Source organism: Lepidochelys kempii, chromosome 22, assembly GCF_965140285.1.
Source record: "Lepidochelys kempii isolate rLepKem1 chromosome 22, rLepKem1.hap1, whole genome shotgun sequence".
Taxonomy (NCBI): domain Eukaryota; kingdom Metazoa; phylum Chordata; order Testudines; family Cheloniidae; genus Lepidochelys; species Lepidochelys kempii.
In genome coordinates this window covers 18,242,401-18,314,489 of record NC_136401.1, presented here as the reverse complement: position 1 = coordinate 18,314,489, position 72,089 = coordinate 18,242,401, and positions in this window count along the sequence as shown.

Below are 72,089 nucleotides of genomic sequence, written 5' to 3'. Positions count from 1 at the left end.
CTGGACACCCCACACATTTATCCCTTCTGTGTAAGGCCCAGTTAAGCATAAGTAGAACAAGGGGTCACTGGTGCTGGCTTTCAAAACAAGGAATTTCACCCCCAGTGAATGAATTCCATCCTATGCAAACAATCTCCAGAGCCCAGAAAGTCTTTTACCGAAACATCCTTCAGGATGCTCTTGAAGGTTGGTGTTGCTGGGATCCAGAACCCACCTACCACCAGCTCCTTCCTCTGGGCAGGGGCCTGGAGTCCCCACCCCACCGCCCCCTTTTCAAGTCTCTTAGCTGAACAGTTTGGATTCTTTTCCTGCTTTAATTGCTTTCTGGATCCCTCTCATTCATGCTCCGCAGGGATGGGGTGGCGCACTGTGCTGGCGTCTGTATTCTCTGTAGCACACCCCGCTCTGTTCTCTCTTATCAGCAGGTGCTGCAGCTTAAATTCCCTCTCTGCAAAGCCTCTGTTGTCGCTTTGATGTTGCAAGTTTATATTGTGTCCTTGTCATAGATAATATAGCTCCTTCTGTTTCGTTTTTAGCAGCAATTTCTTTTCTGCTCTTTATTGTGCAGATACAATAGCCTCATCTCACTTCTCCATGGACCGTATTGTCCTGTAATTGCTCTCCTATCTGGAAGGTAGGGGAGGATTCATTCTGATTTGATCACCTTCTTTTTCTCCATATAAATGATAAATTCCTCCATTTATCCTTCTTTTTTGCAGTGATGTATCTGGCTATGGCATGAATAAAAATCCCTTTTCATAACAGTATGTCGAATTACAAATTCCCCATAACCTATTCTCCTGGATTCTTACAATGTTAACATACCTATTTCCTTTATCTACTGAAAATGATTTTGATGCTAAGCCTCTGAGGCCTCTTATATAGTGGGTACAAATTGGCTGGAAACAGGGAGATGAAAACTTTGAGAAGCTGCTAAGCACTTAAGACCATTTACTCCTCTTGGGTAAAATCCTGTCTCCATGGAGGTCAATGGCAAACTCCCTTTGACTTCACAGTGGCCAGGATTTCACTCTTGGTGTGAGCAAATGGAACAGGAGGCCTTTACATGGGCAGTGAGCACTATAGATTGGTGGCTCACAATCTTCTCCAGGCTGCTACCCAGGTTACCACAGAATCCCGATCAGGTTGCAGCCCCCCAGACCTGAGCCCCACATGAGGTCATGAACCTGTCATATGTAATATTGTGGAGCATAAGGCTGGCTGGGCTATTGTTTGCCAAAAGTGGAAGGCTTTGCACGAAAACGTGTAAATATTTACTAGAGCCGTGCAACAGGGGAGGAAGTCTATGCACAGGCAGATGGAGCTCCCCTGGATTGGGCTGCGTGGCAGACTCAGGCCAGGTTCATTGAACTTTTCGCTTAGGTTCACAAGCCTATTGTATGACCCTTTGCAAAACATCAAGTGCATGTGGGCTCATCTATAGCACTGCAGTGCAGGGACGATGTGGCTCTTAGAACTGGGGATCCTGTGTTTTAAATGGACCCTCTTGCTTAATGACATCCATGCTAGTCACACTTTCTTCCCAGTGTAGGTAATTAGCAATAACAGCTAGGCTCCGAGAAGGATTAGCCACTGATGGGGATAATGACAACACCCAGAGTTAGGGAAGTAAATACTGAACAAATAGCCATGAGTTCTGGATAGAATCTAAACCTTCCTCCTTCAGGGCTTAAGCCAGCCTCTGATGAATGGGGTCATGAGGAAACTTCTCCATCAATGCAGGTTTCCTTGCATCTCCCTCTGGAGCAGCCAGTGCTGGCCACTGCAGGAGACTGGACAGCATTGGTCTGATCTGTGTTGTCAGCTGCTATGTTCCTGTGATAGCAACTGCTCCTTCACATGGACTAAACCTGATCACTCTGTCCTTCACACCCACCCTGAGGGGTGATTACCCAGCTCTCCGAGCCAGTCTTGGTGATAAGCAGCACGGTGCAGACCCCTGGGGAAGATCCCTGCTCTGGCAACCTCTTACTCCAGCTCCATTTTTCCAGCAGCAGTACACGTGTTGTTTGTTTTGTTGCTGCTACCTGGTGCTCCATCACCAATGACTGCTTCCTCTCAGCCTCTACCCCACCCATCATGGCTGCAGCAGTGGGATTGAGGCCCCAGGATTTCCCACCCAATACAGCCTGTGTCAGGTCCAGTTCACACGTGATGCTCTCCCTGACAGAAGGCAACGCTCGGAAGGTTGATACCTGTGATGTCAAAGGCTTTCACCAAGCATCAAGCTTATAACTCCTGCTTCGGGCTGTAAATGTACCTGGAATCCCAGTCGCAATTAGAATGGCAGCTGCTTTAGACCAAGATATTTTAAGCTTGGCATCATTTCTATTCCCATGGAAATGGCTTTCCTCGGGGGAAAAGAGAGAGGGCTGAGCAGATATTAGGCCAAATGCATGTCAGGTGTATCTCCATTGCATTATTATTTAAATTATTATTTCCAAGGGAGGCTGTGGAATCCCCATCACTAGAGGTTTTTAAGAACAGGTTGGACAAACACCTGTAAGGGATGGTCTAGGACAGATGCCTTGTCTGCAGTGTTGTCGTAGGTTTACTTGGTCCTGCCTCAGCGGAAGGGGCTGGACTTGACTGCTCAAGATCCCTTCCCATCTGACATGTCTCTAAGCCTAGGATTCTGTGCATTTGCACAGTAGCCTCTGGTGTGGCAGGCAGCTCTCGCTCCTGTCCTGCTGTTTCCCTTATAAGATGTTATTCAACATTTCCCCGGCAATAATCCAACCTCAGCAATTCCTGTAACAATAACACTTTTGCAGAAGAAATTGTATTACAATTGAACCACTATCATTAGCGATGGGCTGTTGTTAACCCAGAATCACACGCACAACAGAGCTGCGCTTATTACACAAGCAGCCATCTCAGTCTGAGGAGCTTTTATCACAAGACACCAAAACCAAATCTCCCCCTTGTTTTCCTTCATTCTGTTCCACAGATGGGAGCCACCTTTGCTGAGCTCAGTCTCTGGGCTCATCCCAAGGCACTGGGAGGTTAAATGAGCCGCCCCAGTTAAACCAGGCCTTCATTGACCATTGGCAGTAGGTCTCCTGCTCAGAAACCACCTGGACAGTGCTGGGTTTAATTTCCATTGCAGCTGATTGTCTGTTTGGCTATAACCAATCCAGGTGATCCACTATTGGGTTCAGTAATACAACACCCAGCCTGTTGCCAGAAATCACATGAAAGCATTTTGGGACACTTTCTCCATTGCTCACTGCAAAGTGGGTATAAAATAGGATCAGACCCGAGTGGTTATGATTTACACCTACTTGGCACTTACTCTGCATTGACTGGATGAGGAGCAGGGCAATTGCAGTGTTCAAGCTGCTATTGTGAGTCTTACAGTATTGATAAAAAGGAAAGGAGTACTTGTGGCACCTTAGAGACTAACCAATTTATTTGAGCATGAGCTTTCGTGAGCTACAGCTCACTTCATCGGATGCAGTGAGCTGTAGCTCACGAAAGCTCATGCTCAAATAAATTGGTTAGTCTCTAAGGTGCCACAAGTACTCCTTTTCTTTTTGCAAAGACAGACTAACACGGCTGTTACTCTGAAACCTTACAGTATTGATGTTATTTCCTAAACCTCCAGCACCTGGAGTCATGTGATTATGAGACAATTTTGGCTTCATTTTTATTTTTAACTTAAGTTTGTATCCCTCATGGCGGCAGAGAAAAGCTTAAAGATCTGAACACTAACAGCTCAAAAACCAGAAGGGAAATAAAAACAACTCATCTTTTTTTTTTTTTCCTTCAAATCTCATGATTTTGGGAGGGACCTGACTCATAACATTTGAATGCTTGGAGCTGGCAATATGATAACAGAGACTAGACATAAACAAGGATTAAACTGATTTAAGCCTTTCTACATTATGGATTTGCACCAGTTTTACTAGAACAGTGATGTAGGTGAGTTAAACTGGTGCAATTTTCTACTCCAGACAAAGCCTGAGTGATGGCCCTCTTGGCTAACAGAGCTCCTAGACAGAAAGAAGGAGGGTACAGTGGTTAGCATACTTGCCATAGACCTGGGTTCAGTTCCCAGTGTGACCTTGGACACCTCCTTTAATCTCTCTGTGCCTCAATTCCCCACCTGTAAAAGGAGGATAAAGGCCCTTTCCTGCCTCCCCTGGGCATTGTGGGGCTAACCCCATTGAAGAACATGAGATGCTCAGCAACTAAGATCCTTAACTCTCTACAGCAGGGTGTGGAAATGGCTGGGGGGGGGGGGGGTGCAGGACTTTGGGGAAGCGGCTGAGCAGCACGGTTATGTTCCTCTCCAGCCACGCAGAGCCCGCTCACCGGTCTGTATTTATGAAGCCTCCACCGTAGCTGCTGTTTTCCCTCCTCACCCAGCCATGCCAGCTCCTTTTCAGAGCTAATGGTCTGGCACAACTCCAGTGTCACCAGTAAAACATGCTCAGGTTGTGCACGCAGAGAAAGTTGGTTTTTTGGTTTTTTTTGGCACAGACTCTTCTTTACAATCTCAGCATAAAAACTGTCCAGCCCTGTAAATCAACCTTGGGAGTGATCTCCCCACAAGCAGGCGGGGGGCCCTCGCTCAGCCCCAAGTGAATTCATGTAAAATGGGTTATCAATTTCTGATCAGGGAGATCTCAGTTCCACGCTGCATATTTAACAGCGGCTTAGCTGCCTGATTCTCCATTTTCATCCAAGCAAATGCCGACGGTCAGATCCTCAGCTGGTGTAAACTGACATGGCTCCTTTGCCTTCTGTGGAGCTACACCGATTTACACCAGCTCAGCATCTAGCTCCTTATCTTATCTCCATGGCCTTGTCTATACTACGGACACTTGGCATATAGTCCCCTTAGCATGCCTGTACCTCACTATGTGTCTCCACATAACAGTGCTCCCAGTGGGGCAGAGGTGTTTCAGCCATGGCTTAGAGCAAGGCTAACCACCCTGCCTGCATCTCCTGTGCCAGGCTCCACCAGTGCAGGTTGAAGATTGCTGGTGTAAATGAACAGGTTTAGTGCTGGAAAAGCTTTGGATGGAATTCTAAGCTGTTCTTCCAGAAGGTGCAGTCTAGGGGGCCTGAGGCCAACAGGTGCAGGGACTCCTTCAGGATTCTGGGCTGCTTCCAGGGGCTGAAATAGTCTCTCCCATAAATCAGAGCAACCCTAGGGGTGCTGCAATTTACAGCAGCCTCCTCAGGGCTCCCTGTGCAGTGCTGTCCAGTCCAGACCCAGGCAGAATCTCTGTAGCAGCAGACACGAAGGAGACTTGCTCCCCATGCCACCTCTCATCCCTGGGCAAGGCTGGGTCGGGGGCTTGTGGAGAGGCTGCTTGAACAGCCCTATGCATTGCCTGCGCTGAGAGAACTCTCCCCTCGGCCCCACAGCCCCAGTGCCTGCCCCGTGTGTCACTGGAGCAGTGCACAGCGGGTGAGATGGGACAAATTCTCCCTTCGTGTGTTTCAGTCAGCACGGCCTTATGGGGGAGAGGAGAGAAAGGGGAGTACAGTTCGATGGGGCAGGGGTCGAGTTGAGGAGAAGCGTCAGCTCAGAAAACCGGTTTTCCTGAACAAATCAATCCTCTTTTTCCCCCACTCGGTGTCCGCACTGACTCCCTCCAACCACGGCTGTCTGAGACACAAATCCTCCACTGCAGCCGGTGAGTGAGATTGTTTTGCTCTTCAAAGGGACTTGCCTGCAGCCTGAGCTGCCAGCAATCTTTGTTGTTCCCTCACAAACTGTTATTAACATTCCACCAGCTCTTCTCTGATACAGCCCACTGGCTTCACCCAACCCTAGATGGAGGGGCCAGAAAGAACTCTGGGGTAATCTGGCCCAAACCCCATCGCCACCCAGCAGGGTCCTGGACTCTCCCCAAAATTAATGCCTTCTTTAACCCCCCCAAGGACAGTCAGTGTCTTGGCTGTGTCCCTTGGTACTCCCACTCAATGTATAATCTAAACAAGCAGGCCTTTTCACACCCCAGAGGCCCTGCCAAGGGCCAGGAGCAACACTGTGTTCCATATACAGAATGCCTTCACCCCGACAAGTGCCCTGCTAAGCAGATAGGCAAATAAAAGGGAACACAAATAAAAGGGAACACAATTCCCTGGCCCCTTGTACCAATACAGATTCAGAGAGAAGAGTACCACCTACACGCTGGCCAGCACCCCTTCCTGCACCCCCGGGGTTTGTGCTGGTGTGCTCCCACCCAAGCGATAACTAGGCCCCACCCTGATTAGTTCATGAGACACAACAAGATCAGAGCACAGGATAAAAAGAGTGGGGGTGTGGTGCAAGGACAGGAAGAGAACCGGACAGGAAGTATGCATTATCGTGTCTTCCTCCAGTGGCTGTGGCACGTGGAGGACAAGAGCTTGCTACTGCTGCCAGCTAAGGGAGTTACCCCTTCAACTCAAGCTGGAGGGGTTTGTACCTTTGGTCCCAGATTCTATCATTCTAAAAGCTATCTTAGGGACCACCTTTCTGTTGTGTGCATGTGTGTGTGTTTGTGTGTACAGCACCTTGCACAATGGGGTCCTGGTCCATGACTGGGTCTCCTAGATGCTACCATAATACAAATGATTAAGCTAATGAACTAACCTCCTAAAATACCCAGCCCTCTTCCGCCAACACCATTCAGAGCAAATCGGTTTTACATGGGCCATGCTTCAGTGGCTTCCCTTACTGCTCCATCATTCAGTCTGTGTGAGCAGGAGGCCTAGATGCACCTTATTCATTGGCCCTACACAGAGTTTGATTGCTAAGTGGTTCTGGCCCTCCAGGAGCAGGGACGCAGAGGGGGGTGCAGCAGCCAGCCCCATTGGACACATGGGTGTCTTTTCTTGGATACTCATTTCCGGGCAAGTTGTCCCCTTAGGTGCCAGGAACTTGTCTGGGGACATAACAGGCACTTCAGGAAGAAAACAAAGCCAAAGTTGGGGAGGCAGGAGAGGGCGCTGTAGGCAGAGTCTGGCAGAGGACCAGCTGATAACCTCCAAGTACTCATCAGAGGAATGTATAGCTGCAGAATCCAGACTGTGCCCTGCAAAGTAGGCCGTGTAGACGGCTGTTGCTTCTTGGGAATGGGGCTGAATTTCAGATGTTTCCCCAGGAGGCTAAAGCGGTGCTTTGCTCCTCGAGATGTTAAATAAAGAATCATCGCAGTACGGGGCTGGGCTGCTGTCGGAGCCGTCTGCCCCTAGCTCCTCCAGCAAGTGACATTTGGTTAACATCCTAGATCAGAGCTCCTGTTTACATAGACACCAGTCTGCAGCTGGTGTAAACTGGCTTTGCCCCATTGTAGAAGATGGAGCTATGCTGAATGACACCAGCTCAGCCCTGAATGTGGATTTCTTAAGGGTCAATTTGCAAGGGGGGATTTCCAAGGCAACGCAGCCAGCAATAGACGCTTGAATTCTTCCAAATTTCCTGAACTGTACTGGAAACATCCAGTTTTTCTGTCTGTGATGGAGGGCAGTGCTGTTCTCAGAGCAAGATCAAAGCTGCTGGGGAAGAGGAAAGGTTCTCCGCAGGGCCAAGAGGTTCAGGAACAAAGTAGCTTTCTCATGATGAAACCTCTTCTCTCTCAAGTCTCCAGTGCTGAAATCTGTCCCTAGGTTTCCATGGGCTTCCGCTGCTGCATATTGCCTCATCTCCCCCTCTCAGGTGCTGTCTCTATGCTCCAGCCCAGATGGAAGCAGTTGTGACAAACATGGGCAGCAGGGAGGAATCTGGAGCATGCTTTGGGGCTGACAGCTGGGCCACGGACTGGGAGGAGGGAGTTTCATTTCACAGACCTGGTAACTAAAGCAAAAGTTCAAACTGCCCTGCAGCCACAATGCTTCTCCCGTTTTGTCTGGGAATTCAAGAGCCAGTGCTCATAGCAGGCTGCTTCTGGTTAAGGTGGAAGTCAACTGCTGATGTACAGTATGAAATGGAACCTCGCCCACTGTTTAGAGAGACTCTTCAAGACCCAGCTGCAGGGTGATTGGGTATTTAGATATGATGCAGAGTCTGGTTTTTCACCCTGATTCCTATGGACAGTGCCTGTCTGCCTACATCCTTGGGGTCGTCTTAGGAATAAAGGCATTTGTGCACGGACCTCAGTCATGTGAAATTAATTATTGGGAGCTCTCTATAATCAGCACCGTTTCTTTGGGGCTCCTGTGGTCTCAACCAGGCTGCCTGTTTCCAGTGGCTGGGAGCTTCTGAGCTCGAGGCCTCTCCCTACAGTCACGCCAGCGAATTCAGAGCAGCCCACGCTCTGGCATGTATCAATGCGGGCGTGACGCCTGTTGCACTGATCTGCACTGACACAAGCAACAGCACAGCTGGAATGGGGAGCTTTGCAGCTCTGACCAGTTCTCTCCTAGCAGGTTTACATCTGTGAGCCTTCAAAGAGCTCTCGCTGGGTGGATTTCTTTTGCTTTTTGTACCCAAACTGTAAAAATAATCCACCATCAGACCTGTGTTTATTTTTGTTTTAAAAGTATAACTATATCTTTCTGGCCAGGTGTCCTGAGTGCACGGTCAATTTCTGAAACATGGAATTTAAAAACTCGCACCCCTTTCTCTCTCCCCCACCCCGAAAGCTAATGAATAGAAGTGAGATTTCTCATTCACCTAGGAGAGGGCAGCTCAACCACTGACGCTCGGATCCGAGACAGAGCCCCTTAAAAAGAGCGGGCCAGAAGGTCATATAATGAGGTGTTAAACCAAGCATAAATAGAGCCAGTTCCACCTTCCACTGCTGAGTGCAGGGGGCCAAGGTAAGAGCCAGAGAGATGGATGTGTAACGCACTGTGTGTCATGTCTCCATCTAGTCACTGGCCCACCCATTGGATCACAGCCTGTTTCTTTTGCAGGGGGGACCCCATGGGGGGGGGAGGGCCTGATCCATAGCCCATTAGAAAAGACCCCGATGGACTTCAATGGGCTTTGGATCAAGCCATAGTTGATTTGTTCCTTCAGCAGCTGATGGTGCGTCTTCCCTGCTGAATGCAACAGCAGCAGTGCAGAGAGCACAGGGCTCCTGATCCGTTGCTTTGAGCTATATTTCTGAATGATAGATTCCAACTGTTCCACCTCTCAGCATTCTTTTAGCTTAAAAACTAAACTGCTGAGCCGATCCTGTTGGAAAACCTAGAATCTTGTCAATTTCCTGCTGACCACAACTTCAATCTAGGGCATGTGCTTATGGCCAAGTTATCAAAACTGGAGAAGACGATAACAAGAGAAGAGCTGTGGCAGCCCAGCATCACTGTCAGGTTTAACTCAAACCCAAAATGGCTTGCAGCTGTAGGAGTGAGAGGCATTCACTAGCAAGGGCCAAAACAGCAGCTTTTGCTATAAAAAGAGCACGGAAGAGGCTGGTTTCCTTTCCAGTTTGCTGTATTTTATTATTATTTATATAGCACCATGAGTGTAGGTGACACTTTACAGCCAGATAAGAAGACCTGGTCCCTACCCTCTAATAAATAATGTATTATTATTATTTTATTTTAAACATCAATAGGCCTAAAGATAAGGTTTGGAAATAACACAGTTCTTCTTGACATTAACTTACAATGTGTGCCCTGGTTAGTAAAGACTCCGGCATTTGCGGCCTGAGTCATCTATCATTTGGGGCTGGAGCCAATACTCTTTGAAGTCAGCAAGATCCAGCATGACAGGCAGCATGGTCCAGTGGATAGAGCACTGGGCTGGGACTCAGGAGACCTGGATTCCCTTCCCAACTCTGCCACTGACCTGCTCTGTGACCTTGGACAACTCCCTTCCATTTGTTTCTCCTCTCACCCTGTGTCTGTCATGTCTATTTAGATGGTGAGGTCTTTGGGGCAGGTCTTCCAGTGAACTCAGCCCAGAGGAGCCCTGATCTCAGCTAAGGCCTCTAGGTGCTACCGTAACACAAATAACAATCCTATGTGTAAGTCAAGAAGAGCCTTTCCATTGATTTCAGTAGGAAATCAGGAGGAGCTCCATTGAAATCAATTAATTTTCACTAGTGTACGTGAGAGGGAGAATCAAGCCTTTAAGTCCAGTTTATCCCTCTGCTCTGACATGCCTGTCAGTCAGTCACCTCTCCGGAACCGACTGATGAATAATCAGTGATATTTAATTATTCTTGTGACATTTTGCCAGCCCCAGTGCAGGATGAGATAGGCAGTAGCTCTTTGATCACAGCTGATCTTGGTTTTTGGAAGTCACTTCTTCCATCTTAAAGAGATGATGCCTCAATTCAGGGAAAAATAACTCTCTCTCTCTCTCTCTGTCACTCACTCACACACACACAGATTCTGAGTTGTTTGGATGCTTTTGGTATTTTTTTTTATTTATTTGTGATGCACTTTTCACATCCAGGTTCCCCAAGGAACTGGAAATAACAAATAGGTGCATTGTTTCCACCCAAGAGAGAAACACTAGAATTCTCCTGAGAAATTCTGCGCACACAGCCCCAGACATGTGAGGCTTAGGGCAACTCTGACAAACAGCTGAATTTTTGGTCCTGTGGTTAGGGCACCAACTTAGGAGACCCGGGTTCAGCTCTCGGCTCTGCCACAGACTCCTTTGTGACCTTGGACGTGTCACTTAATCTCTGTGACCTCAATTCCCCATTGTTCTTCCACTCTTTGTCTGGTTAGATTGTAAGCTCTTTGGAGCAGGCTTTGCCTTCCATTATGTTTCTGCTAAGTGCTTAGCACAATGGGTCCCTGAGCTTAGATGGGGGTTAAATATAGATAACAAATAATTATAACAATAGCTGCTTCTCCAAACGGAACCCAAACTCAGAGAATTCCCCCAGCCCTAGTTTTCTCTCTCTAATATTTTCCAGCAACTGGGTATCTCAGTTGCACCAAGCTCTTTGCTTGCCTTAGACCAGGTCTCTCTGGGCCCTGAGCTTGCTGGCTCTTTCACTTCCCCAACCCCAGCTGGCTCAGTGCACATTGCATCCTTTGGATGCCTTGCTACGGTTCCTCCTAACCCATTTGCATGGATGTGAGCAAGGCTGAGGAGGGCACTGCAATCCATTTTATTCTCCCCTTGCGGCCCTCTGAAATGTGTTAATGTAAAAGTGATTGATGGCCTCCTTCGTTGCTCTTTGAATTATTGAGAAAATAATTACAGCAGTAGCAGCACCTGGGGGGCCTGTGTGTGAAGCTGATGCGCTCAGTGCATCGAGATGCTCCGTCTCCTCCAACCACAGTCTCTCCGACTCGCTGTTTGGCAATTCTGAATCTGCTGTCTGTGACGCAAAGCCACTGGCTGGAGCTGGCTGCTGTATCGGCCAGGTGTTGCTTTGCCATGCACTAGATCCAGCACCTCCCCAATGGCACCTCTGAAGGCTACTGCTGCTTTCACAGCCAGGTAGAGAAGCAAATGCAGTTCTGTGCGTGGAATGCTTTGCATGATTAAAATTATGCTTAGAAGGGTCTAAACCAGGGATCATTTACATTCTTCTCTTTCACATCATGCCTTTCTGGGAAGAAGGAAAGGGAGCATGATCTACACACAGATTTGGAACCATATAACTATGGTGGATAGGGGTGTGATTTTTTATTGATATAGCTTTACCGGATGACCCTAGGGTGGATATACTGGTATAAAGGTGCCTTACACCAGAAAAACTTTTTCTGTTTCCTGTAAGGGGGAGGGAGCTATATTAGTATAAACAGCTTGATACTCGTATAATGCATCTATGCTAGGGGGGTTGTACTGCTGTAGTTATCACAGTGTAGTTTTTTGTGTGCAGAAAAGCCTTGAATTAGTTAATAGTCCAGGGCCTGCTGTAATGACCAACAGCCAGAGTTTCAGAAACGCTCAGCACCCGCAACTGGCTTCGGATTTTCCAGGAAGCTCAGGTCCCAGTTCAGCAACAAAACAAAGTGGCTAGATTTCCCACGCACTCCGTACCCAGCAGGATCCCCTTCTCCTCAAGGGCTGAACCCCTTTGAGAAGCGGGCCCTGACTGCCTAGGCAGAAATGCATTACCCATAATAGTCAGGGCTGGTTTGCGCTTTTCCCCATTGCAATTGTTTGGCTGCTCTGCATTCCCCTGCAGCAGCACATCTGAATCAAAGCTGCTGCTCACTTCTGCTGGTGCCGTCTGTTCCCTGTGATAATAATACATAGATAACAATAAAATAACAGTAATAGTCATTAGCTATATACTCACACTAGAGCAATGAGCGCCATAGGGATGTCTATGAATAAATCAGTCTAGTGCTTTTCATCTTCAGAGCTCCCAAGCGCTGTGATACTGACTCCTTTACATTCAGGATCAGTTCCACCAGGTTTCAATCATGATCCATGCTGCAGCTATTTAAGATCGCTTTTAAATCAGACAGTGCTGCCAAGGAATGGAAAGCAGCCACTGGGTGAAAACATGGTTGTGGCACCTCCTCATTGTCTTTGGACATACTCATGTTTTCATATGAACAGTGTTGTCATGACTCAGCCCAGGAGACAGAAACCCTCCCAAATGCCACACTCTCCTTACCACTAGCTGTCCGGCCCTTTAATTTTGGAGAGCCACTTAAATCAGGCCAAGTGACCCAATGCTGTGGATGCAAAGGAGCCAGGCTAAAACTACAGCAGCCTGGTATGTTCCTAAATTTGGATGTGAAGTGGATTGTAAAGGTATTTTAATGGACAATAGTCATTACCTAAATTAGCTCATTAATCCAGCAGTTCAGAATCTCAATAGCTCACTGAGACTCCTAGGAAGAGGCTAACAAATTAGTTTACCTTTAAGAGGTCCTGGATGAAACACCGTTAAGGAGAGACGTCATGGTGGGTGATGGATGGCTGTTTGCTCTTGAGTGGCATAAAGCCTCTCTCTCTCTCAGGCCAAAGGCCCACTGGATGGAGCTTGGAGCCATTACCAAAAAAAGGGATCTCCGAACTGCATTAGGGAGCTGTATTTTGTGTCCTGTGTTGCGCTGGGATGGAGCTGTCCTTCCCCAGCCCAAGCCCCCTTGGGCACATGCATCCATTCTCATTTGTTAATTTTACACCTCCTTTGCACAGGTACTGATTACGCAAGGCATTGGAGAAGCAGATACTCAGTCCATGCCCCAGAGAGAACAGGCCTTCCCAACAGCCTCCTAGGAGAAGAATAGCCACAGGCATCCAGGGACAGGACTCGGGCTCCACTGAGTGGCTTTTCAACCTCAGTCTTTGTCAGGTCCAGCAGCAAAGCAATGCCTGAAGATTGACAGTATGGATCCAGGATACTCTCTTACATACACACAATATCTCTCATATGAACAGAGAAGATATTTCTGACACCATGATTTTGAGACAAGAGTGACATTTTCCTTCACCCAGTGAGAAATGGCTTTGGTATTTACTTCGCTGGACCGATCTGCATCATTTCTGGAACAAGGGCTTTGAAAAATTCACATGCTAATTAATGCCATTGGTTCCATGATGATTGAAATGCATGGGCTTCCTGTTGGTCAAAATGTGCTTTTGTCTGCAAAATTTTCAGATTAACGTTCATTACAGACAGGCAGATTTGACAAGAGATGACATTGTATTTGCAATAACTCACGCTGTGTAGTAATCAACAAATTAAAATGCAGTCAATACTGCTTAGGAACATGTGCAAGTGATCTGTTCCTTTCCTTCTGAGCAGAGCCTGATACTAGCTGTTTGGATCATACCAAGTAGTGAAGGGAAAAGCTTCAGGATGCACAGAGGCTGGGAATGGAAGTATAACCAGTTTGTATCCAGACCAGTGATCAGTTAGGGGTGGATCCTAAGTCTAATGATGTCTAACTCCCACTGGCTCCAAAACCTTGCTGGGAAGTGTTTTTCTTATGAGAGCCCCACGTTCTCCTGGGTTTGTTCAAGCTAAAAATACATCCAGAAAACAGCGGCTTTGCGTGCAATTTCTCCCCTCCCATCTCATCTGAGAGCAGCTGGTGCACAGCTGCCCTGGGGCACAATACCCACTGGCTGGTTTCTGGGTGGAGTTTTTGGTGTTTGGTTTGACCTATAAACTGCACAAGTGTTTTAAGAGCAATAAGGCTGTACAGGGCACATCAGGATGCAGGCTCGGGCACTGAGAGCCAGGATTCCTGGGTTCTATTTCCAGCTGCACTGCTGACTTGCTGTGAACACTGGGCCCAGGTCCCAGCTACTCCCTTGTTGCAGGAGCAGAAAGGCAAAGGCGGCTTTACGCCAAATGGGTGTCCTGGGGCAAACTGGGAACTGCCCAGCCCCCAATGTCAATTAGAGCAGCCTGGGTGCTGCTCTAACTTACGCTCTGCTGTAGGGGTAGCATGCTCTGGCAAAACCCCCTCCTTGCCTTTGACCCACCCCCTTCTTCCCCCAACACCCTGCCTACCCCTAGGGCTGGGAACAGGGCTGACACAGGCCACTAAAGCTCAGTGCCTTCCAGGGAGGCCACTTCCAGTGGGCTATTTTCAGGAGCACATTTCCACCCTCTTATTGCTACACAAAGGGCCTTAGCGTTAGTGACAGTCAGGCCCAAGCCGTACTTCTCCCCATTTGCACGGCGCTTGCCCCACGCCAGGCCCACGTTGTAGCTCTTTGTTGCATCAGAGGCAAGCACTGCTGCATTAAGGGTGATCATCATCCACTTCCTCCTTTGCCTTTGTTAGGATGTGGTCAGCCCTTGGAATAAATTGCGTGCAACTGACCTTCCATCCAACCCTTACCAAATATTCCATCTAATGCTGCCTCACTCCCCGAACAGTCCTTCCTTCCTGGGACTGCATCTTAGACTCCCCCCGGCCCCCTCCCACACACCCAGATTGCGAGCAGCAGTTTGCTGTGCCTGGAAATGTGAACTCACAGCAGTCGTTGATTTGACAGAGAGCTTGCTTGAAACCAAACAGGGTTCTGCAGCCAGGAATTAATGTTTTGGAACACAATATTATTGGATTGATTTTAAATAGATGTTTCCCTTCTCTTTGGTAATAAAGTGAGTGCTGCTAAGGAAACCAGAGGAAGTGATATAAGTGTTGCCTGCTTATTGCTTTAAAAGTGTCTTTCGATATTCCCTCCCACTGGTGGTGCTGGAATGTGAGGGCCAAATGACAGGCAGAAGAGAGCAGATGAATACCTATTTACGCAGAAATATGAAATGTATGAATAGTTATTTTGAGGACCAATGTATTTTGACAGGTATCTAATTTCATTCTGTTGATAAAATGCACTTTGTCAAGTACTTTCTTATGTTCTGTAGTTGATGGCTGCTGGGGTTTTTTTTCCTTCCAATCTCTGTGGGTAAAAAAAAATTACCAAAACACATTTATCAGACATTACAATGCAATTTAATTTAATGTCATCATAAATGTGTTTAAAAAAAGAGAGAAGAGAGATGCAAATATCCAGAGATTATTTATGCAGCACAAACAACAGCAGAAAGTAAAGATGTTCCGGTAATGCACAGAGGCACATTGAACAGCTCTTCTGAAAATTGGTGATGAACAAGAATCCACCCACACCATCAGAATTTTCCACTGGAAACACAGTAGTAGTAGTATTTATTTATTATTAATCGTGTTTATCAGGGTAGCGCCTAAGGATCAACCAAGAATGGGACCCATTGTATTAAGCACTAAACAAACAGTGAGGCTCCCTGCCCCAAAGCACTTACAGTCTAAATAGACCAGCCAGACATAGAGTGGGGGAAAGGGTAACATGCACAAGTAGAGTGAACAATATGACTGTGTCAAATGGCTTCTTATTGCCACTATTTTTGTTGTTGTTTTGGGTGAGTTTAGTCAGGAAGCGATCAGCTCAATAGAAAGATTAGAGAGAGTAAGGGAAAGGGGCAAGGGGGGGCAGAGCAGGGGAGAAGATGGTAAGAGAGGGCAGATGTGCAGTGACAAGACTGAAGGGAAACAAAGGATGGGCTTGTGGTGAAGGTGCTGACTTCGGATGCAGGAAACGTGGCTTAGATTTTCAGCTTGGCCCCTGATTTCCTGAGTGTCTTTGTGCAAATGAGTGCCCATCTCTGTACCTCTGTTTCCCCTCCCACCCCATGTGTGTCTAGACTGTCAGGTCTCTGGCTGAGTCTTATTGTCTTCAATGGCCAGCACCCAGCCTAATGGGGTCCTGAGCTCAGCTGGGACCTCTAGGCATCTATGTACTACAAATAAGAGGGGTAGTCGAAAAACTTCCTTTGAAACTATTTTTGGATGGAAAATTGGATTTTTGACTTTAAAACAAGTGTCTGCTTTCCATAGAGAACTCTGCCTTTTCCTAGACCAACCAAACACTCGAAAACTGGAAACTTCCAGTGAAAAACTTGAAATTTTCTGTGAAAGAAACCCCGTTTTCCTGCCAGCTCCAACCAGTTAGATCAAAGAGCTGCCACATCCCTCAGCACCTCTCCGTCCACTGCGCAGTGCACTTCCTTTCACCTTGCCTTTAATAATGAAGCACAGAACACAGCAGACTTCAATGCATAACACAAAGCAACGTGCTGTTCTCTCCCCAACTCTGTGGGTTAGGATGGAAGAATGAACAAACTTAGTCATGTCACATAATACTTTGCTGGAAGATGCCCTGATACCATGGTGAGGGGCCTGGGGTAAGAACCTGAGCATAACAAAACTGGGCGTGATGCAACAGCAGTTTGCAACATTTGACAGGATTGCAGCACTAAGTGGAATGGACTCTGCTGGTGGCCTCTCTTTCCCATTTAAGTCTGCAGAGCTAGTGAAGACAGTAGAATTTTTTTTACTGTGGCTAATAAACCCCCAGTGCTTCCAAGAGACTGAGCAGATATGAAATATAGTGGACAAACAACAAGGAAAAATAGCCTATTTGTGTCTAACTCATTTTCCATAAGAGGAAAGTTAATGGCTGTTTCACTGTGTGTTGCAATTTCCTAATTCCTTTGGTGTCAATAGCTGATTGTCTTGATTCAGGCAACACAAATGTGTCGGAGCTGGAGTTTCAATCTCCATTTAATGCATTTCTCGGCTGTGGTTATTTAGCTGATAATGCAAGGGAATTTCATGGCTTTTTAAGCAAGACAAGGGAGCATGGCTGGATTTACTGCCAGTGAAATATTGGAAGGAGGAAGTTCAATTTAGCAAGGATGGCTGTAGGTTGCTGATCTGGAACTCTGTGGAAGAATGATAAACCGGGAAACAATTTTTCCTCGAAGTTAATAAAAAATTATGATTGTAATAAAAGTTAATTACTAAATATCATTGGCTGTAAAAATGGCAGGGAAAGCAGAGAACTCTGTTTTGGGGAAGAAGACCGAACTAACCTGGCTGTCACCATCGCACCATGGAGCAGTGATCCAATTGTCAAACAATAGCAGCGATTGTGCTGTATCAGCAATGGGTCTGATTCCCAGCTAGTATATAGTGTTCTGATAGATCTCAAAGCACTTTACAGTCTCATTATCCCAATTTCACAGATGGGTAAACAGACACAGAGAGGCAAAGTGACTCACCCAAGATCACCTAGCAGGTGCCTACTGGTTTCAGGCTGGAACTAAAGGTGTTGGTTTGACCTATACAGCCCTCTGGCCTATGACCTGCATATCTAAAGGACCACGTCTCGCCAAGTCACCTTGCCACAGCACAAGTCAGTTTAGAGGCTCAAATTCAAGTCCCCTCCGTTTAAAAGAGACAGAGCTGCTGGGAGATTTTGTTTGCAAGTGGCCCTGCACTTGGGAAGCTTGGCCTGAAACAACCAGAACTTTTAACCTTTAGGGCACAGTGGTGTTCCTGTGTTTACCCATGGATACCACAAGGGCTAGGGGTTGTGGATGAGGTAGGGCCGTTTGGGGGTCTGTTTTCTGGGTTCCTCCCACCCATTTTCTGGTCTGGGGTGAGGGAGAGGCTTGTTACTTTGGTGATTGTTTAATGTAGCTGTATTTTCTTACCTATGGCAAAGGTGCCCTGAACTGTGCTTCCAGCCCTACCCTAATATAACATCAATCAAAAGAAATCAAACATCCTTAATGGTATTAGGAAGTCAGTGTGGTCCAGTGGGAAACAGAGAGTCTGTATTCTTACCCTCTCTTGCTGGCTCTGAGAGGGGAGTGTGATGAAGTGGATAGAGATGGGGGATGACGTCAGCACAGAAGAACTAAACAGGCAAGACAGTCACAGGGAGGGAGAAGAAATCAGATCTTGATTGAACCCAGGTCTCTGGACTCCAGTCCAGTGCACTGCCCCATAAAGCACACTGCTTCTCTAAATTGCTGTTTCTTTAACTCCATTTCTATAACACAACAACTGACAGCTGTGGTTTTGAATCCAAACCTACAAACCTTGGCCTGGATGGCCCTTGGAAACGGAGTTCCCCCTTGCCTTCCATGCAGTGCCTCCAGGCACAGCTGGTGGGGAGCAGTCTGTGCAGCGGGTATAAGCTTGCATGACAGCTGCTCAGGCTGTACCTGCCCTGTGTACAGACAGCTTTAGTTTTCAGGCCTTTCATTCCAGTGTCTCTCACTGAGGAGAAATCTAGTGTGGAGAAGTAATTTGCTGCTGACTCAAGCCTTCCAGATGACAATTAAAGTGAAGAATAGGGCGGAACTACAATGGCTGGCTGGTGCTGTTGCAAGGCAGTATATCTTATCGCACAAGCACCTCCCCATTCACCGGAGGGGTAACAAAGATACCAAAGAGAGCCAGCTTCTCTGCAAGGGCTACATTGTAATTTCTGCTGATGAATTACAAAATGTCCTACTAAAGGATTTTATGGATCAAGTGGCATTTAACGAACTGGAGTTGAGTTCATTGAGAAAAACAAAGGAAATTGCTTTCCAAATGCTTCCAGAACTTTCTTTAGCCTTCTTCAGGCATAAAGGAGAAAGGGGGAAGACACCCGCAGAAGCCCAGAAATGCCAGTCTGATAGATGCCTAGCACCTTTCATTGAAGTGAGTCACAAAGTGCCTTACAGCCGATACTACCAATTTGGATGGATGGATGTGCATTAATGATAACTGCTAGGCAGGTAGCAAGCTGGCACTACTGTCTATTGTGGAAAAGGTGCTCATGTTATTGTCACTTCCTCCTCATTTGTCTGTTTCATACACTTGTCATATCTTGTCATAAACCTAGACTGTGAGCTGTTTGGGGCAGGAATTGTCATCTTACTCTTTGTTTTTTGCATTGCCTAGCACAACGTGGCTGTTTTCCTTGATTCTGCAATACAACGTATAACGATAATGATGAAAAGCTCTCTTAAGCACAATGTTAAGTTCACACTATTAACATCTTAGAAATCAGAATATGCAAATATTAACGTTCCGGCAGCCAAGATCAACAGGTTATTGTTGTTTGTTGTTCAGATAACCATTGAGGGAAGCCGAAGGGCCATTTTTCCAGTGGGAAAAGCATTTGTTTTTAATCTAACTCAGAAATGGCTGAATGACTTTTGCTCAAACCCTTCTAAATTCACTCAACTTTTGACTGAGACCGAGCAAGAAAAAACGGTCAGAAGAGGAGAATTTTTCAGAAAGCTATGGAGCAGGGGAGATTAGAAACAAAACACTTTTGCATCTTAACTATAATGTTTACTACTGAGCTAGCTTTATTACAGCGGTAGGTAGACTGGCACATGCCTGTCACTGTGGCCATCAGTGAAGTGCAACAGCTATTTAGCAGGGTGAGATTTAAATCCTGATTGGAGTTGTTTCTGATCTAGTCTAGCTCAATCAGGAAGTAATTGGGGGACATTCTATGCTCTGTGTAATACAGGAAGTCAGACGGGATGATCACAGCAATGCCTTCTGGCCTTGCAATCTATGAAAACAGCAGCATTACAAACCAGTTCTGGACAGAAGGCCAAGAGGAATCTTGCGCCCAATGGAAAGTAGTAGAAGGAAATTGGGAAGCAGAACGTAAAGGAAAGAAGTTGCAATGGGGCCAGAGCAATGAGGCTTCCCTCTCTTCTTGTGGGCACTGATGATGCCAGGGTTCTGTTCACAGGTGGTCAGGACCTCAGTTGTTCATCTCATCATCAGAACTGAGATGAAAAAGGAGAAGAGCTGTGTGGAGCTTGAAAGCTGGTCTCTCTCCCCAACAGAAGTTGGTCCAGTACACGTTATTACCTCACCGACCTTGTCTCTCGACATCAAAATGGCCACATAGCAACAGCACAGCACCACCCTAGCGCTCCATGGGGGCTGACTCAGAGAACAGGGCACCGCGTCCTGTAGTACCAGCAGCACTGCCCGGAAGACTTGTGCTTCCCCCAGTTGTCTCCTAGCTGAAGGCTATCCAACCCCACCCTGCTGAGCTCTTAGGAGACAACAAGTTCACCCTTTGAGGTGGAATGGCTGCAGCCAGCTTCCCAGCTCCGGGGAGCAATTAGCCCCAATTCAGGGCTTCATAAGGAGGCAGGGGTTAAGGAGACAGCTCTGCTTATGCCAAAGCAACAAGCATCTTGGGTTTAAGCTCAGAGCCCGCACGTTTCCCAGGGCAGACTGGCAGGGATGGATAAGATGGATATGCTAACTTGCAAAAAGAAGGAAGAAAGAACCATTCGATTGCAGCTGCATAATAATGCAGGTTGCTTAGCAACCAGAACACCTGCAAACCAGTTTAATTAGGATCCTTTGAGCGTCTGATCAGCCTGAGTACACAAGAGCTGGAACCTGCTGGGGAGAGGAAGGGGCTGACTTGGATTCAGGGTGCTCATGAATTAGCTCTTTCCTTGCAGCTCCAGGCCCTGAGAATGTCAGAGTCTGGAAGTGAAGCTAGGCAGTGAGCAGTCTGAGGCGGTGATGCCAGACCTCAAAGTCCTTGCCGAATCAGGGTGCTGGGTCTCTGCAGCACAGCCTGGGCACCGGGCTCCAAAAAGGCCATAAATCTCTGCATCCCATTCAGCTGGACATCTGGAGCACTGCCCATGTCCCTATTTTTCCCCTAGAGAGTAATCACTGCACTCAGCTACCAAGCTAAAGGCAGCCTACAACATCCCATGTGGGTTTTTACAGCAGGGAGAATAAAATCTAAGAGCCACTGTAAACTTAGCCAGAGAAGTTAAACTCACTTTGTCTGCCAGTATTCTAGTTTCAGGCAATAAACGTCAATAGGATTCTGAGATCCCTTTACAGGTCGTGATTTCATGATGTGCCTTTTATGGCAGCATCTTATTAGCACATCCATTGTTCGGACAAAAACGTGTTCATTTCACCCACGCCTACAAGAACAGGTCAGGACGGTAGACAGACAGACAGTCAGGCATGCTTTTCCGTGGTGACCCAGATTACTATCTCCTTCTGGGTTTATTTTTTTAATTCCAGCCAAGTATTATATTCCATTGCAAGTCCCCTGTTCCTCCTGCTGCGCATCCTGTTTTAAAATCTGCTTCTTCCCTGAACCCTTCCTGCATTGATCTCTTCCCCAGTGATGTCTCCATCTGGTACCTTCTCCGGATCAGTTGTCGTATGGATTATACATCTCAGAGCAAGAATGTGGGCTCTTTGGGGCAGCACTCTCTTTAAGAGTTGTGCAAGGGAACAATTGCAACACCATATAAAGTAGAATATTCCCAATGTGACATTCTAATTGGCACTGTATTTCAAAGGGACATGATGGATTGTAGTTTGGAAGGCTTAGCTCTGGCCGTAGACTGGCGGAAAGTCATTAGTGGAAGTGAAGGGCTTTTCTATTTCATTCCATCATACCCACATCGCATGCCTGGAACAGCTAACTTACAGGCCTACTTCTCCACTGCCTTGGACCTTGTGCAGCATGTGAACCTGGGCAGTGTGAGTGCAAAGTTTACACAACATGGTGACGGGAGCTGCAGAAGTACCCAAACAGAAAGAAAGTGGGTCTGACAAGCTACCATTCGGATTCAATGGGTGTTTTACACCTACACGGGGCAGGGCAGTGGAGACTCAGGCTGGCTGAGGGTCTGAATAGTAGCAGAGCTAACATTCTTGGAAGTCTAGGCAAGAATTCTACCAGGTGACCCCAGTAGGGTCCTTCCCCAGCCAACAAAGAGCTGGTCTCAGCTGGAAGTCATTCCCACAATGCTTAACCACATGCCCCGTGCTCCCTAATTATGGACATCTGTCATCTTCAGTGGCTTTAATTTCAGTGCCATGCACTACAGCAGCCTCTGCACACATAGCCTGAGCTTACTAACGCTGCCTGTCTCCATTTGCCTCAATGGTGCAAAAGCTGCTCTGTGGGGATCATGCTGCACTCTGTGTCCTCTGTGCTAGGGATACAAGCACGTGTCTCTTCCATCCTCATCTGGCTTACCTTGATATTCGCAGCCATGCAATGGGGGTGCCTGGGGGGATGCAGACTGGGTGTGGTTACAGCTGGTTTGAGCCCAGGGGGATTTTCACTTACTATTGGAAAGAAGCTCTGAAGGTGGATGTATGTATCTGCATTACCCACGCACTTTCACATGTCACCAGCAGGCCTGCGTTAGTTTCACCCACCTAGCAATCCTTGGTAGCAATCAGAGCATGCACCTGTGTTTATTTCTTAAGCCCTTTAAATTGTTCTAATGCTGTAGGCAGAGTAATTAATATCTCTGGGCTGTCTCAAGCAAGGACGTGCACACCCGCCTATTTGCACGCCCCACCATAAGTGTGATAGATGGTGGGAAAGATTTGGACTTCCTGCCCTGGATTCTTACGGGAGGAGGAAAAGCGAGAGGCTCGGAATAAGAATCCTCCCATCTTATAACACACATACATTAAGATGGAGCCCTTCTCGGCCCATTCCTGGCAGCACTCTGGGCCATCACAGCAGCCGCTGTTTGCTAGGATCTGTTTCCTAGCACTTTACCTGCTGCCGTGCTTGGGGCTCTGCAAGCAGGTTGGAGGGCTCTGGTGTCTCCTAGGGGCACTTTATTGTGAGCAAAAGCAATGGAATTCAAGAAGCCATTCATGAGAAACAACAAAGGTAGCCAAAAATAACCAACTTCCACAATGTGAGCTTCCCCTGAGGGGAAGACAAGGGCTGGGCACCCAGCTACAGCTGTCACTCTTTCCCCTGCTGCTCAGGACCTCGGGCTGCCAATGCACCAAGTGCCACATTTACCCCTGTGTGGAGAAGCGACTGACATTTCCATCCAATGTACGTTCCAGACTGTGTCAGAAGAAAAGGTCTGGTGAGAGATGCTTCGAATGGAGTTGCCATGGTTGCAGCATGACATTGCTTAGCAACGGGCTCCAGCAGCAGAAAGTTTCCAAGGCATGATTTTTAAGCCATCTATTCACCCAAGCGGATTTGATTTATCTCTGTCCCCAGTATAAACGCACAGGGGTGGGGGGTGGGAGAATCTACCTCTTGATTTGGGGGCAAGATCTCTGCAAGCAGCACAGCAGAACGAGGTGCTTCGGGGAAGCAGGACAGTAGCATGGCCAGTTTGGGCATGGAAGGCAGGAGAGGGCAGCAGGAACTGTCTGTTGCACTCACACAGGTACCAGTGCCCCCAGCAAGGAGGGACAACAGATGGAGAAGATAGACCCAGCGATGGGTTAATTTCATGCAAGTTCCTATTTGAAACACTGTTTGAGATCCCAAGTGGGTAATTGAATCCAGGAGCCAGCTTACGAACTACAAAAACATGTACGTCTACAAACAAATATTAGAAACCACTTCCTGCTGAGCTCACAGCTCTGATTTTTCTATGCAGCCATTGACACCTGATGGTGTACGGGGAATGCCAGGGAAAGCCCTGCAGTCCTGCAGTGAAGAGTTCCCCCAGGGGGCCTCCCCGTCTCCAATCAGCCAGAGCAGCAGCCTCTGCCACACTAATGACTCGTGCAGAAAGAGGCATTAGATGCTATCAAATCACTCCTTCCCATTAGACATAGGAATAAATTGCTTCACATTTAAGGGTTGGGGGATTTTTCTGTGCATCATTTCTGGGAAATAAGCCATCCCTTCTCCTTATGGCCCAGGAGGCAACTGCCACTAGTGGCTGATGCTCTGGGGAGCAGTTTGTCTTTGTTATCGGGGGAGAAGGAGCTAGAGAGACCAGTAAAGCAATCAGTTTTCTTCCTAAAGCGCTCTAACCACTGAACCATCCTTCCTCCCTCTGACACACACGCTGCTCCCTGAACACCAGTGCATATTCATGCACCTACCTGTGCACGCACACACCAACAAACAAACCTGTCTATGCTTGTGCAGACATGCTCTGTAGATGAATGCACCTCAAACAGCTGTGTATCCTTAGCAGGGAAGATCAATGTACAATTATTCTGCACACAGCTGATGTTATCAGATTGCTTTTAATGCACATAAACTCACTGATACTATGTACCTAAGTGATCTAACACAGTGTTGCAGCCGTTGGCTTTGGGGACAGATAAGGAAATGCAGGTTACTGTTATCTGTCAGACACTTCAAACTCCCTGCCACATAGAGAATGCAATTCCTCATGGAAGGAAGAGGTGGGGACTAGGGACCAGATCCAAAGCCCTTTGAAGTCGCTGGAAAGATTCCCATTGACTTCCATGGCTTTTGGGTCAGGCCCTATGGGTATGTCTGCCCTACATGGTAAACCGGGTCTATGGGACCTGGGCTTGTGGACTGTTTCCATGTCCACACTTGCACGTCCACACTGCATTGTAAACCTGGACTTGCAACTGCTGGACCCAAGTCTCACACCCATGTGTCCATACTGCACTACACAGACCTTCTGACTCCAGACTGTGGCTTGAGCTGTGTCCACACACTGCAGAATGCCAGGGCTTGAACCCGAGTCACAGTGAGACTCAGGGTATGTCTACACTGCACTAAAACACCAGCAGCTGGCCCATGTCAGGTCCTGGGGCTCGAGCTATGCGGCTATCAGATTGCAGGGTAGATGGGCTCTGGGACCCTGCGAGGAGGGATAATCTCAGAGCCCAGGCTCCAGCCCAAGCAAGAACACCTACACTGCTCATTTAAGTGCTGTAGCATGAGCCCAAGTCTACAGGGAAGAGATGTCCTTTTTATGATGTGTGTGTACAGCACCTATTACTATAGGATCCTGGTCTGGGACTGGGACTCCTAGCCTTTAGCTGAATACAAACAGTACGTACCAATAATACCAGAGCCTTGAATGGAGGCAGGTGCTCCGTGAGTTTCCACTCTGGCTAAGGTCAAGTTTAGGATCAATTTAGTTTGTATGTGTGGCCGTTTCATAGGGTCATAGGACTGGAAGGGAGCTCCTGAATCATAGAGTCCAGGCTCCTGCTATTGCAAGCAGCCTGTCGTATCATCCCATCCATAAAGTTATTAAGCTTCATCTTAAAACTGGCGAGGCTGTTTCTAAGGCACTCCTCACCATCAGACTTCTGCAGGGAGCATGCCATCTCTCGGGGCATTATACCCTCCTACTGCATGGATACTGACTGGTGGTCTTTTCCATCTGCAATGCATCTGACCTTGCAACCCCTACACACACAGCACAGATCCCGCCCCTCTCCTATGGCTCAATGTCTACAAAGTACACCGTGGTGACAGTCTTACCAATAACACGTTGCAAGGGACGGTTATTGAAAAATGCACAAGAGGCAAAAGGGAGCTTTAAATTGTGTTCAGCAACCAAGAACCTGGTGGGAGAAGGCCAGAATGTAGACCCCAGCTCCCAGAGACCAAATAGGCACCTCTACTGCACTGGGAGAGGGAGCAGGATCTACATTTAATGGACCCTCCCCATTCCCCCAGAGCTGGTTTCCTTGTGCTGCCATGCCACACTTCCCCTGCCCAGCAGTTACCATCTTTCTTGCTGATACTTGTATCTACAGACTTTGCTGTTTTCCCATCTTAAGTAATTCAGACCCGAACCTGCATTTCATTAACACTGAGGCTGAGCATCAGGCCACATAAGCACAGAGGCGGCAAGGGGCCAGCCACATGCCAGCTGCTGCTACTCTCTGCAACTCCCTGTCGCTGCTGTGGGGACATTCATGCACCTGAAGCACATGGGGCCTCATTACAGAGATGCGTTCTGCCATGGTAAGTTGCTGTCACATCCTGGAGGTTCCAACGGAGAAGGATTTTCATATAGCTTTCTTATAACGATCACTCCAATCTTGGTTTAAAATCAGACTTTTTTTTAGACCTGTGCAAAGTTCCTAAGGACACAAAGTCTGAGCTGGCACCTAAACTGGTTCCATGCATCTTATGCTACAGCTTCACTGCAACAATTCAAGCTGTGAAGTGCATCACAGAGTATGCTAAGGAATGACAGGTGTGTCCTACAACAAACAGCATAGAAATCATAGAATCATAGAATATCAGGGTTGGAAGGGACATCAGGAGGTCATCTAGTCCAACCCCCTGCTCAAAAGCAGGACCAATCCCCAATTAAATCATCCCAGCCAGGGCTTTGTCAAGCCTGACCTTAAAAACTTCTAAGGAAGGAGATTCCACCACCTCCCTAGGCAACGCATTCCAGTGTTTCACCACCCTCCTAGTGAAAAAGTTTTTCCTAATATCCAACCTAAAAATCACTCCTCCTAATATCACTCCTCCTCCAAATGAAATCTCACATGTGCTGGCCTCCAGCCCCCTTCCTCTGCCTTCCTCGCATTTTAAAGCTCATCGTTCCCTATTGTTTTCATTGTGCCGGCTTCTTTCATCCATCCATCTGTTCTACAAAAAGGGGAAGAGCCTTTCTTCTTCCAAAGGCCTGGCCCTCCTTTGCTTGAAGAATTTCCTCTGTTCCTTCCCTCTTTTGCATGCTGCCAATGTGAAAGGCTACTTTGGGGCTGAAGTTCTGAGCTACCCATTCTTTACATTATCATCAGCTGGAAGGAGAATTCTCTCCCCCCCGCCCACGGGTCTGACAGAGGAGCTGCTAATGCCTGTGTTTGTGCACAAAGGAGGTGGCTGCTTGTGGTGCTGTGTGTATGTGAGCCAAAACCACTTGACCTTGGAAGGTCTCTGAATATTCAAGCATGAAAAATAAGACACTTTAAAAAATGCCTTGTTGCAGATTTTCTTTTGACTTCAAAGAGGAATTTGTTTTTTCTTCTCTTTACTTTTCAAATAATATGTAGAACTGCTGTACCAAAGAGCCTGGACAGAGGTCCCTAAAGGAGAATTTGTTCTTTTGATGGCTCAGATTCCTTGCTAGAGCTCTGAAGGAATCTAGTACACAGAAGCTTGAGGTCCTGGGACACACATAAAACTCCAGCTGGTCTGAGATTCCTGGTGTTTGCACCGGAGAGGTCGTGGCCTAAGGGCACTGGTTCAATTGACAGAAGATGACAATGAAAAAGCATGGGGTTTGAGAAGATCTGGCTTAACAGGAGCAAAGAGAAACATGCCAAACATCCGATGAAGTGGGCTGTAGCCCATGAAAGCTTATGCTCAAATAAATTTGTTAGTCTCTAAGGTGCCACAAGTACTCCTGTTCTTTTTGCGGATACAGACTAACATGGCTGCTACTCTGAAACATGCCAAAATATGAGGGCAGAGGGATCCCAAGTAGAAAAGAGGGAAGCTTGGAACCCGGGTTTGGTCTTGATAAACACCCACAAGTTTAAGTGCTTATGAGAATAATACAAACCATGAGGCCTCACCCTCAAAGAGGCCCCACCTTGGCCAAACCTTGCATATAACTGTAGCTCAGCATGCTGATTGCTCACTGGGCTGCTGCCCTCCACCCCAGAGCCAGCTGCATTTCAGAAGTTTTATATATATCTACTGGACCAAATGTTTATAAATACGCCCACAAAATTCTGCATATACTGTTACTCAGCTACTGGGTTCAGCTTGCACACTCACAAACACTAGTGCATGTCCACAGTCTCTGACTCCTGCATGTGTAACCCTCCAGTGAGGGTGTGCTGATCCCCAGAGGACGGGGGTTGTCATAGCTCCTAAGCAAAGAGCTTGACCTCAAGCTGTAGTAGCTCCAGAAGTCCCCAATTCAATCCCCAGTGTAAGAGAGTGATCATCATAAATGCATGTGGGCTTTCATGCACCTAAACCAGTTTATTAGTGTTCTATTCACTTGTATAGCAGTAGTGCTTCGAGGCCAGGACCCCACTGTGCAAGGTGCTGTACAAGCACACAACAAAAAGATGGTCCCTGCCCCCAAAGAGCTTCCAATCTAAGTTTAGGTCAAAGGACAACAGGTGGCTACAACAAATAGAGGGAGCGCAAAGTCATAGCAAGACAGTTCTGAACAATGGAATGAGCAAGGATTACAGCACATCTGCTGCCTCTGCGTTCGCACCGGCGCATCTGCATCCACAACAGGTGTGTATGCGGACCGTGGAAATGTTATTTGCCAAACACTTTAGGCTCCTTGTCACACGCTAACTGTAAAATACGATTATTACAATGCAGGTGGTAGCAGGAAATGATTATGTTTGACCCACAGTAGATAGCTCCGTGTTGCTATTTTTAATATGTATCCTCCATACTTCTATTTGTTGTATGACAACTCCTGACAGATGCCCTAACAGATGAGAGAGGAATAGCCTCTCACTAGAAGTCTGATGGAGAAAGAATCTGATGAATACAAATGCGCAGCTAATATTTGGTTAGCTGGTGAACTAGAGCCCCTCTCTTTTAGTGCAGAATCGCCAGGATTTCTGAATTCTCTCTTTGGTCCAAGATCTGATGGCAAGGGAATTTAATACAAAAGGACTCTATTGATGTCAGTTATACATCTGCAATATATGTTCCATCTCTGCAGCTGCCACTCATGATGCTCCGACGTTAGATACAGGGAGATCATGTTGTCAGCAGATGGATTCTGTTATCACAGAGTCGGCAGTGGACTTGCCTCTGGGTCTGTCAGGGGGGTGCAGTAGCTCAATGGCTCCTGGGATTTGCACTGGCTGATGGCTTTCCCTTGTAATTCAGAGGGCTTTCACGGGAATAGGCTGGGTGAGATGTAGCAGATCTGCAACAGCTGCGGGAGGACTGCGTCCCTGTGCGTTGTGTGTTAGTGACCATCACCCTGCCTGTTGCTTCATGTACTCTGTCACCACCAGCACTGGATGAATGCTGCATGGAAGCATTGGCCCAGCTTTAGTCAGTTGGGATGGGAAAGGAGTTGGCGCCCAAGTGGGAGAGTGAACCGCAGACTGTGTCTGGCATTTGAGTTTGGAAAGGGGGGGGAGGGGCTCTTCAAGAGGAAGATTGTGGAGGATTCTTCAACAGCCCCAGGGCCATTCTGGTCCTGCAGCCGTGGCCGTGCTTTCCAACAGGGGTGTGCACTGAACGTTGCGACGGCTTCTCTGCGCCACACTTCCCCTCCCTCAGACCCAGATGCAGAGCCCAGCATTCATCCCAAGGACCTGGGCCACGCGCTGGGCGGATGCCATCTGTGGGGCTGGGCTGAGGAGTCCTCAGACAGGCTGCAGAGAGCCTGAGGAATCCCCCTGTGTAAGCTGTTGCAAGACAGCAGCAGCCTCGGGGCAGGAGGCCTGATTTGGACAGCAGTCACCCCCACCATCACGCCCCATCAGCCATGCTCCTCTCCCAACCGCCTTCCCCAGAGCTGAGCTCCGCCCCATGCCTGAGGCCCACACACCCCGCACAGCCTCCATCCCTGTGCGATGGAACCTCCCTGATTCCTTTGCCGAGGAGAACCTCGCAGCGGGGGCTGGGCTTGCTCCCCGGTGCTGGGACGGGCTCGGGCTGCAGTGTGCCGCACAGCCGCCCACCGGCCGTCCACGTGTGCCTGGTCTAGCCCATTCCAGAGCACGGAAGGGGGAAGGTGGGCACAGCTTCAGCACATAGCTGCATGGAAGGCAGCGCCCGCTGGCTGGCACAGCCAATGCCCTCCTAATGAGTCTAGGTGCCTGAAAAGGTTGAGACCTGCTCCACTCTTCCTTGCTCCACCAGGCTTCCCCATAGTGCAGAACAGTGGGCCAGAGCCTCAGCTGCTGTAAATCAGCAAAGCTCCCCCAATGTCGACACAGCTCCCCCTATTCCTGCCAGCTGAGGAGCCAGCCCAAGAGCCTCTCCTGGCAAGAGTCTGTTGCCTGTGGCATTGACACTGGTGCCTGTAATGACTTCGTCATTCGCCAGCCATGTACCATCCAAGAGGCAGGAACCCTCTAGCCTTTAATTATCTCAGCCTCCTAGTTCAGCCCCTTCAGAGCAGATTTCACACCCTGCCTGTGCTACATGGCGATGAGAGAGAACTGGAAATGTGCAGCAGCCTCCTTTCTAGAGGGGGAGCCCGGCACCAACCAACCTCACGCTTCAGATGAAAGGGGCTGGGAAAGAGACAGCGCGCTGGAGGGAGATCACAGGATGGGTTTGCCCTAGCCCCTTTGTTCTCCTTAGCAATTACTGTAACAGACTTACACCACCCAACAAGAGATCCAAGTCAGGGTAGGGTTCCTGGCTCTGCTAAGGAGACCCACTCCTATCCCAGCATCACAAGCCTGGGGTGCTCAAAACACAGCTCCTTTCGGCTGCTGATGAAATACGTCAGCATGGCCCGCACTTGCCTGGAGTAGGCTGGATCAGAAATGTTGGCAGATGATTGGGATGCATATCTGCAAGTAACAGACTCATTTGTATAATCTCCTCTCTACCTGCACACTCCCGATAAATTGCAGGGACAATCCAAACTAATCAACCCAAGCTGAGATGCTGGACGATGTTCATAAACAAAACCTTGATCCGTAGACAAGCCATCTGCAGTGCTATTGCCTCCTCCCTGGTATTAAAGTTTATCAGAGTCCTGAGCAACGGGCTGTGTGTTTGGGCAGTGATCAGACATGAGGGACTCTGAGTACAGAAGGAAATACACAGTACTGGAAGAAATACTGCTGCTTTTCAATTACCAGTGGCATTGGCCAGGTTCATTTAAACAACAGCAAGGAGTTTCCAGTGTTAACAATTCTGACATTGTTTAAACAACAAGAAAAAGATAGGCAGAGCTAGACCTCCTGCTGGAAGGCAAGACTTATTTCCTTACTTCCTCTCTTAGCAAGAGAATTTACCAAACCCAGGGCCCAGTGCTAATACGCTCCGAAGCACCAAACACATTACACTCCAAACACCATTATGTTGGGCATGAGGGATGGCCCAGTGGTTAGGGCTCTAATCTAGATTTAGGAGGCCTGCATTCCAGCCCATTCTCCACTATAGACTCCCTGTATGACCTTTAGCAAGTCTGTCTGTGCCTCCGTGCCCCATCTGTACAATAGGAATAATAGCACATCCCTACCTCCCAGCAGTGTTGTTAGGATAAATGCACCAAAGGATGGTGAGATACTTGGACACTAAAGTGACGGGGACCAGATAAGGAACATAAATCAACAGATTATATTTGTTTTTACTGCAGTAGCAGCATCTAGTGGCCCAAAGAACATTGGAGCCCCACAGTGCTAGGCACTGTACATATATGTAGTAAGAGGTGGTCCCTACCCTGTAGGGCTCACAATCTAAATAGAAGGGTGAGAGAAGGGGAGTATTCTCATTGCTTTACCAGAGAGGGACCTGACACATAGAGATTAAGGGGCGGATTGTCATATCCTGATTTTCACCCATACTTGAGGTCAGGTTTTCAAAAGAGCTCAGCTTCCATTGTTACACTTCTGGACAGATTTTCCAAAAGTTCTTGGCATCCATCAGGCCAAGCCTTTTTGAAAAGCTCCCCATGCATTTTGGTGCCTAAATGAGAACTGTGTGCTTTGGAAAATGTGGGCCTAGCGTGCCGAGGGTTATCCAGAACGTATACATCGCAGGCTGGGAATTAAACCCACATGCACCAAGTTCCATCCGCTCTCATAACCACAAGATCATTCTTCCTTGCTAGCACCATGCTGCTGTGCGACAGTCGCATAAACACACTGTATCTCAGGGATATGATTCTCCCGTCTCAGAGCAGCACTTCCTTTCACTTCAGCTGGAGTTTCTCCATGCTGAGGACAGGTCTGGGCTCCAGAGTCCTGGAAGCTCCCCACACTTTTCTGCAACAAGCAAAGTACTTGCAGCAGGACTCATCACAAATACGCACAATAATTAATGTCAAACATTTACCAACATTCCTGTGGAATCGCTAATTCACACTGTAACTAGTTTAATGCCAAGTTAATTCCTTGTACTTGACATTCTTATTAACAGTGACCGGCGCTATATATTAAAACCTTAATGAATTCAACAGCAAGATCTTTTGCCTCAGACACTAGGTCATTCAGAGCAGTTGTCACCAGAATATGTACAGACCTTCCCACTAGTGAAGCTACAGAGTGATTGTAAGTACATATTTCACTTTTGAAGTGTGCAGATCTTTGACTTCCAATGGCAGTCAGAGTGCCTAAAACAGGGCCGGTCTATTTTTCAGCCCCCATCACAGAGCCACTCACAAACATTTATGAATTTAGCATCACAACATCTCCGTGCTCTATAAGGTAGGGAAATCAAATCATCACTTTACAGATGGAGAAACTAAGGCACAGAGGGTTTAAGTGACTCGCCCATGGTCACACAGCAAGTTTGTTGCAGGGAAATTGACACTAGCTCTCCTGAATTCCATTCCGGTGCCCTAACCAGAAAACCAGCCTGCTTCCCTAACAGCATAGCCTACTATTGGATGCGAAGGCCTAGACCTTCTCTGGCACCGTTGTTGCTTCACTGCAATATTGCAATGTCTCATCCTCCTATTCATAGGTTCTAAGGTCAGAAGGGACATCCAGACCTGATTTTTAAATTGCCAGTGATGGAGAATCCACCAGTAATCTTGGTACATTGTTCCAGTGGTTAATTACCCTCTTGCTCATTTATCTGGAGGTCCATCAATGTGGCTTTGGAGAACATCAGTTTGATATCTCACAGAGGAGCAACTCTAGACTATGATCATGCTAATTCTATGTTAAGAGATGGCCTGGAACAACCCTCCATTACATAGTTTGGAGCTAAGTCCCATGGGAATATATTTATTTTGCCTAACGTGAGGAGTTTAACTATAATTTTCTATACTTGCAAGGAATGTGCCATATTAACACCGAGTTACAGCCTGTTGTTTAGTGCCTCCAGTTCCCATCTTAACATTAAATCATAGCTGCTAAAGCTCAAGAGTGACTATATCTCATGATGACACAGATTAGTTCAGATCTTAGAGTAACGCACAAAGACTGTGATTATATTAGAGCACTCCGATGTGCTTGGGTTCAGAAAATATCATGCGGCCCTTTCCAAGCAGAGCCATTCTAGTGACACAAGCAAACTGATGCTTTTCAACTGACTCAGAGCAGGATGTACATGCACCAAGCAGGAGACCATAAGAAACAGCTGGTCTGCAGCACTGAGCTGCCTGTTAATGTGAATAGTGGCAGTTTTGTTCATGTAGAGTGAAGCTCAACCATGAGCAGTGGCCCAGCATGAGATCTAGGCATTATGTAGGTTGCAATTAAGGGTCTAAGTGGGACGTTCTGCATGTTACCCCAGGGAACAGGTGGCAGGTGCCACTTGCCAGCAATAGTGACTTTTGGGGAACAGAGCTAAAGCTGGTTGTGAATTTTTCAACAAAACATGTATTCGTTGGAAAATAAAGATTCCTCAACACTGAAACATTTCATAGGAAAGGGTCCCCATCGACAAATTTCTAGACTTGGGAAAAAAAGTTCTGAAGTTGTCAAAACATTTTGTTTCAACATTTTCAGAATGAAAAAGTTCCATTTTTTGGATTCCATGGGACTTTTCATTCTCAAATTTAAACTCTATATGGTAAAAAAAAATGTGAAAATCAAAAAAGGTCAAAATCAAACCAAAACATTTTGAAATTATCCAAACAAAACCTTTTGATTGGCCTAAACTGATTTTTTTCCAGATTTTTGGTTTGCAAAAATTTTTGATTTTTTTCATCCCACTTCGAAAGAGGGAAAAATTTTCAAAATCTTGAACATTTTCATGAGATGAGAAAACCATTTTCCACACAGCTGTACACAGAACTCATCTAATTCTGAAAAGTCTAAAACCAGAATGTGAGGCTACTTGCCTGCATGTCAAGCGAGGACAATGGTCACAGCCACGGAAACCAACAATTATTGTATAAATAAAACCCTACTTAACTTGCTAAATTGTGGAAATTATGGATTCCACAATATTAGACTTCCACCACAGTTTTGACAGTGGGAGCCCCAGACCCCATTCTCAGCCCTGGGCAGTCGACAGAGGAAAATCACGGAAAAGTAATAATCAACTTTCTTACCACAAATAATAAGGTCCATTATTACTTTTCCACAATTTTCCACAAGTCAGGTGCAATTTTTTGACAATCATCCCGCAATTCAAGTAGGGCCTTTGTGACGGGGCAGCTGCTCCTCACTGGCTGGCAAAGGGTTAATAGCAGCCCTTGGAGCTGCTGTGCAGTTCCCGGCCAATCAGAGAAGGGCAGAAAGGCGGCCAATCAGGGCCCTATATAAAGGCTGCAAAGCAGTAGTGATAGTAGTCTCTTCCTGACAAGCAAAGGAGAAGGACTGGCTTCTTGTAGATAGAGCACCCAGGCTAGAGCAGTGCTGGGCAGATCTGGGGAACAGAGGGAAAGCTCTAGCCTGATATCTGCCAGGCTGAGGGCCCTGAAAGAAAGGACTGAGAAGGTGCAAGGGACAAAGGGGAAGTGGCCCAGGGAGTGTGAGCAGTAGAGGGGAGAGAAGGAGGGCAAGACATGGCTGCTGCTGGAGGGTCCCTGGGCTGGGACCCAGAGTAGTGGGCAGGCCTGGGTCCTCCCTGGTCACACTGTACCTGGCTGTGGAGGTGTGTGTCCCGATACAGACTGCCCCTTGCCCTGGAGGCAAGGGGCTAGACTTTTTGGAGCTGCAGTTGGCCACAAGGGCAGGTGCAGACCAAGGACTGTTGATGCCCCCGGAAGCAGAGAGAACCGAGTGGGGCTCAGCCGGTGGGTTGTGTCCAGAAGAGGATGTCACAAGCCAGGGAGCGATGTGAGTCCCAGACAGTACAGCAGAGCAGGCAACGTGCAGGACACCATGGCTAGAATGGAGCTAATTCCCAGAGCAACTAGCAGGAGGTGCCGGCAGTGGTGAGTCTGCAACCTGTTACACCTTATTTCAAAAAACAAGATGTGATCAGTAAATACATCCACCTGTCACTTTGAAATTCTGCAAACACCAGACTTCTTAGGTGGTACCGGGGGGGGGGGAAGCAATTTCCTTCTAATTAACACAAACCACCTCAAAAGTCAGCTCTTCTCAGCGATCCTTGTTTGTTGGCAAAGGGTTTCATGAGTAGAGCTGGTGGAAAAATTGCCATCAACATGTTTTGGGTTTTTTCAAATGGAAAATTTGTTGGGTTTTTTGGGTTTTTTTTTTGGGGGGGGGGGGGGGAGGAGGTAAAACAGAAACTTTCACAGAACCTACATTCAGGTTTGTTCCAAAAAAATAAAACCCAAATATTCTTCCATTTTCAGTGACCAAAACTGAAACATTTCAGCCAAAAACTGGGGGGGTAGAGTCAGTTTAGTTTTCTGACCAAAAAAAAAAAAAGTCAGAAAATGTTAAACCATAACAAACCTATTTTTGGTTTCACTGTAATAGTTCTTTGGGGATGGGGGAGACCTTTCCCAACCAGCTCTAATGTTGACCTTTAGAGATAACACAGCACACCCAAGACCCAAAGCGCTTTCAGGAGACTGGGGGGGATTTTAAGATCTGAGCAGCTGAATGGCTAGTGGATACAGCTGCCTTTTTTAAACAGCGCAATTTGTTTTGTTGTTTCAAGTGTGTAGCTATACACTCACAGGCCCTGATGATGGGCACAAAATAAAGCTCTGTATAACTAATGCAGCTCAAAGATGCTTCTTCACATCAGAGTTTTACAGGTCAGCCATAATGGACTGATTTCCTGAGAGAGCACACATGTGTGGGTGTGTCCTGGAGCCAGATAACTCCTACTACTTTTCCTGGTATATAATACTTGAGTACAGTGGCTCAGTTTCACATGCCACTGTTTCTGCAAGTGTCCTTCTCAAGATAAGGACAAGGGGAGTCTTTGAGCACGTGCCCTACATACCGACTCTTGGCAGTAGGAGAAGCAGTGACTAGTTAATCAACAAAGGGGATGAGAGATCCCATTAACATGAGTGGAAGGACAGGGAGACAGCAGGTGGGTGGGAGTGAGTAATTTCATTGTGTCACTGGCCCCTCACACCCTGCCCCGGTGACGAACCGAACAGGAAGGTGAAACAGGTGAACAGGAAAGTTACAGAACACAGAGCTAGGAAACTGCAGTTGTTCATCAAAGGCCCAAGGCCAGCCCTGCCTTGGGAGCACAAAGAGAGCAGCTCTAGCTTTACTTCATTCCTGTTTGCTCTCCGCTCAGGACAGGACTAGGCAGGGTGGCCAGTCTGCTGTTGCCACCTCCATGAGCATTGCTGAATCTGACCATCTCCCTGCCTGTAGGGCGTGGGGCAGTTTCCCGCTGTGAGGGCTGGTCTCCAGGGCTCTTGTTTCTCTGTCTCCTCACTCACCTCAGCCTGCTCCCTTGGAACTTTCGAGGCGCTCTCGGAATCTGAGGCGTTTTCCCACCGGACAGCGGGAGGTTCTCTCCACAGCCCCAAAGCAAGTTCTTACCCCCGTGCTCCCGCCTCACCCACTGGCTGCAGGCTCCGTTCAAGGAGGGAGCTGGCATCTGGCAGAACTGTGAAATCCTCCCCCACAGGCAGCCCTCTGACCTCCCGCCATTTGAAGACACCAAGTGGGTAGGTGCAGCAGAAGAGGCCGCGCGGGCATGAACAGCGGATTCAGGCACAGGCTCCGGCTGGGAAGCCCAGCAGCCGTCAGTTCTGTTCCTCTGATAGGTTTCCTTCTGCTCAAGGTTTTGAGTCAGGGCGAAACTCCTGCAGCAGAAGCTCTGCCTCTTTGGGGATAGTGGTCTCGCCCCCATGTCACTGGGGACGTTTCCTTAGGCACGTTGCCAGAGCAGGGCCCATCTAGTCTGGTCTTGGTGAGGACGCTAGTCTGGGCATTAGCAGACCAGAGTTGAGTTGCTAGGTCAGCTTCAGACTCCCGTGTGACCTTGGACAAGTCACTTGGTCTCTCTGTGCCTCAGTGACTCCTCTGAATGTGTGGATAATGGTCCTTCCCTTTCACACAGGGGCATTGGTAGGATAAATACATTAAAGATTGTGAGGTGCTCGGAAACTACAGTAACGGGGGATATAGAAATAACTCAGAGTATCCTCTCTGTGACACTGTCCAGTAGCAGCTGCTTCAGAGGAAAGAGTTAGAATCCCTATAGTTATGGGATAACCTGGCCTTAGGGGAAATTTCCTCCTGACCCTCTCACTTTTGCCCTGAAGCATGATGGTTTATATCTTATTAGCTCTTCGAGGCACCTCCCTGTGCATTCAAGAGACATACGTCCCATGCTGAATTACTGCCAGGTGGGGATGTTCCCATAATGCAGGGAGGAACGTTGTTGGGTTGTGTTTTTGTTTGTGGGTTTGTTTTTGTTTGTTTGTTTCACAAGGGTGAAGCCCACAGAGGGCATCTGAGTGACAGGCTTCAGAGGATTCAAGGAATTCTGCTTCTCGGCTTGTCTTTCCCAAGCCTGGCCCATCTCAGGGAGGGGGGAAGGAAGGAGCAGGGGCAACAGCACCCAGTGTAGTCTGACCATCACCTTGAGAGGAATGATATGAAGCAGTGGAGAGAGCAGCAAACCCTCAGCTGATTAGTGACTCCCTCCTACCCTGTGTCTAGAGCAGTGGCTCTCAACCGGGGGTACATGCACCCCTGGGTACCCAGAGGTCTTCCAGGGGGTACATCAACTCCTCTAGATATTTGCCTAGGTTTACAACAGGCTACAGAAAAAGCACTTGCAAATTTAATACAGACAATGACTTGTTTACACAGCTTTATGTACTATACACTGAAATGGAAGTACAACATTTATATTCCAATTGATTTTATAATATGGTAAAAATCAGAACGTAAGCAACTTGTCAGTAATGTGCTAGGACACATCTGTATTTTATGTCTGACTTTATAAGCAAGTAGTTTCAAAGTGAGGTATAACTTGGGGGTACGCAAGACAAATAGGACTCCTGAAAGTAGTACAGTCAACTGAAAAGGTTGAGAGCTGCTGTCCTAGAGTTTTCCTCACCCAGCCGCTCACACAGGTAAGTGGACCAAGAGCCTTTGACCCCATATACCCTCCCCCCCCCCAAAAAAAAAAAACCTGACAGCAGAGGCAAGAGAATCCCCATCTTTCACTTGAACTTCAAAACATCCCTCCATCTCATGCCCCACCGTGACCCTCAGCATCACAGTGACCAGGGTAGGGCTGCTCCTCTTCCTCTAGAATACCAGGTGAGGAAGCAGTAAAACCAAGGAGGAAACACGAATCTCTCCTGTTCTTAGTTTCCTCTTCCCTAGGCATGCTTCTGAGGGAGAGTGATGGAGGGTGGGATCCACAAAAGGACTTAAGCATTGCAATGCTGAGCCTCACAGCACTGCAATCCACAAAGCTGAGTTAGGTGCCTCTGCTCCCAGAGGCTGATAAAGGCTGAAGACTAGTGGCCCTACCAGGGGGACCCTCTCAGCTCCAGGCCTACAGAAAGCAACCACCTACTTAGTGATGTTCAAATTTCAGATGTGAGCACAAGGGCAGATCCATTGCAGAGGAGAATGATTTCCTTGGGCAATGCGGCTCTGTGCACTAATGTCTAATGAGCCTGGGTGCTTTAGTGTTTGTCTCCTAAACTGTCTTATTCATGAAGAGTAAATATGTCACTTAAATTGCTAAACAAGTTAAATATCCATTGTCTTTTAAGTTCAGGTTTCACCATTGATATAAAATGTGATGTATAATCCCTGATGCCAAGCAGGATTTGTGAGCCTGCAGAATGCAACATTAAACTTAGAGCTCCTGGGCTAATGATTGTAAGTCCATTTTGCAGTAATGAATTGTTTGTTATGGCACATCATAGAGCAGATGTCTCATCAGTCACTGCACCAGGGACTCTGACACTTGGAGAGGCTTGAAAAAGAGCCCTGGATTACAATGCAAAGTTATGAGGAGAAAGACACAACTTTCAATCTCAATAGAAGCAGTTTTCTCTTTGCTGTTCTGCACACTAATGGCCATAATGGGCAGTGCTTTTCTACAAGGCCATTGGGAAGGCTTTCATGGCCTTGTGTATTGGGTTATAGATGCTTGTAACAAATGTTTAGTTGAGTTTGAGCTGGCTCCAGGGATCAAGAATAGGCAATAGTCTTTCCCATCTAGTTCACTGGTTCAAATCCAGCTAAGCTCAGTAATTAACAAAAACTTGCTGCCATCTGCCTGCTATTTGTATTGTGGTAATGCCTAGATTCCCCAGCACCCCATTGTGCAAGTGCTGTACAAACACAGAACACAAAGGTGGTCCCTGCTTCAAAGAGCTGACAAAGTATAAGACGAGACAGCAGATAGATACGTGTTGATGGGGAAGCACAAGGGAACAATGGGAATGCTGCTCACTGGGCTGTGTAATATGAGTTGGTGTTCTCCTTCCAGTTCCAGGTAGTAAATAATGCTACTTACCCTCCTTCGTCAAGTGTCTTCAGGTGGATGGGTGAAAAGGGCTAAGTAGCATTATCTTCACGTGGGGAAACTGAGTCACAGGAAGGGACTAAGACTAGAACGCAGGTCTTTTGACTCCCATTTCAGTGCACTAGCACAGACCCGCTCAGCCAGGTTACCAAAATAACCGCAACAGGCCCCCTCACTAGGTACCCTAACACTCTGTGGCTAAGCAAGGGATTGCTGTGATTACAGAACTAAGGCACAGCTCTTTGCCACTCATGCAGAGAAGTGGACCTGTTCCAAGTTTCTTGCTACAGACACGAAATGGGGCAGGAGCATCTCCACTCTCTTGTCCTTCGATGGTCTGTAGAGTTGCCAACTTTCTAAATCACACAAAACTGAACACCCTTGTCCCGCCCCTTCTCCAAGACCCTGACCCTTCTCTGAGGCCCTGCCCCCACTCACTCCATTTCACCCCTCCCTCTGCCACTCACTCTCCCCCACCCTCACTCATTTTCACTGGGCTGGGGCAGGTGGTTGGGGTACAGGAGGGGGTGAGGGCTCCAGCTGGGGATTCAGGCACCAGGGTGGGGCCAGAAATGAGGGGCTCAGAGTGTGGGAGGGGGCTCCAGGCTGGGGTTGGGGAATGGGCTCTTGGGTGGGGCTGGGGATGAGGGGTTTGGGTGCAGGAGGGAGCTCTGGGCTAGGTGCTGGAGCCAAGGAGTTCAGAGTGTGGGAGGGAGCTTTAGGGTGAGGCAGGGGTGTGGAAGGGGGTACTGACTCTGGGCTGGGGGGTGCAGGTTCCAGAGTGGGGCTAGAAATGAGGGGTTCAGGGTGCACAAGAGGGCTCCAGGCTGGGGCAGGGAGTTGGGGTGCAGGCTCTGGGAGGGAGTCTGGGTGTGGGAGGGGGGCTCAGGGCTGGGGTAGGGGGTTGGCGTGCAGGAGAGGTTTGGGGTGTGGGCTCTGGGCAGCACTTACCTGGGGGGGGCAGGCTCCCCAGAAGTGGCAACATGTCCCTCAGCTCCTAAGCATAGGGGCAGCCAGCTGGCCAATGGGAGCTGCAGGGGCAGCACCTGTGGATGGGGGCAGCATGCAGAGCCCCCCTGGCTGCACCTACATCTGAGGGACATGTTGCTGCTCCCAGGAGCCAGGGAGGAAGCCTGCCAGCCCCACACCAACCGGACTTTTAATGGCCTGGTCAGTGGTGCTGACCAGAGCCCACTGGGTCTGTTTCTGACCAGCTTTTCCCATCAAAAACCAAATGTCTGGCTTAGTTTGAGAAAAATCTGCATGTGTCCCCCAAAGAGAGAACACAAGGGAGTTTTGCTGTTGAGTTTCCACCTTCTCCTGTGTTAGACCCCAAGATGGAGATAGTAACAGCTGATTAACTAACCTCTCACTCCAATTATGGCATTACCCAGGGGAAGGAAAGGGGTCACTGCCACTAATCCAGGGATCTGTTTAGAGGGGTAGATTTGTAGAGTCCTTCTGGTTAAGTAGAATGATGTATAACGTATGTGGTACCCTGCACAGCCTATGTGCCTAGCTACTTGTTTGCTTTTGTTACCACGCAGGGTAGAGTGGGCCTATGCCCCAGTTAAGTCCTATTTTGAAACCTTACATGAGACGTAAGTCACTGGGTGCATGGACTTTCACTTGCTCTCTGCAGAAGTACCCACAATGTGTAAACCTGACAGAACTAAGACACCTAATTACCACGTGTGGCTGCTACGATACAACCGCATTTGCTCCAACCCCTCAGACAGAGACAAACACCTACAAGATCTCTATCAAGCGTTCTTACAACTACACTACCCACCTGCTGAAGTGAAGAAACAGATTGACAGAGCCAGAAGAGTACCCAGAAGTTACCTACTACAGGACAGGCCCAACAAAGAAAATAACAGAACGCCACTAGCCATCACCTTCTGCCCCCACCTAAAACTTCTCAGGCACATCATCAAGGATCTACAACCTATCCTGAAGGACAACCCATCACTCTCACAGATCTTGGGAAACAGGCCAGTCCTTGCTTACAGACAGCCCCCCAACCTGAAGCAAGTACTCGCCAGCAACCACACAACAGAACCACTAACCCAGGAACCTATCCTTGCAACAAAGCCCATTTTGCCAACTGTGTCCACATATCTATTCAGGGGACACCATCATAGGGCCTAATCACATCAGCCACACTATCAGAGGCTCATTCACCTGCACATCTACCAATGTGATATATGCCATCATGTGCCAGCAATGCCCCTCTGCCATGTACATGAGGACAGTCTCTACGTAAAAGAATAAATGGACACAAATCAGACATCAAGAATTATAACATTCAAAAACCAGTTGGAGAATACTTCAATCTCTTTGGTCACTCAATTACAGACCTGAAAGTTGCAATTCTTCAACAAAAAAAACTTCAAAAACAGACTCCGAGAGACTGCTGAATTGGAATTTAATTTACAAACTGGACACCATTATATTAGGTTTGAATAGAGACTGGGAGTGGATGTGTAATTACACGAAGTAAATCTATTTCCCTATGTTTTCTCCTCCTTCCCCCCCCCGTTCCTCACACGTTCTTGTCAACTGCTGGAAATGGTCTACCTTGATTATCACTATTAAAACAAAAGGTTTTTTCTCTTCTGCTGGTAATGTCACCTTACCTGATCACTCTCATTCAGTGTGTATGGTAACACCCATTGTTTCATGTTCTCTGTATGTATAAAATCTCACCACTGTATTTTCCACTGCATGCATCCGATGAAGTAAGCTATAGCTCACAAAAGCTTACACTCAAATTTGTTAGTCTCTAAGGTGCCACAAGTCCTCCTTTTTCTTTTTGCAGTTATCACTCCAGGAAGCTCAAATCATTTCTGTAATCTCGCAATGGCAGATAAATTTCCTTTGAGATTCCTGACACTACTGCAAATCCTTCTGTGCTCTTGTAGCAAGAGATCACTTGATTTCATGCCCTACTTCTGTGCTATGTATTCCATCTGTTTTCTCTTCCTCTTTCCTTCACATTATTCTCTAATTAAATATTTAAACTGAAAGACTTTCCAGAGACAAGGCAACATCAAGGTAGCACACACCAGGCATTAGTGCTGGGGAAAACTCTGCTTAGGCAACCTACCTTTCTAAAGAGAAAAACAGAACACAGAGAGCAGATTCTCAGCTGGTGCAAATTAGTGTTGTTCCACTGAAATCAGGGGAGCTACTCCAATTTACATCAGCTGAGGGGCTGGTAAAGTATCATCCCCACATCACTGCTACATGCCTTCCCTATAAACCAAATTAATGCATCTCTTTACCCCCTGAGAGAGAGAGAGAGTGTCATTTGCCTCCTTTGCCTAGAGGGAAATAATGACTCCAACTCCCCCTTACTCAGCAGCTGAAGCTTATTAACTCATCACCTATTCTACCTGTATAAATGAAGGCTCCTGCTAAGGAAGTAGCTTGCAAAATGAGAGCTGAGTGAGTGTAGAAGCCTTGCTTGTTATGTAGGTGATCTCTCTCTCTCTCTCTCTCTCTCTCTCTCTCTGAGATGCCTGAAAGCAGTTGGGAAGGGGGTGGTCTGAGGCAGTTCTAGCAGGCTGGGAGCAGCAGGGAGGCTGGGGTTAAGAGGAAAACATATATATAAATATAAAATAAATACAGAGCAAAACTGTTATACAAAAGAAACCCAAAGCCCCTATCCCCCTGTTTCTCACGTAGTTGTATTTTTCTCCCTTGACCAGTCCATCACCATACCCAACCTTTGAATTAATGGTGGTTCTGCTCTCAGATAGTGAAAGCCATTTCTTTAACATGGCTGTTACTCTGAAACCTTTAAAAACATTGGTCTCCTGTCTACAGATCAAGAGGGGCTTCATGGGGGCTGTTCATAAGGGGTAATCAAAACAGCTAGCTCAAGTTGTGGTTATTGCCTCTTTCATTTTTAAATCATTCCAGTGTCTCAGCTCTGGCTAATCTCCAGCTTGTCCAGATGTGATTAAGCAGGGAGACATGAAAAGAAAGAATGTAATTACTTTTTCATACTTGAGTTTTGGAACAATTTCCTTTAGAAGAGAAGGGAGTGAGAGCTGCTCTCTTCAAAAGTTTTGCGAAGGTTACTGCTGGAAGCGTCCTCTTTGATAACTCTCCCCACAAGCCTAAATCAATTAAGTGGGTCTGAATATGCACGCACCAGTTGGCACTGGGGCTGGTCCAATGACAGAGTACTGCCTTTTGGTATCAGAGTCAGGGAGGCACCAAACAGGAGAAAGGGCTGCAAAAGAATCTGGCAATGTTGTCTTGCAAACTTATGCACTGTGACAACTCCAGCTCCTTAATGATGCACTCTGTGTGCTGTGCAGGGTGTGTGTCTAATTAACACATTAAAGCAAACTAACAATAACTGATTCATGAGAATGAACCATTAGCAAATACTTCCTAAATGTCCCACACCGGCACTGGTGACTTTAGTTGCTCTGTTGCATCTTTGGCCTCCTGTTTCCATTCTTCCCCGGGGCTCACGCTTGTCCCGCTACATCTGCCTATCCTGGGTGTTCTCACCCACTCACCATCTCTATGCTGATAATGCCCAAATCCCTCCCACCTCACTCCTTCAATCCACTCCTGCATCTTGGCCAGTCCTACGCCCTGAAACTGAACTCCTTAACCTTCCTTCCAGGCCTTCCCTGTTCTTTGGGATAGGGGCTGTGTCATGTCATGCAGCGTAGCACACCATGGGTGCAACCAGGATTCGGGTAATAGGCTGTGGGGGTCCCACAACCAGGGCACTGGACTGGGAGTCAGGAGACCTGGGTCCTATCCCTAGCTCTGCCACTGACCTGTCATGTGACCTTAGCCTCTCTCTGCCTCTGTTTCCCCTTCCAGCCTTAGTCTATTTAGACTGCAAGCTCGTGAGGCCAAAAGCTGTAACTTACTATTTTTATGTACAGCATCTTACATAATGGAGTCCTGCTCTCAGGAGCTTCTACATTAATACAATAATAAATGTGGCTTCGTTGGCCTAAACCTGCTAATCCAACGTTATGATTGCAATCATCGCTTTGCTTGTTCATTGCACTTTCCCTCCCCCAATCTCTCCAACTCTTCAGTTTTGTCTTTCTGGTGGGCGCTTCCATTCTTTGGGGCTGACACTGGAAAATGGGGAACTGAACAGAGGATCCTGCCTGTCCTTGGGGGAGTCTATTTCCATTGCCAGTGCTCTCCCCTCCCCCAGATTTGGGGAAAATCTGGTAATTTCCTGGCTCTCCCTCAAAGCAAAAGTGCTCAGTAACCTGCTTAGCAAAAATGACTCCAGAATGTGAGTTGTTTTTATCTTCTTCCTGATTTTTGGCATGCATACAGCTTGGAGGAATTGATTTAACACATACTCTATCCCCACCTCACAGCTTTAGACGCATTAGTGGTTTGGGGCGGGGGGGGGAGGAGGTATGTAGGCTGAAGTTTCATTTCCAGTTAAATCAGACACAGCTAGAGTAAGAGGGAGTCATCTTTCATTCTCCACATCCTGCCTGGGTATTTACCTCAATCAGGACAGATTTTTTTTTCCCCCCCAGAGGCCTTTTTTTTCTTTCTTTCTTTTAATGAAAATCCTTTTTGGTCAACCTCGACTTGAATTTCATCTTGAATTTCCTGAGAGCTCAGAAGAAAAAATGAGTCAGGCATTTTGTGACATTCTCCAAGGTCAGAAAAATCTAGGGTGTAGAGTTGAGGAAATCCCCCTTTCTTTATGGCCGTTTATCTGCACTGTTACCCCTTCTGTCCTGAGCAGCCACCTAAATTTGAGGTGTTGTAGGTTGCTCCAGTTAAGAAAAGAAGTTGATGATCAAGTCGGGTATTTTCTTTCATGCAATCTTGCTTCTTGACAGAGAATTTACTAAGTCCTGTTTCCCTGAACGCAGGGTGAGCCAGTTTCTTGCTCACAGCCCCAACCCTCTTTAGCCAGCACCAGATCCAACAACCCCCTCTCTAGGCTTCTCTCAGGGTCACACATTGTTTGTCCAGACTGCATGTCTCTCGGTGCTGTCTCCTGCCTCTTACCACACCCACCCCACCCCACCTGCACACAGCTCTGAACCAACAATGCCCAGCAAACCCCTCCACTCAGACCTTTCACATTTCGGGGCAGCCTTGCATTTGCCTTTGTTTTGAATGGAGATATATGCCTATGTTTTGGGCTATTATTTTACTCACGTCTTTACATCCATCCCAAATGAAAGCCTGCCGTTATGGCCAACCCATCCCAACAAGGTTTAACCCAACGCACACCGACACTGGTACTTTTTATGTTCAAATTACAGTATCCATCACTGACCGACCCAATGGAAACTGCTGAATGGAGCTGGTGGGATGGCTGAGGGGTTCCACCTGGAAATAACTGTAAACCAATAGTGCGTTATTTATTATTTGTATTACAGTAGCTTCCAAAGGTCCCAGTCATGGCTAGGACCCTCTTGTTCCAAGCACCATATGAAGTCCCAGCCCCAAAGAACTCAGTCTAAATAGATGAGACACGCACAACATATAGGTGAACTGTCAGATATAAGTGTTTTATTAGTTTGGGGCTTATTCATCTATTTATTTTAGTTTTATGAATAGCACCTAGAGGCTGCAACCGAGATCAGGGCTACACTATGCTAGGAGCTGTATACACACACACACAGAGTAAAGATCAGTCCCTGCACCAAACAGCTTACACTCTAAATAGCCAAGACAGACACACTGTGGGAGGGGAAGCATAGGTCTACAGAGGTCAAGGGACTTGTCCAAAGTCATCCAGTAATTTAGTGGCAGAAACGGGGGATAGAACCAGATCCAGTGTCTTATCCATTGAATCATGCGACCTCTCTTTAATTTTTCCCTGATCCTCTCCTTCCACCTCTGCACCCCCTCTCCCCCTGTCCAGGTGCCTTAGCCAGCTTGATGGCACAACATGCCTTATTTCACTTCACCCATGCACCTAGAATTTTTTTCTGAGCGTGGCATGTCTGTGTCACTCAGGAAAGCCACGAGGTAGGGTGACAGGTGGTGGAGCAATTTTCATAGTGGTGGGTGCTGAGAGCCATTGAACCAAACTGTAAACCCTGTACATGATGGAATCCACTTCAAGCTAGGGGATGTGGCAGCACCCGTAGTTCCAGCACCTCTGAGGGGTGATGGGATGGATTTCCTTTTACTTTTCATTCCCCACATATGGACGCCTAAGACCCCTTAAGGATATTCCCAAACCCACATGTCAATCATCTCCCTGCATTGTGGCCTCGCACTGACACATCCCTGATGCCGCTGAAACTTTAAGCCGTGACGCTTTCATGCCAAGAAGGGAGTGTATGGAAATCTCTCATCATCCCAAACTGACACCTAATGTGAAACTGAAACCGAGTGTGACTTCAGGAATGGAGGCTGTTATGATCACACAGCCAAGATACCTGGAAATAATCATCAAAAGACACAGGCAGCTACCGTGAAAGGAGAAACATTCTCTTTAGACTGTCAGAAGAATCAGCTTCCCCAATGCAAGAGTAAATATATTCTGTGGCTGCAGAATCAGTTTAGCTCTGTCTCTGAAGCTGACATGTTTTGCCTAATTTGTTTTTATTTGTGTAATATTCACACTCTTTCATCTCTGAAATAAATATGCCACCCAGGGGCAGAATCTCAGCTGGGATACATTAGCACAGCACTGACTTGGGTGGAGCAACACCAATTTACAACAGCTGTGGGTCTGGCCTGTGAGTTTGTGTCTGATATGGACAGCTGGCACTGGGAAAGCAAGGCAGGTATGGAATGGGGGAGAATGGGATGAACACAGGCTAGTGCTTTGCTGGATCAGGACCTCAGAGATGAGCCCAGGCTTTGGAGGGCTCATGGGCTCTGGAGCTGAATTTCCTGCCTCAAGCCCATCTCCAGTGTTTTCATCTAGCTAAGTTTCTCTCTTTCCAGTTGTCCCTCTCTACATGTCTCTGTGGGTATGTCTACAGTTAACCACCCACAGTTGGCTTGCGTCAGCTGACTCAGGCTTGCAGGGCAGGGTGAGGGCCTATAAACTTGTGGTGTAGATGCTCGAGCAGGAGCCTGGGCTCTGGGACATACCCTCAGCCCTGAGCCTATGCTCCAGCCTGAGCCTGAACACTTACATCGCAATTTTACAGCCCCACAGCCCACCCCACTGGGCAGGGGCCAGCTGAGGGGGGGTTAACTGCAGGGTAGACAAACCCTTATTATCCATTCTCACTGTGTTTGCCTCAGTGTGCGTCTAACATACATACAGCCTATTCTTTCCTTCCTTCTTCAGTCTCTTCTCCTTCCACATTTTCTATTTTTAACTCCACTTCTTCCACCCACTGGTTTGTTCTGACCGGCCCTCAGCCCTGAGCAGGGGGAGTGATCAACATCTGGGCAAGGCAAGCAGTGGCATAGGCCAGCCATGTTGAGTATGTACCCCGGGGATCCAGGCTACCAGGGCTACACTAATATTTTTAGCACATTAACTCTCATCCAGTTTAGCCCAGGTATGTCTACAAGAGCTGGAAATCACAACCCAAGCCCATAGTATGTAGCCGCCTTTTCTAGAGCAAACAGTAAACCCAATAGAAACAGCCGATGGAAACCTAGATATTGATCACTCCCCTGCCATGCATGCCACATGTTCGCAGAGCTGGGACTCAATCTAATAATCTTAATTCAAGCAACATTCCTTTTGAGTTGAACAAAGGAGAACTGAAAAACCAGGCCTTTAAGCATTCCCCTGTCCTCAGTATTACAGAATGGAACTACTGCTGCTGGCATTTCCCTCTCCCTTGAGACAGGAGAGATCAATACGTTTAATATACTAAAGGCTATTCAGCACCGAGTGTATTTGATCAACATAATCGTGTGTCCAAGCGACAGCAGCTTCCCTTCCTGGTTTTCTTCTTCTTTGCAATTTTCTTGTCTAATAACAAAGCTCAGGCAGAATGAACCCGGGGAAAGCTCTCCTGGGTTCGACATGTGATGGAGTCCCCGGGGGGGTGAAGGAGACTTGTCCCTACTTGATGATAGATAATGAAACATGCTCCAATGCTGTGGGGAAATGAGCAAATAAACCAGACGCTGACACATGCATTCGCACTCTGGAATCCCTCAAAACTGTTCTGTTTGTTTTTCTTTCATTTCCCCCCCCCCCATCTGTAAATTAAGGATGGCGCTTTTCAGACTGTCAGAGATCACAGTCAGCTCTGGCACAAATATTCACGCTGTGCGGGAGGAAACGATACAGATGCGATTAGATATAAATGTGACACAGGGAAATGACTATTGTAATTATTTTTCCTTTTCTCCCATCCAACTGGCTCTCTCTGCCTTAGAAGTCTTTGTGCTTTCATTCTCAAGATCACAAAAACTTCACAGCTCCTGTAAACAGGTCCTTAGGTTTATCATCATCAAGCCCCATAGCTAGAAATGTATGGGCCAGAAGGAAGCACTTCTTAAGAAATCACTCTCTTATCATAGGAATGCCTAGAGGCCCCCACCAAGATCAGGGCCCCAGTGTGCTCGGTGCTGTACATACACATGGCAAGGGACAGTCCTGGCCCTCAAGAGTTTAAAATCTAAATAGACAAAATAAGGATTATTAACCCTGTTTTACAAATGGGAAACTGAGGCACAGCGAGACCAAGTGATTTACCCAAGGTTCCACTGGACATTTGCAGCGGAGTCAGGAATTGAATCCAGATTGACTGGCTCCAGCCTGGCATCCCAATCAGATCCAGAGCAACTTAGTCCTTTCTGTTCTCCCATTCACATCCATCACAGTCGTGCTCAGGTAGACTCATAACTGACTCCCTGTAGCCTCATGACTGGCTCCCATTCCAGTTCCTGTCCCTTCCAATGGTCTTGACTCATAAATCAATGTACATCCTGTCTGACGATGCAGAGTACCTGTCAGAAGACAGGATGCTGGAAATGTTTTGACAGAATGCAACAAAATGCAAAGGAAACGTGAATTTCTTTCACTCCTATTTGACATTCACTCACAGTTTGGAAGCCTATGATGCCAGTCAAATGTCCTCACACAAGCCCCTCATTACATCCCCAAGGACCTGTGCTCTTAGATTCTTCCCCTCTGATCTCCGTCAGTGAACAGGAATGCATTTGCCTCCCACAGACAGAGAGAAGAGGCTCACTAGGGAGTTCACAGCCAATTCAGATGCTCCAACTGGCAAGTCGTTGTGAAATAGAATTTCTCATCAAGACTCTGTAACACTCTGCTGGGGATACCCAGAGCTGTGAGGCACTGTTACCTCTCTGCCTCAGCAAGAGTGAGCTTTGCTGGAGATTAGACTGTGTGTCAGCTCCCTGCCCCAACAGCCTGTCCTGTTCACCAAAAACCTCCTCCAGGCTCTCACAGCTGAGATCTTGTTAGCTTCCAGGCAATCTGTGAACTCCAGCCCACACGCTCCTCGGAGATGTTTCTCTGAAATGTGTACAGCCCTTACCACTGTGCATTCAGAGGAGATCATAAGTTTGCTGTTCTTTTAAAGAGAATCATTACATTACAGTTTATTAACTCTACTGGGGTAAATATACCCATCTCTTCAAACACAGCACCAAGTTGGTTTATAGTAAAAACAGAACAAGTTTATTAAGAAAAGGACATAGGTGAAGTGATACCAAGGAGAAGGAATAAAGGTAGAAAGAGTTACAAACAAAAGTAAAAATAGGCTTTCTAACAGCTAAGACTTAACAAGCTACAGCCTTTGTACAAGGTAATTTCCTCACCAATCTTCTGTTTCTAGCAATGCTGACCAGCTTTTAGTCAGGATCCCCAGAGTCTAAGGCACTGGTTTTCCTTGTCTCCTCAGGTGAAGGATAATGTAGGGGTTCGCTCCCCCTCTCTTCCTAGACCAGTAAACCTTTGAAATGTATCCTTTTCCCTACTGCAGTGGATACATCCTCACAGCAATCAGACAGACAGGATGTATCATATTCATCATTTATTACAGAGCAGCTCCAAATCTGGGCAAGAGAAAGCAACATAGATGCAATTACATACAAATGTGATACAGGAAAAGGCTGGTTACAATCATTTTTCATGTTCTCCCATACAACTGACTCCCCTTCCCTCAGCAACCTTAGTGCTCATGTTGTCATGGCCACTTTATAGTTTGTTATAACCAGTCCCAGTAGCATTATCATTTTGGCCATCTACTCCCCACTCCACTCCCCATGGTCCCACAATGAGTGAGTCCATGCCAGGTTCAAGGTTTTATTGTATAGATTCATGTTGACCAGTTTCTATGATTTTAGTGAGTGGATTTTAATGGATATTGTACCATGTTTTGGGGACCAAAATATTATTTTTAAAGTGTTAAATATATTATTCCCATGAAAAGGAAAACAAACTTCCCCATGGCCTGGGTATGCTTAATCTTGCCGCTGCATGCAGGGGGGTTGGAGGAGCTGAACTGGATGATCTCTTGAGGTCCCTTCCAGCCCTACATTTTTAGGATTCTCTGAAACAACCTCTTAATGCCCTGCCTCCACCCTCCCCACTGCCCCCACCCCCGGACTCCCAACCATCAGGTTACCCTATTGCAACCCTCCCGTTGATTTCAGTGGAGCGGAATGTGGCACTGAACCCCAATGGAAACTACCTCATAAATGGAATCAACTCCTTTTACACAGATTCTGCTGGGTCCAACATTATAAAACAGGAACTTTTACTTTCCTCTATTATCTGCAAACTACTGAGGCAAATCCTAATAGGGCTGCCAGCAATGATCAGCTCACAGCAGAGGTGCCATTCATTGCAAGCCAGCGGGGAAGAAGTGCAGGCAGCCCACAAAGAGTGCCTGAGCCAATAACCATTAGGTCCTGTAGTGAACTTTACACAGGTGCAGAGCTGGGCTTCTTGAAGGAAGATGCATAATTACTGACAAAGAGCACAGCCTGGTTGTTTCTTTCTCTGAGTGCAATACCTTCTAATAGCGTGACAGCACTGAATGCTGTCTAATTCCGCTGGAATGCATTTTAATTATCACCACTTCTCATGTTGCTGAGCTGTCCTCTGGATTTTTTTTTCCCTGCTGTTGATTTGTAGACGGAAAATAGGAAAACGATAAAGTATTTTTGGTGACAGCTTCCCCCATGAGGCAGCATTGCGGCACACAGCACACTGTCACAATACAACGGATTAATCAGGTTGTCAGAGTAAAACAAGTTAATGCTACATAAGCCCTTGCTAGAAATTACCTCTGTAACCTGGAGTGCTTGGCTGGACCCTTCCTTTTATCAACCAGAACTTCCATCTCTTTCCTGGGCTCTTTGGGGGGCTGCCCTTGTGGAAATGCTCTTAAATAAACAGCAGAGCAAAACAAATCCCCTGAGCTTTATTAGATGTAACTATTGTCCTTCCCCTCCCATCCCTTGCTTCTTGTCATCACTGGTTATGTCCTCCATGATAAGAATTGATGGACAGACAGATGTCAAGTGTAGCCTATAAGTGCCTCAGGGCAAAGACCTTCTCTTCTATTCCTCTAACATTCTATCCAAAACAGAAAAAGGTAGGAGAGGGGTTCTGACCAAACAGGTAATTGTCCAATCACACCCAAAACTCCACTTGTCCAGCTGCCATTAAAAGTTAATGGTACAGTCTTGGGCCTTCATTGTATCTCCAAGGTAGTTCCATTCACATGTTGACCACTCAGCAGGGAAGGAAAACTAATAACAAATTATACCAAGCAGGCTGAGGTGTTTAATGCCTATCTTGCTTCCCTCTTCACTAGGAAGGTTAATTGTGAGCAGATGCTTAACACAATTAATATTAACAACAAGGGGGGAAGGAACACAAACCAGAACAGGGGAAGAACAGGCTTAAGAATATTTAGATAAGTTATATGTGTTCAAGTCAGCAGACCCTGATGAAATTTACCCTACAGTAACTTAAGAAACTGGCTGAAGGAATCTCAGAACCACTGGCGATTATCTTCAAGAACTTGTGAAGTCCAGAGGACTGGAGAAGAGAAAATACAGTACCTATCTTTATAAAGGGGAACAAAGAGGACCCAGGGAATTATAGACCAGTCAGGTTAACTTTGATACTTGGAAATATAATGGAACAAATTATTAAACAATAAATTTTTAAGCACCCAGGCAGAGGATACTAAAGTGATAAGTAATAGCCAACATGGATTTGCCAAGAACAAATCATGCCAAACCAACCTAATTTCCTTCGACAGGATTACGCGCCTAGTGGATAGCAGGGAAGCAGTGGACATGATATATCTGCATTTTAATAAGGCTTTTGACACAGTCCCACTCCCACCTGACATTCTCATAAGCAAACTAGGGAAATGTGGTCTTGATGAAATTACTATAAGCTGGGTGCACAACTGACTAAAAACCCATATTCAAAGAGTAGTTATCAAAGGTTTGCTCTCAAACTGGGAGGATGTATGTAGTGGGGCCCCACAGGAGTATATCCTGGTTCTGGTACTATTCAACATTTTAATTAACGATGTGGATAATGGAGTGGAGACTATGCTTATAAAATCTGCAGATGACCTAAATTGGGAGGGGTTGCAAGTACTTTGGAGGATAGGACTAGAATTCAAAATGATCTGGACAAATTGGAGAATTGGTCTGAATTCAACAAGATGAAATTCAGTTAAGACAAGTGCAAAGTGCTTCACTTAAGGAGGAAAAAATCAAGTACACAACTACAAAATGGGGAATAACTGGTTAGGCAGTAATACCGCTGGAAAGGATCCGGGAGTTCTAATAGATCACAAATTGAACTAGAGTCAAAAGTGTTATGCAGTGGCAGAAAAGGCTAATATAATTCTGGGACATATTAAAAGGAGTGTCATTGTCCTGCTCTGCTTGGCATTGGTGTGGCCTCAGATGAAGTATTGTGTTCAGTTTGGGGGGCCACATTTAAAGAAAGATGTGAACAGATTGGACAGAGTCCAAAGGAGAACAACAAAAATTATCAAAGTTTAGCAAACCTGACCAATGAGGAAAGGTTAAAAAACTGGACATGTTTAGCCTTGAGGAAAGAAAACTGAGGGGAAACCTGACGATAGTCTTCAAATATGTTAAGGGCTGTTAGAAAGAAGATGAGGATCAATTGTTCTCTGTGTCTGCTGAAAGGAGGACAAGTAGTAATGAGCTTAATCTACAGGAAGGGGAATTTAGGTTAGATATTAGGAAAAAAATTCTAACTCTAAGGGTGGTTAAGTTCTGGAATAGACTTCTAAGGAAGGTTAAGGAAATCCCATTACTGGAGGCTTTTAAGAGCGGGTTGGGCAAACACCTGTCAGGGATGGTCTAGGTTTGCCTGTCCTTTGGGATCTGTTTGGCTTTGCTTTCACACATGTGATATCTTTATTTTTCTAGCTGAAGGCACATAGGCCTTGTCCATCCCAGGATTTGCCCCCATCCTGACAGCTGCATCGGTGCAAAGCCCCATCTAGACAGGCAAAGCTGCTGTGAGCACTAGGGCTTTGAAAACCAGCACCAACGGTGGCCAGGCCTGTCTACACCCAGCAGTTACACCAGCTACTTTGAGATACTTGGAGAAAGAGAGTCTCCTAATGGCTGCTGAGCTGCAGCTGCCATGGGGACAATGTGGCATGTCTCAGACCTGCCCTGGCTCTGTGAAAGCCAGATAAATATCTAGGCCTCACTCCCAGAGGGCCAAGTCTCTGCAGAATTTCCATCCCTGGGGAGGGGTGGACAGATCCAGCTTCCTGCAGGCCTTGGAGCTGTCTCCCAGCCTGTCCCTATGAATGGCTCACAACCCAGGGGCATCATGCTGCTCTTAACCCACCCCACAGAACCCGTCTCTCTCTTGCATGCAACTCTCCTTCCCTTCCCAGGGTGGGCTTCCTCCCTTCGGTCCCCCAGCAGGTCAGCTGGGCCCATTACAACCATGCTTTGTCCTTCCATAGCACTGTTTTATCCCAGGATCTTAAAGCAATTTGGAAACCCCCATGGGGGCAACAGCAGAGTCAGGCAGCAGCAGATTTCTGAATGCCTAGGAGTGCTCAATGACCTTTCATTGCCCCCTATGGCATGTCAGCAAGGCTCTGGGTGCTGAAGCCTGCCCCCACTGCACCTCAGTCTGCTGTGCGATTACCACCTTCTCTTATCTTTTGCCGCAGAATATATTTCTTCCTCTTTTCCTGAGCTCTTGGGTGCCTCAGCTCTGAAGGCTCATCCATTTCTAAAGCTTAATTCCCTCTCCGATGCTCAGAATCACAGAGAGAGAGAAAGATGCTGTGATTGTCTTTCAGGCTTGATGCAGGAAATTGCCTTCCGAGGAGATGGTGCAGAAAAGACAGGCTATGTGAATTGCATAGCATTTCTGAGCTAAGCAAATTCCTGGAACCACGCCCAGTGCTCCTAAAACCCCAGAGCAGAGCCCTCCACAGCTCCTACTTGTAAGGTGATTTGCAGCCTTAACTCCCCATTCGGCGTTAACCCTTTGCTCCCACCTTCGCTGTGTTCATCCCTTAGCTTCGGTTTCACCGTTTGCTTACCTTTGGGGTTGCCATTCAATAGATGCATAGATTGTAAGGCTAGAAGGGACCATTGTAATCATCTGACCTCCTATATCACAGAGCATAATGCAATAGAATAGTGCAAACCTACTAGTCTGGTATACACAGCAAGGAGGCGGCCAGACCAGCTGGACCATACAACAGGATCCTGAAAGCAGAAGGTGAGCTGGCAAAAAGAGACTCTTGGGAATGAGTGTTAGACACAAGGAGTTGAAGAGAGGTAAAGGAGACATGACAGAGCTATTATGAAGGACCAGGACCTTTCCTCTACCCTTTCGCCTAACGCAGGAACTAGGGGGCATACAATAAAATTGACAGGCAATTTAAAACTGCTAAAAAGAAATACTTGTTGATACAGTGCCAAGCTAGCCTGTGGAACACATTTCCACCGGATGCCACTAAGGCTGAGCGTGTGGTAGGAGTCAAAAAAGAATAAGAGATTTTTATGGATAATGAGAAAATCCACCATTCCATTAGACAGGACAGGAAAATGTTATAACGGGCATAAACTCACTGCTTCAGGCCACAATATTAATAATAATACCTCACTCTTCTGTAGCATTTTCATCAGCACATCTCAAAACATTTTAAAAAGGAGGGGATGGTACCATTATCCCATTTTTACAGATGGGGAAACTGAGACACAGAAAGGGGACGTGATTTCCCCAAGGACACCCAGTAGACCAATGGCAGAGCCAGGAATAGAATCCAAGTCTCCTGAGCCCCAGTCCAGGACTCAGTCCATTAGGCCACAGAGCATTAAACAGTCTCTAATGGATTGGGCTAGAATAAAATTTCCTCTATTGGCAGGTTTCTCCTGCAGGGTTTCTTACATCTTCTGAAGCAGCTGGTGCTGGCCACCATCCCAAACAAGAATGGTCTAATCTAACCTGGCAATTCCTCTGTATAACTAGGAATAGCAGAAAGAAAAGGAGTACTTGTGGCACCTTAGAGACTAACCAATTTATTTGAGCATAAGCTTTCGTGAGCTACAGCTCACTTCATCGGATGCATACTGTGGAAAGTATAGAAGATCTTTTTATACACACAAAGCATGAAAAAATGGGTGTTTACCACTACAAAAGGTTTTCTCTCCCCCCACCCCACTCTCCTGCTGGTAATAGAGTTTCCTCAGGAGCGTAGGGCCTGAGGAGGGAGTCTACATAGCCAGACAATCCTGCTGTCAGGGAGCCAATGCCTGAGCACCTCCTTTGTCAGCCTTTTTTATTATGATGTCACAGTTACTCTGAAACCTAGGAATAGCAGGATAGAAGTGAGAGAGAGGTAGTTTAGAGTGGATATAATGAAAAGCTTCCTGAAAGCAAGATCTATCACAATGTGAAATAACCTCCCAACATGAAGCTGAAATCCTATCCCTTTGGAGTTTTAAAGCCAGACAGGACAGAGTCCTAGAGAATATAAGGTAGGCAACAGCCCATCACTATTCAAAGGATGGACTGTATGGGACCTAAGCAAGTGCTCTCTACTTCTAATTTCTAAATCTTATAAAGCCACGTAATGCTACATGTACTCATTACACTCAATGGTTTTGCTCCCATGCACAGTGCTTTTATTTTAATCTAGGAGGACAGGAATCCAGCTGGTTCCTGTGGCTGTCTGTGGCTGTCTCAGCTTTTCCTTGGGACGCACAATCCTGCACTGTCTCTCTATCTGTCTATCTTAGGTATTTCCAAAATGTCTATCACCATAGTTCTAGCACAGGGCACTCGATATGCCTTCCTAGCACACCTGCACAGAGGCTGCCTATCAGAAACGTCTGGGCTAGTTATTTTCATCTATACTATAACAAAAGCAGGATTAAGATTTACAGTTATTAGCAACAACCGTCATGTCTTCGTTATCACCCCAAGTGCAATTTCCAGACATTAGCCATTGTCTATATCAATCCCTTTATTAATTTGAGTGCAGTATTTAGACAAGTAAATGGGCCACATGAACATACTCTCAGACTTTATGCCACTTTCTTTTCAGTGAGATCCATTTAATTACATCCATTAATAAACAATAAGGCTCTTAAACATAAAGGTTTCCTTCTCCTGGTCACTCTCCAGCTGGTGTGGAAGTGAACATTGTCTGGTAAAGTTGAGGAAACAAACGGCTTCCAAAGTTTTTCAGATCAAGGAGAAAGTTGCAAGCAAATGAATCTTATGTTATGACGAGAATATTTTTTGAATTAAATTCTGATGCATTTTTTGCTGTTTCAGTAGCTCTGGTAACTCACAGGAAATTTGCATAATCAAATTAACAAGCCTGTTACTGTGGGCAACTTGTGATGAATGATGAATGACATCACCAGAAAGCATCTAAGCGTGCATTAGTAGAGGGGGCCCCACAGCTGAAATGCTGACAGCGAGGGAAAGGGAGCGAGAATGAGAGAGCTGGACTGTGGGACTGAAATTGGAATCTCCCCAAAGGGCAGTGATTGGGCCAGGCATGTCATCAGTGTTACTCTAAACTGCTTTAAAGGAGATGTGACGATCCCTATAAGGAGATGTGTCTCAAGCAGCAAGATACATGCATCATTAAATGGCTTCTTTTCAGTTTACATCTTAAATGCACTTACTTCAAGGCATTTCCATCTTGGTTTTCTGATTATTTTTTCTCCCCTTCCTCTTGAAACAGAATTTTGTGCTGATGAAAGGCACCAGCCTATCTGAGTTGTGGGTTAAAAGAAAGGCCCGCCCTCCTCAGTTAAAAGGAGGGATGCAGGAGTCCAGACAGCAACTAAGTACAGTCGGAAAAAATGAAAAAACAGGGATGGGGTTGCAGGCAAAAGGGTCAAAACAAGGCATCGGGGCGGGGGGACACTGAGAGGAGAATCTCTGGCAACACCCACCTCTCTGGGAAGGACTCAGGGAATGAAAGTCACCAGCCTATTTGATATCCTGGAATGGTGAGCGGAGCACACGAAGAACTAAAGACCCTCTCCCTGAGATGAGGGACTGGCCACGGGACCAGGGAGCAACTGACTACTTGGAACCAAAATATAAAGAGAGAGAAATAGGATTGGGAGTGCAGGTCAAAGGTTCCAAAGGAGGAACCTGGATGGGGAAACTGAGCAGAGAACCCCCACCCCGGATCTGCGATATCCAGGCATCTGATTATCTGACATTTCCTCTTCCACATAGTTTGGACGAAGCCTTTGCTGCCTTGGTCACTGTAACAGCGTTCCTGCAGGGCTCCCCTTGGCTCCTGCCCCCGCTGGGCTGAGAAAGTCACACAGAGACCTTTAGGTGCAGTGTCCACCTGGTGCTTTTATTTACAGGCTGTGCTCCTACCACCTTTCCACCATACACATAGTCCCCTTCGTGCAATCCACTGGCAGGAAAGAGGGGGCAAGCTACCTCTCTCTGCTTCCCCTCACTGCCTTTCCTCTACTGCAGCTTCCCTCTTTCCAGCTTCCCCCCGGGGCTCTTATCCAACCCCAGCCTGATGAGGCAGCAGCTGTTCCAGCTTCCCCAATCAGGGCCAGGTGGTTTACCCAGCTCCAGTTCACCTCCCTTAATTGGAGCTTTGGAGTGACAGAGGGTTGGCTAAGCAGTTTTCTGCTTAGCACCCTGTCACAGTCACCCTTCTGCCATCCTCTAAAGAGGGCCCAGCTGACAGCGGGCATCACCTTCTCCAGCTTTTACAGGGCCCCTCTGCACTGGGGAGGTGTGCTTGGTCTTGAAACCAGTTCAGTAACAAGAAGTCAGGTCACCATAAGCTGCCTACACTTTGTGTCTTCATAGAGTTTAGGTCCATAATGATCTAGGACCCCCTGCGTCGCACAGGCCAGTCACTGAGCCCAATACGTTATGGCTGAGCCAGCAAGGTATCTTCTAGAAAAACATCCCATTGTGATTAAAAAACGCCAGGTGCTAGAGAATTTGCCACATCCCTAGGTAAGCCATTCCCATGGTTCATTCATTGGTCCATGAGAGGCAGAACAAGATCCAAGGTGAAACTAGAAATGTCTGGAAACACAGACACACACACCAGTATCAGATAGGTTTTTCCTTACAGACCATGATCTAGTAACCTCCCGGCCTTCTAAAATTGATTTTACAATTGATTTAGCCACACCAGTTTTCAAACTGGGTGAATTTCCCCCTGTAGACAGACTCATTTTTAAAATACTGACCCTGTAATTGGCACCCGTATGGCGTGCAAACTGAATCCGAGTGTCATGAAGGAAAGAAGAGGAGGAGGCATCAGCAGTTCCAACAGGAAATGAACATTGGCAATTGCTCTTTGTCCATTCAAATTCCACGGGCAAAGAACCAATTTTTCTCCAATGGAGCATCTATTCCAAAGTCCCATGAAACTCCCTAGGGAATCTGGACACAGGGTGACTGCAGTTCATGCTGCCTGTATCTCTGTCAGTGCCAAACTCTTAGGGATGCCTCCAACCCCTCTCTAATGGTGATAAAATCTAGACTTTAAAGGTCTGGAGACAGAATCATAAAAGCACCCTGTGAGATTTATACCCAGCAATAAAAAGCAGAAGATTTACGATGCAAAATAACACTCAGAATATTTGCAGAAGCAACTTGGCAAAAGAAACATCCCATCCTATTATGCCAAGCCCAGCCAGGCAGGCCTTTTAGATGATTCTTGTCAAGGGGAAACAATCCAGACATTTGCAATTATGCTGTATCCATTTGTTTTTAAATTATAATGGTGCCAGAAACAGTTGACTTCTTTGCAGGGAATCTGCTGTCTTTACATTCTCTGCAAGCTTTTTCTTTTTCTAAATGTAGCGAGGCAAGCAACCTATCAGGATGTTAGTGTAAATGATTTATGCCTTGTGAATATTACCACGGCACAAGTTGCAGAGCATTTGAGGCTGAAATCCTATGGTATTACGGTCGCTTTAAAAATAACCTGCTTTTGCAGCAACAAAACCCTTTCCAGCCTGGGCTTTGCAAAGAGGACTCAGTTTCCAGTGGGTGGCTCTTTATTCATTTCAAAAAAAAAAGAAGAAGCCTTGATAAGCCAGAACTAGAGACATTCATATTACAAAGAGTGTAATGCATCCTCTCTTATGCAGCTAGGAATACAGGATTTGCCAGACTACATCAGACCTGTGGCCAAGCTAGTCAAGTCTTCTGTCTCTGACAGTGGCCAACTGCTTCAAAGGAAAGTGCAAGAAACCATGCAGTGGTGGAATAACCTACCCCAAGGGAAGTTTTCTCCTGACCTTTTTCAGTTGGCTCGTGCTATTGACACTCTAAGAAGCCAAGAACTAAGGGCCTGATCTTCTCCCACTGAAGCCTATGGGAGTCTTGCCATTGGCCTGCAATTAGATCTTAAATGGGTCATGAAGACTCAGAGATGGTCACTGCAGTTTAGGAGTGGTGCACACTGCAGCGGGGTGATATGCATACGGGGGAAAGCTTTTAGATATGCACAGGAATCCCGGCTCTGACGCTGTCGCTCCAGCATCTTCCATTAGTATGAAACTCCCTTTAAGAAATAATATTCTCAACAGGGTTCTTTGATGAGTCCGTTTCCAAGGCAACGATGAATATCTTCAGAGATGAGCAGAGCCAAAAGACAAACCAAGCACGTGCCAATTTGTTAGTGTGCATTGTTAGGGTCAGAACAGAGCCAAGATACCTCCCACCGAGAGGGAATCCTCAGCTCTCTGCCAGGTCCGCCAAAGGATTTAAAAAAAAAGAAAAGCAAATGTCTTTTTGACTGATTCCATCTTCCCCACCCAGGGAGGCCTGAAAATGGCACTGATTTCAGGCACTGGCCCTGCTGCCCCAGTGACACATGCACAAATCAACTGACTCTGCAACCCTGCTTTCAAATGACCCAAAAAAGCCCCACCTTCTGCCTGTGTGGTCTTGCTCCCAAAGCTATTCATTTGCAGCAGCTGTACTTGTAGCAAGAGCCTTTCAAAACCTTTACAGAAAGCAGCTGAGCTCTAGGCCATTGGCAGGTCAGATGTGAGTGAGAGGCGGAGCCCTAACACGTAGAGGGGTTGCACCTCTATACATCAGGACTGATGTGTAACTTGTTTGTACCTGTGTATAAAAATGTACCCATGAAGGGTTGTCTTTGTCTGGGCTAGGAGCCAGGGGTAAGTCCCTCCACTGACTGAGCTGGTCCATTGTCAGGGAGCACATATGTACTAGCAGAACTGTAGACATCTGATCCAGGGAGCTAGAGACTGTGTTTCGTTTGGCAATAAACCTGGCCAGGTGCCTTCGTACCTGATCGGAGTCTGAGGTTGTTGGGGGTTCGCTTGGGGTCTGCTGTGTCAGTGATCTGCAGAGCCGGGGCACCACACAAAGGGAACACACACATGCAGCCGACTGTTATCAACATTGGACAGTGCAGAGCACCACACCAGTGACGTCTGACGACAGCTGGGATGTTCTTTATTTATTTCGCTTGTTTCTTTGATTTCTTCTAGCTTATATCATACCCGTCTCCAAATCTCACAGTCTATAAACAGTCAGAAGAACCCATCCAAGCAGTCCAGTTTCTCGCTGGATCAGGCCGCAGGGCCCAGTTTCTCTATACCATTCCCAATTGGATGACAGAGGGGCTGAGACATTTGCCATCCTCAAAGCTCTAAGAGACTCTGTTGTGCTCAAGAAGCCCAAATGGATGGAAGTGCAATAACCGGTAGCAGGGGGGAGTCGCCAGGGCATGGGCATTGCCGGCCTGTGCCTTTTCTCAGCACAAGGAGCTTAGGATATGAGCTGGCCAATGAAAGGCTTAGTGCCCGTGCACGGGCTACCGCGAACTCATTAAACCTGTCCTCTATGCTCTACACTGACTTCCCCTAAAATATCGAGTCAAGTTCGAGGTCTCGGTCCTTATCTTCAAGGTGCTCCATGGCCTGGGACCAGAGTACCTATAAAGCCCACAGGGAGCAGCTAGCCAAGGGAAAGCCCATTTGCTGGAATATAAACCACTCCATATAGAATGCTTCAGAGGGGTCGCCATGTTAGTCTGGACCTGTAAAAGCGGCAAAAAGTCCTGTGGCACCTTATAGACTAACAGACGTATTGGAGCATAAGCTTTCGTGGGTGAACACCCACTTCGTGCACATGCATCTGATGAAGTGGGTATTCACCCATGAAAGCTCATGCTCCAGTATGTCTGTTCATCTATAAGGTGCCACAGGACTCTTTGCCATCCATATAGAATGGGAGCTTGGGAAGCCCAGCTAGTGAGGGGAGGTGTCACTGTACCAGATGTAGGGGACTTTCTGGAGAAGGCAAAGATAATTACCGGTGCCAGGGCGAATGGAATTAGGAACGTTACAGAAAAATGCATGCGCTGGCTAATCATTGGGAAAATATATACTCTGCTGCAAAGAGTTCCTCACAAGCCACCAAAGCAATTGCTCGTTGGTTTGCTGTCCTGTGTTCTCATTTAGTTTCCCCAGTAGCCAAGGTGCTGGGTATCATGAAGAGGAACCAAATAATCAGGAAGGGAAGCAAAAAATATTCTCCCAGCTAATGGAGTTACTGATTTGAGAAACCCGGTGTATCCAGAGTAAATAAGTGAAAGTATAGAAACAAATGAGATCTGATCACTGAGTTTATGCTAGCAGGTCGACACTCCAAAATGCCATTTGGTCATAAGGTCACAGTTCCTACCCACCCACCTTGCAAACCACATATGCCATGAGCTTAAGAGGAGTCAAAATCACACTGAAATGGAGACTTAGATGAGTTGGGACAGATGACACACTGATGTCTTGAGCCCCGTCTATCTTAGTTTCTTACCTGGCCCCATTAACATAATAGCTGAGCCTCTCACCCCCTTTAACATATTTAGCCTCACAACACTCCTGTGAGCCAGAGCAATGCTGTTATCCCCATTGTACAGATAGTGTCTCTGTGCCTCAGTTCCCCCAAGTGATTTGCCCAAGGTCACCCGGGAAGTATGTGGCAGAGCAGGGAAATGAATTCAAGTCTCTGAAGTTTCAGGCTAGCACCCGAATCAATAGAGCAGCCTTCCTCCCCTTTGCTGCAGCTTATATTACAGCTTCCTCTGCTGCCCTCACCAGTGCTGAATGAGAGCAGAGAAGTTCAATAAGGCAGATGCAGAAAACAACATTTTATTCTGTTCAATTCTTTCCAGCTTATTAATTTAAGGTCCATCTCTTTAAGGCTCCTGCCTAAAACATTAGAGAAGCATCCAAAATAACAACAACATTTCTTTCCTTCTTTATCAACTTTTCAAAGCCAACTGAGTTGGTGGCATTGCTGCAGCCAGTCTGTAAGTTACGCATGTCAGACAAACCTCGCAGCCCACTCGACTCTCAGAGCAGATGGAGGCAAGGAGGTCTTTGCCATCACTTCTCACTGTCGTGCTTGTGAGTGCAAATCCTGTCATGCCCACGAGTCTCAGCCACAAGCAACAACCATCCTGTTCTGTCTCTTGAAGACCTCTAGTGTCCTCTCTTCCCAAGGTATCCACCAAATTCTTCTTGTTGGTTTTACCAATATATCTAGATGCTCCAGCCAAGGTGTGGGCTCCATTGTGTGAGGTGCTGCAAACACAGGGTAAGAAACAATTCCCTGCCTTGAAGATCTTTTAATTGACACAGATGAGGCAGATGGAATGGGATAAAGGAGGATTGATTGTCTGCTTTTTACAGGTGGGGAACTGAAGCACAGAGAGACTAAGAGCTAGATTTTCAAGTGCTCAACACCCAAAATTGGGACCAGCTTTTCCAGCACCTAGCAGCTCCAGACACTTTTGAAAAACCTGGCCCTGAGGGATTTTCCCAGGGTCACACACGAAGTGTGCGGAAGAGCTGGGAACAGAACACAGTTCTCCTGGGGAACTGGAGGGAAGGGCGGAGTGGGGTTTGTCATCCATGTGTCTGGACACTGCATTTTCTGGCTCAGCACCTGCAAACATGCCCTGTGTCCCTGGCTTCATCAGAGATCCTTTGCTGGTTCCATTGTCACCATAGAACTTTGATCTCTGGGGCTCCGCAGACCATCCTCTGCTTGTTACTGTCTCTTTCATTACTCAGCATCCCCTGTCCTATTTTAAGCCAGGGCACCCATCACTTGTCTGTTCCAGGAGGTTGAGGTCTGGGCACCCACTGAGATAGAGGCAAGCTGCCTCCCACTGAGGGATTAGCTGCTGGGGCTGTGAGTGCAGTTCGGTCGGAGAGTGACATCTGCTGGCATTTGAAGGAAGGCCCTGAAGTTAGCATTGCCACCCGGTGTTTTGCACTCCTGTCCTACAAAATGAGCTGGAAGGGAACTGGTCTCCAGGGGAGGGGAGGGATGAGCCTGTTATCCAGACATACATTCATAGATTCCAGGGCCGGAAGGGCCCGTTGTGATCATCTAGTCTGACCTCTGGTACAACACGGACCACAAGGCTTCCTCGGAACTAAGAGAGTCTGTAACCTTTATTTTCAAGCTTTCATTAGCCAGGTGGTGTATGTTGCAAGATGTGCCTGGCTTCCTACCCATCTCAGCTGCAGGCTTTCTGCATCCCAGTACATGACAAGTGAGCTGCTGCTACCTGGCTGGCCCTCTCAGCCATAGGGTAATCCCACATGCATGGCACTACTTGGCCCACATACTCATACTAGTGATAGGTATTGCAGTGCATGATCAGCCTGTCCCAGCCACAGGGAGCCCTGCTTGGCACATGCCTTTCCCAAGCACAGTAATCTACATCTCAGCACCTGCTATGCCTGTCCCCATCTCCCAGTATTATGCACACCTCTATTTACAGCAGGAAATTCTTTCTCATTTGCCTGCTGCTTCTCTCAGGGTAAGTGTGACTTCTCTGGAAGCCACAACTAGAAAAGCAGGTGTGGGAGCCACTAGAATAAAACTCCAGGCTGCCAGGAGAATGGAAAACAGAAATGCTGAGAGCTGAGTTATAGTATGATTCCTCGCTGGGTATCTCAAGAGTCAGAGGATTTCCCATGGTCCACAAAGCTGCCAGGACCTATACCAGGAGCTGTACTGGGTGACTGCTCCTTATATCTCATCCCCTTATGGCAATGCACCCATTTTGCTCCATGCACTCCGTGTCTGTCCCATTGCCTTCGCCTGTTGCCTTAGTCCAGGCAAACTGCCTCTCAAGTGACAAATGAGGGAAACACAAATAAACACTCAGTGTGCCCCTGAATGAGTTGGAATCCTCCTCCTGCGATGCAACACATCACCGCATGATGAAGAAAATGCAGGATTCAAAGTCACCTGCAGGGGGTCCACCTAGCTCCCAGTCTAATTAGCTCTCTCCTTCAATGCACTAAACAGAGATCTGTAGGTTCAGGAGATAGCAAGTTTCTTGGGTATTGGTCAAATGAGACATGAGCCACAGTCAACTGCAGCAGTATAATATTATAGCCTATTAGCTGGTATCAATCTGCAGAGCTCCATTGAAGGCAGCGGAGTGACCCTGTTTCACACCAGGTGTGAGTCTGTCCTGCTATTGTTTGCACTGTGCTACCCGTTCTCCCTGACGGGAATTGTTGCAGGCAGCAATTAATATTACACACTCCTGAGAGGAAAAATCAAAGATCTGGCCAAGCCAGGTTGTAATTCAAACAGAAATGGCGCAGATTGCAATTCAAGGAACAAACACACCCAGCAGAGTCTCTCAGTCCAAGCCCACCTTCGAGTCGCCATTGGTTTGCTTAGTGCAGAATGCTGAAGAAATGTGACCATTGCTGCTGTTCATCCTGTCCTCATGGGGCTGGTGGGATCCTTCTGGGTTTGATTTAAGGCTGGGCAGCCCAGCCCTGCTCAAATAAGAGCTGATCCCCATCCGACCCCTATACCCAGCCTTTCCACCTAGGCTTGGAGAAGTTCAGACACTAGAGGCTCCCCCACCCGTTTTGGCAGCTGTGTCTGCACGTCTCGGCTCCAGTCAGGAGCAGGTGTGGAAATGCTGCCGTCCAGCCAGGGCTGTTCTCACAGCATCCCCAGCCCAACTGGAAGCACAAGGCCCCTGTGAGTGAGGGGCTTTGGAGAATGATGTCACTGGTGACCGCTCCTCTTTTTAGGGCTCGGGCTGCCCAGGTGCTGAGAACCCCGCATTCCGTTGCCTTCGGCGAGGGAGATTGAGGGCAGTCGATATCAGACAGAATCAAACCCTTATCAAAAGAGTGGAGCTGAACTGTTTTTTTCCCTTTCACTGGAGGATCTCAAAGCACTTTGAAAACATGAATGAACCCTCCCAACCCCACCTCTGTAAGGCAGAACAATATTGTTACCCCTGTTCTACAACTGGGGAAACTGAGGCACAGAGAAGGGAAGTGACTCACTCAAGGTCACGTGGCAAGTCAGGATTAGCACTCAGGCCTTCGCCAGCCTCTGCCTTAACCTTAAAGACCATCCTTCCTCCCATTCACTCTGTCTCCAGATTCAGATGGAGTTTGACCTTCATCCTAGTGAGCTCTGGGCCACTGTTGCCATTCTGAGCTCCTTCATTGGGAGAAGAGGGCAACAGATGACTTTAAGAAAGTAAATGTTTCAAAAGACCCAAGGAAACACTGATTGTACATGTTCACTTTGGTAAGATGGGTTGCCATGGAAATGCAGCAGAGTTACAGAGGGGCAACAAAAATGACTGTAATTAATGTAAGGCATTAAGAACAATTTTCATTTTATTAAACCAAGTTTATTGTAACAAAGCAAACATATAAATCACCTTTAAAATCTATAAAATAAATTCTTCTCAATGCAGGCAATGCCCCATTGCAGAAAATAATCCACAAGGAGAGTAAATTGTATTATTAACTAGACACAAACAGTAAATCTCACTTCTTTGAGCAACTGTTTATCTCCTGTTTATCTGAAACTATGGCCAGTTAATCCATTTTATCCAGAACAAGTATTGCTTCAAATTAAGAGGTGGAAGGGAGCAAATTAGTTGCTGATAAAATGGTTTGATTCATCCATCATCCAAGGTTGAGATAATTTTGGTCAAGAGTGACGGAACATTAACCAGGGAAAGCAGATTGATCGATCTATCTTCTTCCTTCCTTCCTTCACACTGTGCTAACCAGCCTGGTTTCTTTGTGTTACCCACACTAGCAGCATGTGTGCCATGCCCCTTCCTAGTGGTTGGTCCACAAAGAGGTTAAAAGCCTACTACTACCGCCAATTGAGGTGACTGCTCCTACACATGTGGTACAGATCTCAGCAGCGACCTTGAAGGGCCAGGCTTCAAACCCTGCTGATGATCTATGGAGGATGATCATTTCATAAGCACCAAACCCGATGCAGGCAAAGAGCCTTGAAATGGAGATGGGGTAGCCAATCATCATCAAGATTCATTAAACCTCATAGTATCATCCATAACCAGCAGTGAGATAGGAAGACCAGGACGTGCTCTGTTTAGAGGATTATTTAAGTTCTTTGCACCACTTTTCTTTTAAAGGGCAGCTTTTTGGAGTGTGCTGCAGGAGTGAAATCTCCTTTAGTGCAGAGGGGACAGCCCGAGGCCTATATACCACTTTCAAAGTTTTCCCCATTTTATTTCACGTCTTCCTTTACAGGACACCTTTAATGCCCACTGGGCTATTCAGCATCCTGGCCAGATTGCACCTTGAGTATGTTCCTTTCCTGTGGACCAATAATGAACAGGAAACTGAAACCTAGTACAGTCAGGCAGCTTTCTGTGTCTTCTCCCATTTTGTATTCACGCTGCCATTAGACTCTTAGCTCCACTGGGGCTTGGCCAGGAAGAGATTGCTCACAGTTCACGTGTTGGGTAGCACCAGGTATATGTCCAGCACTGTCAAAGCAGTAAATACTCCCCTGAGAATTACAGTGTACAATGAAATCACCAGCCTAACTTTATAGCAGCCCCACCTGCTGCACCTTTGGAATGTTGGCCCTGATGCAGGAAAACATCCCTGTTAAAGACAGCATGTGCCTATGTCCCACTGCAGTCACTGGGATTTAAGCACTTTCCTGAATCGGGGCCTTTGTTTATAATGGCACCAAGAAGCTGTAAGAACAAAAATGCTATTTGCCACCGGCGTGGCGTTGGAAAGGCAGGTTACCACGTCTGCTGCCATGGGATCAACTAGCTCTGCACCCAATTAGAGCACTCCCTGGATACATTAAACACAGATGTACACATTCAGGAGATTACAGATTTATTGGGCATTGATCAAATGAAAACTCAAAAGAGAGCTAGGAGAGTCACAGTTGGCTGAAGCAGCCATTTGCCAGCTCTCCCTTAGGGGATCTGAGGCAGGCTATCATTAATATTACTCAGTCCTGAAAGGCAAGATAAAAGTTCTGGCCAGACCAGGATGTAATTTAGCATCTATTTATTCACTGGCATCATTTATTAAAGCGAACAAACATTGTGCAGCACAGATTTGTAGTTAATATGTTCTGATTTCCCAGCGAAGGATGTCAGAAGTGCATAACACATACGCAACTGCTTCGAGGCCTCTCCGCCAGGCACAGAAAAAGTCTTTTCCAGAGCTAGGATGTAGCCGAGAATCAAACAAAAACCCAAGCCCAAGAGCTTAATGAACAGAGCACCTGACCTTTCTCCTCTCAGGGTAGAATAGCTGGCCCACTTCTCCACCTTCATGCCACTGTAACGCCATCGATTTCATCGAGTTACAGCGGCGTAAAGCTGGAGCCAGGGAGCAGTGAATCACAGCCAGTTATTGCAATGAGTATACTGCCATGTTTCCTGTTTCTTTCCCTGATTATCCCGTGTCATTAGTTTAGCTCCTAAAAAACTAATCACTGGGGCCAGAGGTGAAATCCTGGCTCCACTGAAGTCAGCAGCAAAACTTGCATTGACTCCAATAGGTCAGAATTCCCACCCGGATTCTGATACCCTTACGACATGGGGTCTACTGTCTCTCACGCCGCAAGTGGTTCCGCAAGAGGACTGTCTACTGGAGGAAGGTTCCATTCAATGTAAGGGATTCATAGCATCCAAGGCCAGCAGGGACCACTGTGATCTTCTCACCTGACCGCCTGTGTAACACACAGCCCAGTGTTATGATGACAGCTTTCCTAGATCTTGGGGACAAACACTTCCTATGGGTTTGTACGGTGCCTTGCAGAGTCCTGCTCTGAACTGGATTGGTTTCTCTGGCTGCTACTGTGTGCTCCTAAACCAAGTGAAATGCAGAGTTCAAGCAGAGCTGAAAGCCATGAGAGAGGGAAGCATCTGTGGAAAGAATGTTAAGTCTACTTTCAGCTGTGATTATGTAACCTGGGAGAAGGAAGATTGTAGCATTGCATTAGTAATCACTTGCGTCCCACATCCTACAGCTCTCTGCCCAGACAGCATATTAAAGGCTGCACTGCCTGTTACAACAGTCTTGTGTGCCAGTATTAAATTATCTCCAGCATTCAAGGTAATTAATGTAACCTTTTCTACACTATAGCAAAGTCTTTCTGTGTCTGTCCTTGAAGGCAGCTCTCCCTGCTAACTGGGGTCAGCTGCTTCTCCATTGAACTCAGCACACTCTCAGAGGCTCATAACCTGCAGTTCTTAATTCAGCTGCTGTGAGCAACCCAATAGAAATGGAAAATCCACCAGTGTCTGGATGAGCTCTGTGAAAGGGGAATTACCCTCTACTGGCTTGCACAGAGTGGCTGGAGACTATTGCTAAAATTTGGTTCTTTGTCTCTTTGGACTAGGTGTAAATAGAAGTAGCAGAGGTTGTAGCTAACAATGGGTGGGTTCCAAAATACCCACAAGAGCTGCCTTTTTCTCCCAGCTTATCCAGCGAGTGGGACGGGGTGAACAGCACAGCCACTTATGAGCACTTTTTTGGTCGGATATGCGCTTGGACTCTACTGAGATCAGATACTCAGTGATTCCTGCTTCCAACTGGCTTCTAAATAGCCTTGGTCATTTAATTTTGCTGTTTCCACTCCAAGTCCCAACTGCGGCAAGCGAGTACAGAAGTGCATGAAAATTGTTCCTTTAGGGGAAAATATTATATTAAACCTTTGAGCATCTTAAAGAAGGTTCCTGGTTTGATTTGCGGAAGAGACCACAGTTCATGTCCATGGTCTAGTAGAATGAGCAGTAGACTAGGGCTTCTATTTCAAGATCCGCCATTGATTCACTCCTGACCCTCACCAAGTCACTTCCCCTCTCTGTGCCTTAGTTTCCCAATCTGTAAAATGTGGGAAATAATCTCACCAGGTGGGTTGTGAGGCTGAATTCATCTGGGAGTGTTGGCTAATGCACAGCATATTACTATTATATGCTTATTTTAACCACGTGGGTTTGCCCATCCCTAGACTGTGCTGCAGAATCCTACTATCCAGGTCTGCAGGCTGTTGCTTGTCCCACGTGATGTATTGTTAGCCTGGCTCTTTTGCCTACTTGTGATTAGCTGGCTAGGTGCTCACAGTGCAAGGATGATCAGAGCCCACTGAGGCAGAGAAACCTGACCAAAAACTGTAAGGAATGCATCCGATGAAGTGAGCTGTAGCTCACGAAAGCTTATGCTCAAATAAATTTGTTAGTCTCTAAGGTGCCACAAGTCCTCCTTTTCTTTTTGAAAGAAACATGAAATTCTTATTGAAAACACAACTCTTTCTCTGGGTTATTGGCTTTCCCCCCAGATATTGATCCATAAACACTGCCCTTGGGGGAGACTAAGGATGCTGTAAGTCCTGCAGGCTGCGAATCCATTGGTGAAATTCTGCTGATCCTAAACCAGCTTGAGAATACTGTAAATAGCAACATTCACACAGGTAGCCAGTCCTAAAGGATTATTCTATGACAGTGCTCGCATGTACAGCCTGAGGAAGGATGCACATTGGCTGTGTCACCAGGGCATGTCCATTCCTACTGGTTTGCTGCCTTTGAATGTAAATAGCCATGATGCAGAAATGACACAGGTTTGTCCAGCTGCTCTGTTGCAGAGGCAGTACGGTCTAGTAGACAGATCGCTGGACTGCGATACCAGAGATCTTGGCTCTGTGTGATCTTGGGCTAGTCACTTCCCCTCTTTGTTTCCCCTCCTGCCCTTTGCATGTATCAACTGTATCTTTGCTGATCATTCTCCCATTCTTACCACATATCCGGCCCATCTCAAACGTGCTCTCCAGCTTATCTATTACTAAGAATCCCAAATTCATCTTCCCCCTAATTTCTTCTACCCACTCCACATAGCTGCATCTCCCTCTGTCTACCCTCCACTGCCATTCTCCTCAGTATATTATTTGCTGCTATCTGTATCGTCTTTTCTCCCATCTCCCTAAGACCCACCATTTCCAAACCATACAGCAAGCAAGGACAAACATGCACAGCATACACTTTTCCTTTCTGTTTGTTACTTAATTGTTGGTTCCCCAGTACTCCTGCTACCTTTTGCTACAGCTACAACAAAGCACGTTTAAAAAATGAGTCACAGAGAAATAAACCGCCTGTTTTTTCCTGTGGATGCACGAAACAACCCTGCCTCATGCTCTGCTAATGGGAATGAGCCCGGAGCTCAGTTAAAACACCTGATCCAGGGAACTGGCTGGCTCTGGGGAGTGGGGGATAGAAGACAGAGCCTTTCACCTCTAGGGCACCCCTTCTGAATCTGGCTGACTTTGGGGGAATAACAAAGGGTCCTTACCATCTGAGAGTTGTTCAGAGGCTGTGTGAAACAAACAGACTTCAGGCAGTGTGGTTCAGTGGCTCCCAAGTTTCCTCAGGAAATCTGATTCTGTTCCCAGCTAAGCCACTGATCACCTGTGAGACCTTGGACAAGTCATTTCCTCTCCCACCCTTTGTCTGTCTTAGCCCTTGTCCTGAAAAGCTTACCATCCAAACAGATGTCTCTTTCTGTATGTTTTGTACAGCACCTAGCACAATGGGCCCCTGATCTTGGTCGGGGCCTCTAGGCCCTTTTGTCACATTGATAATAATACAGCTGAGCTTCACAAAAGGTTGCAAAGGATTTCAGGTGCCCAACTCCCACTGAACATAAATTGCGGGTGTGAGAGTGAAGCATGTGCAGGGCTGAGGAGACATACAAGACCTGTTGGCACAGCCAAGAATTAACCTACAGAAAAGTCTGATTCTATTTCAAAAGCAAACCAGAAATAACCTCCGCTTATTAAAGCTGCTTCATCTGAGGATCAGTTTGCAGG